Source organism: Zingiber officinale, chromosome 1A, assembly GCF_018446385.1.
Source record: "Zingiber officinale cultivar Zhangliang chromosome 1A, Zo_v1.1, whole genome shotgun sequence".
NCBI lineage: Eukaryota > Viridiplantae > Streptophyta > Magnoliopsida > Zingiberales > Zingiberaceae > Zingiber > Zingiber officinale.
The window spans coordinates 25386251-25458339 of record NC_055987.1 but is presented as its reverse complement, the minus strand read 5'-3'; the positions used below and the strand labels follow the sequence as shown (position 1 = coordinate 25458339).

General features: G+C 40.6%; 3 protein-coding genes across 3 annotated transcripts; 2 read left to right on the top strand and 1 right to left on the bottom strand.

Moving 5' to 3' along the window:
* The first annotated feature begins 60279 nt into the window (after positions 1 to 60279).
* LOC121997005 (uracil-DNA glycosylase, mitochondrial-like) lies at positions 60280 to 60627 on the top strand. The gene has a single exon (XM_042551214.1). The coding sequence runs from the start codon at positions 60280 to 60282 to the stop codon at positions 60625 to 60627; it is 348 nt and encodes a 115-aa protein (XP_042407148.1).
* A 520-nt stretch (positions 60628 to 61147) lies between these two features.
* LOC122001405 (CDPK-related protein kinase-like) lies at positions 61148 to 62060 on the top strand. Its single transcript, XM_042556126.1, has 4 exons — positions 61148 to 61216; positions 61514 to 61555; positions 61656 to 61764; positions 61923 to 62060. Exons 1-4 carry the CDS (start codon positions 61212 to 61214, stop codon positions 62031 to 62033), a joined length of 267 nt encoding a protein of 88 aa, XP_042412060.1. The 5' UTR covers positions 61148 to 61211; the 3' UTR covers positions 62034 to 62060.
* Positions 62061 to 69101: 7041 nt separating this feature from the next.
* On the bottom strand, positions 69102 to 71652 carry LOC121996995 (probable protein S-acyltransferase 22). Its single transcript, XM_042551202.1, has 7 exons — positions 71560 to 71652; positions 70896 to 70964; positions 70747 to 70818; positions 70397 to 70525; positions 70220 to 70300; positions 69743 to 69882; positions 69102 to 69126 (listed from the first exon to the last, which is right to left on the bottom strand). The coding sequence occupies exons 1-7, from the start codon at positions 71650 to 71652 to the stop codon at positions 69102 to 69104; spliced, it is 609 nt and encodes a 202-aa protein (XP_042407136.1).
* Positions 71653 to 72089: the final 437 nt, after the last annotated feature.

Here is a 72089-nt window from a genome sequence, read left to right as displayed (position 1 = left end):
TTCCCGGTACCCCACTCGGTGTCCAAATATATATAGGTACCCCACTCGGTGACCATATATATATATATATATATATATATATATATATATATATATATATATATATATATATATATATATATATGTCATAGTTTTCGTAGACTACAATTACTATACAGATAAATGATATCTGTAATACAATTGCAGAATGTAAGATGTCATACAATTGCAGAATGTAAATACAACGAAATAAAAGTAAAACAAACCAGAAAATCAACACGTCGAGATCTCTGAGCAGCTCTATAGAAGTTCAAAATCAACTACAATATCAAAAGGATCCCTGTGCCTACAAAACTAGAGGCCAAAGAATGTAGAAAGTTAGCCAAATGGCTAAGTGGATACTTAAGAAAGATGTGCATGAATTTAATCTTGTTTAAGAAGTCATAGAAGTAGAGTAATTCACAATATTTTGTTACAACTTTAGGTTATTCTTAAGTTCTACATTTATACATATATATGTATAATCTGTTAGAGTGTATACTAAAAGTCTAGTTTTTTATATAAATAATTATTTTGAAATAAGAATCACATTGGTCAAATGTCTACATTTATATTAAGTGTAGTTGTCCATTTAATTTATATTATAGATAACATGGTGTGAGGAGATACACAGAAGATCATGTTATCAGTTCCTTATAAATTATAAACAGTAGCTCACAACCAAGATGGAATGGGACAAACCATTGGAGTGGTTATAGTGTAATTTGGTATTAGTTCATCTTGACTATAAAATTACACTAGTATACTATGAGTGTATTGAGCAGGACCATTTGAGGAAGTTTTTTTTATACCGACTACATAAAAGAATAATACCTCTATTATTATGGAAGTGTGTACTCTTAATCATGATATAATAACAAATACATATACTTAATATTTATTTCTTTAATTTATCAAAGGGTGCGATTTAGTTCATTAAATCAATAGGCTCGATAAGTTGGGAAATGATATTATTTATATGGTGTGTTGTTGATTATAAAATGAAATTGTGTCCTAGTAATCTAGGTTGATAATGTCCCCTTGAGGAGCTTATAAGGATTGTCATGTAAACCCTGCAGGTGGGCTTAGTCTGACATGACAATAAGGTTGAGTGGTACTACTCTTGGAGCTAGATATTAATTAAGTGAGTTGTCAGTAACTCATTTAATTAGTAGGCATTCAATATCTTAAACACAGGGAGACTAACACACTCATAATAAGAAGCAGCCCATACTTTAATATGAGATTGGTGCGGTAGTGAAATAAGAACTCTTTAGTGGAATGAGATATTATTGATGCACCTAAGTTAGGTGTTCGGGGCGAACACGGGAAGCTCAAGCTCATTGGGAGACCAAAACCAATTCCTCCTCTAGGTCCCTATTGTAGCCTCTTATTTATAAAGCCTTATATGCACTTAGAGTCAAGCCTCTTACCCATCTTTGGGTGGTCAGCCAAGACAAGCTTGGAGCCCAAGCTAGGGCCGGCCAAGCCAAGAGAAAGGGAGCCAAGTTGTGGTCGGCCCTAGCTTGGAGTCCAAGCAAGGGTGGCCGACCACATTAAAAATGAAAGGGTGTTTTTATTTTCTTAAATCTTTCCATTTGTGGAAGCCATGGTTTTAAAAGAGAGTTTTAAAAATTTTAAATCATTCCTTTTATAGTTTTCTACAAAGGATTAAGAGAAAGGTTTGATATCTTTCCTTATTTGTAGTTGATATGGGTTAGGTTTCATGGATCCCCAGTAAGGAAGGGAAAGAAGATAGTCGAGTTGAGAAGTAGGCCAATATCGGCCGGTATATGCCTCTAGGGAGGCAGACCAATATCGATCAAGATATACCTCCAAGGAGGTAGGCTAATATCGGCCGGGATATATCTCAGAGGTAGGCCAATATCGATCAGGATATACCTCCAAGGAGGTAGGATAATATCGGTCGGGATATACCTCAAATAAGGTAGGCCAATATCAATCCGAATATACCTCCAGGGAAGCAGGGCAATATCGGCCGGTATATGCCTCCAGGGAGGTAGACTAATATCGATCAAGATATACCTCCAAGGTGGTAGGCTAATATCGGCCGGTGTATGCCGCCAGGGAAGTAGGCCAATATCGACCGGTGTATACCTCTAGGGAGGCAGGCCAATATCGACCGGTATATACCTCCAGGGAGGCTGGCCAATATCGATCGAGATATACTTTCGGGTAGGAAGGCCAATATCGGTCGAGATATACTTCCAAGTGAGTAGGGCAATATCGACCGAGACATACCTTAAAAGAAGTAGGCCAATCTAGGATGGATAATACCTTGAAAAGAATATACCAATATTGATCGAGATTACATACTTAATAAAAGACAGTCCAATATTAGCTAGGATAATAATAAACTTAGAGGGGGTACGGATAGGTATTGCCCAAGAAGCCTCATGAGAGGTAATAATAATTGGCCAAACCTAGTATAGGTTCAGTTTTGACCGATGCAAGGAACAATATTATATCAGGCTATCCATGATGTAGGAAAAATAGGAGGAGCAAGTAGGAACGATAGATACACTTGGAAATAACTTGTGAAACAGGACAGAAGTAAATATTTCAAATAAAGTAGTTTAATGAAGATATTTGCAGTGTGTGATTATATAACAGGTTTTACATATTTGGCGTGAAATGTGTTTTTAGACTTTTCTGCAGGTACTAGACGACAAAGAAGGTACATCTGGGGTACAAAAAAGATTCCTTAAAAGTCATTTATTGCAAGTATGCAGCTTACGTCATCTCATAACAAACTCTAACAAACCGGGATCCACTTCATGACTACGGAGGTTATATGAAGTGGTATAAAAAGGGGAATCATCTCCGTTGGCAAGGTAAGTTCACATCATTGCGTACATTCATAACCCTAATTCTCAACTACTGTTCATCTTCATCTTCTTCTTCTTCTCTCTTCCACACCGAGAGAGATCACTGACTTGAGCGTCGGAGGGCCTATCCAGGGATTCCCACCCCGGTCTTAGGTCACTAACGATAGTGTTGGTTGGTCTCCTGTGTGCAGGAAGCCTTGGAAGCTCCGGATCTGGGTTTTCTTCGGTCGGATCTCTTTATCGCCATTTGAACTTTACATCAGAAGGACATTCCGGGGTTTCATCATCTTGGATCTGCTTTGGGTTTCTTGGATCGGCGTTCTATAGGTATCATGCTTCACCAGCAGTGGGTTTTTTCTCCCAGCTCTCCATTTTGTCAAGCTTCTCAGACAGGATCAGTAGTTAAAAGGAAGATTTTAATTTTTGATAAAACTTTCCTTATAGGTAACCATCCACATGTTTTAAAAAGAGAGATTTTAATTTATAAAATTTTCCTTTTATAACTAACAAGAGATTTAAAAAGAGAAATTTTTTAATTAAAATTTCTTACTGGAAACAAATAAGGAAGTTTTAATTTTGTGTTTAAAACATTCCTTGTTTGGAGCACAAGGAGGTGGCCGACCATGACAAGAAGAAAAGGAAGTTTTAATTTTTGTTTTAAAACTTTCCTTTTTAGTCATTGGCAAGGAATATAAGGAAGTTTTAATTATGTTTAAACTTTCCTTATTTGCCAAGACCAAGGATTATAAAAGAGAAGGAGGGGGTGCCTCACCCCATAACACATCTTCTATTCCTTTCTATTCTTCCTTGGTGGCCGACCCTCCTTTTTCTTTCTCTTCTCTCCTTTTGTTTTCTCTCTTGGAGGCCAGCGGCATCAATTATGGGAGATCTCTTGGTGGTCGGCTGCTTAAAGCAGAAGAAAAAGAGAAGGAAGCTCTCTTGCCTAGCATCCCTTGGAGGTTATTTGGTGGCCGGATCTTGGAAGCATTGGGAGAAGCTTGAGTGGATTTCATCTTGGAAGATCGTTGCCTACACGACATCCAAGAGAAGGAGAGGAATACAATAGAAGATCAAGAGGTCTATAAGCTAAAAAAGGTGTAACTAGTTATTAGTTTCCGCATCATAACTAGTTCATCTTTTGTATAGATCTTGAAAAACCAAACACAAGAGGTTAATGGTTTTAGTTATCATTTTTGTTATCGATTTTCGTTTTGATTTCATGTTTCGGTATTGTGCTTCTATTGAGGTCTCTGTAGTTAAACCTAGTTTATTGTGAGAAGTTTAAATATCAGATTTCTTTGAAAAGCTTGTCTAGGCAGTGGTAGATGATCTCATACCCAAGAAGGCCTAGTGCCTCGCCATGTTTGACCTGGAAGTCAATCCTTGAAATAGATATTTGATCAACTTCTATAATATGTTGGATCGAGAAGCGCTAGGGGGGGGGGGGGTTCATAGCGCTCGTGGCTATTTCGTTTCGAAATCGTAAAACTCGAGTAATAAATGCAGCGGAAAGATAAAAGCAAACACACATGCAAACACAGGTTGTTTACTTGGTTCGGAGCCTGTGGCGACTCCTACTCCAAGGCCCATGCTCATTGAGCATTTACGGTGGGCAACACTTATAATATCGAAAAGATGTTACAATTTAAGTACAATAAACAGAAATTCAATATACCAACGACACTGGAAAATAGCAGATTCAGAGCTCCGGGTCGTCGGGATGGTGTTGCAGCACTTCGGGATGGACTCATTAGCAGCTGGATGCAGAAGGATTGCTTTTTCGAAGATGTACTAGACTGCTGCTCGAGACCTCCTTTTATTCACTGCTGAAGGCACCTTAAAGCCCATCCGAGGTGCCTCCAACCCGCCGAGTCAGCCGCGTGGATCAGCACTGATCCAGTCGCACCACATCCACTTGAAGGTGCCTTCAAGCCACTCCAAGTCGCAGTCCAAGGTGCCTTCAGTCCCCATGAAGGTGCCTCCTGCTCCTCTGCACAGTTGGCTTAGTCTTGCACCCGAGGCACCTCCAAGCTCCATGGAGGCGCCTCGGACACTGTTCATCCGAGACTTAACTTGTTCCTTTTGTACCTGCAAGATGTGTTATTCCCAAAACAACACCGTACTCTGCAAGACAAAGTTAGAACAGATATAAACATGATAAATTAAGTGGTTGACAGTCATCGGACTGTTCGGGTCTGACTTCGGATTTTCGACCGGAAACCCTAGGTCGACCCAACACCTACTGTTCCCTCTACGGGGAATGCGTCCTCACCTACTCCCCTCAGGAGAGATTACCTGGTGCCAGTCCGGTCCTCCAGACCGACTAGACTTTCTGCCTAGGGTTACCAACCCCTAAGACCTAGGGTTACCGCCCCCTAGGGGTTTTCTCCACCTAGGGTTACCACCCCTAGGACCTAGGGTTACCGCACCCTAGGGTTTTCCTCCACCTAGGGTTACCACCCCCTAGGACCTAAGGTTACCCACCCCCCCCCCCTTAGGATTTTCCTCCACCTAGGGTTACCACCCCCTAGGACATAAGGTTACCACCCCTTAGGATTTTCCACCTGCCTAACCGCAGTTAGGACTTTCCTGAAACCTCATTCAAGCATGTTAGAAAACAAGTAATCTTAACTTTGAATCCCTTTGCCATTATCAAAACTTGGGTTTGATCGTCGGATGCTTCCCACACCAACAATCTCTCCCTTTTTGATTATGGCAACCGAAATTCAAAGTTAAGTAAAAAAGAAAAGATAGTGATAGCACAAGTATGAATTTAGCAAAAGCATAAATTCAGCACACACATAAATAAGCACATATAAAGCTCCCCCTAAGTAGAAGCTTACAAAAGCTCCCCCTTAATAAAAGCTTTTCCTTTTTCTTAAAATTTTTTATTTGAATTTACTTATACTCTCCCCCTTTACTATATATCAAAATAAAAGGAGAGTAAATAAGAAAGTGAGATAAATGGCCTTAGCAAGAAAAAAACTTTAATATTTAGCTTAAATTTTGAAGTGATACTTTTGTAAATTTTGAAAAAACTTAGTTAGATTCGAAAGGCTTTATTGAAAAATATTCGTTAAATTCTTAAAGCCTTTTAAAAGATATTAATTTCAAAAAGCTTTTTGAATAATATTAAGTTAAATTTTGAAAAGCTTCTAAAAAGTTAGGTAAATTTGAGAAACTTTTGTAAAATGCTTAAATAGAACTTTTTAGAAAACTGAGGTTGAAGGAATTTTCTAAACGATACTTAATTAAATTCGAAAAGTCTTTTGAGACAAATATTTCACTTAGTTAATTTTGAAAAAAGGCTATAGAAGTCACTTATCTAAATTTGAAAAGAAGCTTTAGAGAATACTTAGCTAAATTTTAACAAGCCTTTTGAAAAACACTTGGCTCAATTTGAAATGGTTTTGAAAATACTTAGCTCAATTTCAACAAAAATTAGCTAAACTTAATCTTTTGAAACTAATTCTTGTTTGAAAAATGAGCTATTAAAAAGATTAAACACTTAAAGGTATAATTACTTAACCCCTTTTTTAAAAAAATTATTGATAAAATATTTGCTTAAGTACTTCACTTTAAGAGACAGTTTCTTGCAAAAAAACTTAGTAAAAGATTCGGATAATTTTAGTGCTTAGAAAAAAATGATTAACTAAAAATCTAAGCTTTTTAAAATAATGTTAATTCAATATTAAGCTTAATATCATATCTATTTTAAAGCTGAGTTAAAAAATAATTTTTTATTTTAAGTCAAGTCAAAAATAATTTTTAAAACCAAGTCAAGAATAATTTTTATTTTAAAGAAAAACTAACTTGAGAAAAAAATTCACTTCCCCTTGATTAATACCTTAATAAAATCTTAGGCTCCTATAGTCCAAGCATGTATTTCAAAAGAATAAAGTTTATTATGTAACACCCACTAAGCTTTTAAGATAAGCATATGAATGTAGGATTTTTCCTTAGAAAAATAAAAGGAAGTGGGTTGAAGCAAAAAGAAATAAAATGAAATAAAAAGAAGAGGAGGTCAAGGATTGAACCTTGAACCTCTTATATTATAATTTAGAGAATTAATTAGTAGAAACCAATTGGGATAGAGAGAAGATATTGATAGCAAAGGAGGGAAACTCATGATAAGGGTGAGAGTAAAAGTTAGCCAAAAGAAAACAAGAAAAGAGCAAGAGAAAGGCAACTTGCCTTCCTTCCTTCTCTCCCTCTTTCTCTCTTCTCTTGCCGAAAATAAAAGAGGCTAATTAAGGGGATTCATTCCCCCTTATTTCACCATGAATGATGAGGATAAATAAATAAATAAAAATAAAAAGAAAATAGAGAAAAAGGGCTAAGGGAGAAGGAAAGCAAAAACTAATTTTGCTACTTCTTCCTCCTTAACATAAAAGGGAGCAAGTAAAGAGAAGAATTCTAATTTTTCTCTCATTTCTCTCATTCTTCCCTCTCCCTCACCGAGAACCTCAGTCCCCTCTCCTCCATCTTCGGCCCCAAGCCAAGGTTTTCTCCTAAGAAAGCCTAAGATACAAGGAGGACTTAGCAAGGGAATCAAGGAAAGGGAACTAGAAGAAGAGGCTACTTCTTCCATCACCATACCTTAGATCCACAAGCGAAAAGGATGTAAGCTTCCCCTCACCTGTGGTACAAGACTTTTTATGTGATTTTTGGATTTTATGAGGATTAGAAACCTAGAATAGAATTTAAGAAAAATTCGGCCAAAGAAGAGTTTTCAAATCTAGGAAGGTTTAAACAAGTCCTCATTTCATAATATTTTTCTATGCTATGTAGGAAGGTTTTCCTTCATGTTTTTATACCTATATGATGCTTGGTCAGAGGAGTACCTAACCCTAGAATTTCGGCCAAAAATATTTTAAAGAGGTTAGGGAAATCATTGTTTAACCAAACTAGTACAAGATTCCCTCCATGAATTACTAAGGATCTTTTATTGGTTTTCTTGCTTGAAAGTTACTTGGAACCAAAGGAAATCCCCTCATATGTTTCGGCCAAGAAAAGAGCTTAGGGTTAGGAAGACCTTTAAATTTAAGTAACCATGTTTATATGATAGAATATAGAGTTCTCTTAAAGAATTGCATGTTGAATATTGCTAGAAATTCATGAACTCTTCATTAAGATTTTCGGCCATGTTAAGATGGATAGCTTAGGAAAGCTTAAACAAAATTTTAACATGCTCAAACCTCTGTGATATTAAGATATGAAAGTGGTTTAATGCTCTCATGCTTAATTAGGGTATAGAGAATTTAGTTACATGATATATGACTTGTAAGGTCACAAGGGTCCTAGCTTGTTTATGAACCAAATTTGTATATGATGTTCTTAGTAATTTTTGCCATGAAACTTACTTAGGTTTTCCATGCTTTAGGCCACTTAAAACCTAGTTTAGAGAATGGTAAGTTTCGGCCATGAGGAAAAATAAAAGAAAAAGGAAAGAAACCTAGGAAGCCTAAGACACAATGCACATGTATGTTTATTATGCTTGTCTTTATACATGCTATGAAACTTGTATGACTTCCTATGCTTTTAGGCTATTTGAAGCAAAGTTAACCACTGATGGGTCTCGGCCAAGTAGGGTTTAAATGACCTTGAGGCCTTAGAATTGAAACCAATTGTGTTAAAAATGCTTCTTATGGAAATATGATAATGTGTTGATTGTGTCACATGCTTGTATAATTTTTCCATGACCTAAATGGACCATTGTAGGTCTCGTCCATGAAGGGATAGATGCCCTAGAAACCCTAGAATGAAAATTAAATATGCTCATGTCACTCTACATGAAATATGATATGTAGAAGGCCAAAGTTCTCATGCTATATGTTGCTTAATGACCTAAAATGAGGCTAGGGTAAGTTTCGGCCATACCCTTTGTATGATACCTTATTATGAATTTATACAAGATGTTAGTTCAAGTTCACATGCTTGTATGCTTGTTTTTAGCTCTAATGAATACTTGTGAAATTTTGGCCATGACATATGTTAAGGGCTCGAAGAACTTAGGAATTAGCTCAAATATGATTACTATGTTACTTGGAAGAAAAATGCTATAAATATGGTTTAAGGTTTCCATGATTTCATGACATTTGGGACCTTGTTTCACACCTGATAAGGTTCGGCCACATGAAGTTTAGGGACTTGGAGAACTTAGAAACCAAGTTAATCATGCTTATAATGCTTCCTATGAAATTGAGGTGATGATAATTTAGGTTCCACATGCTTGGAGGTTATTTTTACCTAAATTGAGATCTAAGGGGGTTCGGCCATGATAAGAACCCAAGGGATTAGGAAGCTTAGAAACCAAGTTAACTATGTTACCATGTTTCTTATGATAGTATAATCACATGATACACCCTTATGCTTAAACATGTATGCTTGTGATTCATACTTTCCATGATATGATATGTGCTAAAAATATGCATGCTTTTATGATATGCTATGTGGATAGAAATATGCATGCTTTTATGATATGCTATGTGGTGAAAATATGCATGCTTTTATGACATGATGTATGCCTAAGTGATGCATACCTTTATGATATGATGTATGCCTAAGTGATGCATACTTTTATGACATGATGTATGCCTAAGTGATGCATACTTTTATGATATGATGTATGCCTAAGTGATGCATACTTTTATGATATGATGTGTGCCTAAGTGATGCATGCCCTTATGATGTGTGATATGTATAAGTATGACATGTACTTTACTTTATATGGCTTGTACCAAGGGTGGGCTCCATAAGCGCCCCGGGGTCGATGGAATAAGACTCGGGCCTCGTTAGGGATGGACTCCTAAGTGCCCCTAGGTCGATGGAGTAAGACTCGGGCCTAGTATGTTTGCCTTGTAGGGGTCAAGACTTGCTACCTTGGACCTACATAGGTTGCGCGCAATATGTAAGTGGTACATAGCCGGGATCCCCTTTAAGTTGATAATATGTTCAAGTATATATGTAAGAAGAAATGGTTTTAAAGATCATGAGACATACACATGTTTTTTCGGATACATGCTTTCAAAATCGTATTGCATATACCTTATGATCATGTTGTGATGATGCTATGATTTATGATATGCCATGATTAGATATGATTATGTTATGTTTCATGCTATGCTTTAAGAGCTTGATATGCCATGCTACCTTATGATGATGCTATGATATGCCATGATTAGATATGATTATGTTATGTATCATGCTATGCTTTAAGAGATGATATGCCATGACTAGTTATGATTTTGTTATGTTGCATGATATGCTTAAAGAGTATGATATGTTATGCCATGACTAGTTGAGATCATGTTATGTTAAGATATTCTTTGATCATGTGATGATTTTCGGTTTTAGTGAGTAGGAAAGGAACTTACTGAGCCATGAGTGCTCATATCTTACTTTCCTTGTACCACAGATAAAGGAAAAAGCTGGATGAGCTAAAGGAGCAGCAGGAGAGGCAAGGAGATGTGTGTGGCGGTGGCTAGGCAACCAAATAAGAACCTGCTTTAAGAACTTTTAAGAATTACGCTTTGGTTTCGTAAATTGTAGTACTATATGGGTAACTTGATGTTATGTTTCTATTTATCTTGTTATCATGTTATGGAAACCATATTAGTGTAGTTCGGATTTGAAAACAAAACAAAAGTTTTATCAAACTAAGAAAATTATTTTAAGTCTTCCGCTGTAATATGTACATAGAGTATCGTAGCCCCGTCCCTTAGGGTTAGCAGGGAGGGCGGGCGTTACATATTATATTCCTAATTTTCCTATCTCACTCATTCTAGGTTATCAAGTATGTTCAGCTTATGAGTGAGTGTGAGATGCAGTTGCCTTTATTTTAATTGATATTTAAAATAAATTTAAGTTTGAATTTCAAATCAGTGAACATGAAAAATATGTTAAAAATTAATACTTTGATTGAAATTAATTGACCTTTAAAAATTAATTATGATTTGAACCTTAATAATTAAAGAATTAAATAAGATTTTTGAAATGATATAGAATTAAATAAGATTTAAAATTAATTATAGAATAAAAATGATTTTTAAATAATTTTAAAATGATTTTCAAATGATTTTTAAAAGATTTTCAAATAATTTTGAAATTGATTTTAAAATATTTTTAAAATAATTTTTAAATGATTTTAAAAGGTTTTTAAAATAATTTTTAAATGATTTTCAAAGTATTTTTAAAATAATTTTTAAATGATTTTCAAAGAATTTTTAAAATAGTTTTTTAAATGAATTTTTTAAAAAAAATTTTAAAATAGTTTTTTAAATTAATTTTTAAAATAGTTTTTTTTAAATGAATTTTTAAAAGATATTTTAAAATAGTTTTTTAAATGAATTTTTTTAAAAAAAATTAAATAAGTTTTTAAAACATTTTTAAATAAGTTTTTAAAACATTTTTAAATAATTTTTAAAAACATTTTTAAATAAGTTTTTAAAAATATTTTTAAATAAGTTTTTAAATAAGTTTTTAAAACATTTTATATTTTTAAATAAGTTTTTAAAACATTTAAAATAAGTTTTTAAGACATTTTTAAATAAGTTTTTAAAACATTTTAAATAAGTTTTTAAAAGATTTTTAAATAAGTTTTTAAAAAATTTTAAATAAGTTTTTTAAAACATTTTAAATAAGTTTTTAAAAGATTTTTAAATAAGTTTTTAAAACATTTTAAATAAGTTTTTAAAATATTTTTAAATAAGTTTTTAAAACATTTTAAATAAATTTTTAAATAAGTTTTTAAAAGATTTTTAAATAAATTTTAATTTAGTTTTTGTTTTAGTTTTAATTTTAATTTTAATTTTAACTTTAACTTTAATTTTTCCTTAGTCATCTCACCCAATCTAAATTTTTCAATCAGGGGATCCTATAATTTTTGTGAGATGAATTAGGTTCAGTTATAGGGTTAGGTTTAACTTTGTGTTAGATTCAGGTTTAGCTTTGGGCTCAGCAAATATGCATTATTTGGATAAACCTCTGGGCTATGGTGAGTCACTTGGACATCATTAAAGTAACCATGCCTTTGATGTTTTCCAAATAGTCCTATCCACTGAACATAGTACAAAACTTTGCTCTAACTAGTTAGGATCCATAAAAGGTAGCTTCAGTCAGTTCCACTTAGCCAAATGTACCAGGTCGAAACCATATCTTCCTAGACATGCATAAACTAAGCTTCACTAACGTACTATCATCCAAAACTTCATCAGTACCGTAGGTCAAGTTAAACCTAGCCCATTTTTATTCTAACCCTAATTACCCTACCAGGTAGGTTGCTTTTGGTTATCCTGTCAGGTAGATTAATTTTTGGAGGTGTCAGCTATTCTGGAGCCTCTCCCTGCTACTACAAGAATTTTTGGATTTAACCACACCTAATAGACAACAGTTTTTTAAGAAATTGTTGTCTTTTTTCCATTTAACAACAGTTTTATTGAAAACTGTTATTGTTCACCATAATGTTTTTTAAATAACAACAGTTTTTCAAAACACTGTTGTCTAATGTGTGTCAAAGACAATAGTTTTAAAAAACTATTGTCTTTTAGTGTTGCTTATGTGATAATATACAACAGTTTTATTAAACTGTTGTCTATTGAATGTTGTTGAATCCTAAAAACACAACAGTTTTTTTAACTTCATGAAAAAAAACCTAAACCCCACTTCTCTGTGACTCTTCAAACGAACAAAAACCTATCTCCGACTCCTCCTTCGGGACTCCTCCGCGAAAGACGCTCCTCATCGCTCTCGCTGCATTGCCTTTAAAGTGTTAGCGAATCGACTTTTCGACGCTTCCATGGGAGGTAGAATTTTCTGAAAATTTTTAGAAATTTTTTAGAATATAAACAAAGTCGGTATGACATATTTAATAGGATAAATCGATTAAGCTTAGAGCAAACCTATTTCGAGTACCAATAAAATGGGAGTTTATTTATTTAATAACCTACATATATAAATCTAAACAATCTCATTTTTTTTCCCATTCCTACTCTTCTCCTGCCGATCTCACCGTCACCACGATCTCCTCTTCATTGCTGACCTCCGACACAGCCGCCGCTGCCCTCACATTCCCGAAGCCACAGCCATCGGCAGCCATCGAGGGTGCTGCCGGTTTCTCCCAATCATCACCGCCTTTTCCCCTCTCCCATGCCCTAGTTTCCTATTGCAGTCGCACTGCCGCCATCGCAGATCACGCTGGCACCACTCGACTATCGCCGCCTCCTCGCGCTAGGGCATCGCCATCTGTTCACGGTGTCGAGCCCAGCCTGGCAGTGTCGCCGCATTCCTCTCCAAGACAACGCCGAGTTCCTCTCCCGATCTTGCCGACGTCGAGCTCCTCTCTTTCAATCCAGCTGCTGTCTGTGGGAGAGCAAGCTTCACCTCTCCCTAGCTGATCGATCCATGGCCAGCCCTCGCCGATTTTTCTCCCAGAGCCACTGCCGCCAGAAGGTAGATTGTTACGATCGCTGCCATCTAAGAGCTCCCACCTCCCTGCACCAGCCAGTGGGGATGCCACCTAAGACCGAGCAATCAAAGTCAACCCCTGGCCACTGTGCCACTGCTAGTGACCTTTGGACGTCATCGCATTGTCAAAGAAGAAGAGTTAGGTAATGAATTTCCTTACTCTTATACTATTGACCTATTCTCTCAGATTTGGAGATGTAATCTATGTGTGATTGATTATGTTAATCAAATGAAATGCACCATTCATCTGTGAGATCAATTACTAGTATCAGTGACAGGCATTGTGTTCAACAGATTTCATCAAATTACTTGTATACAGATGTACTTCCAAAAAGAGAATGACCTTTGTCTAGACTTGAATGTGTTAATGCATTGATCCCGTAGACCTGTCTACTTTGATGTTCATAACTTGATCTATACCTTACCATCTATAAATCCATTGTATATGATGGCTGCATTTCAGTCGGTTGTTAAATATAACTATGTTTTTCTCTTTAGTTTAGATGTTAATTATCTTGCATTTGATTGAATGGGTTTCTAAAATAAACTCTTAAAGCAGAACTGTTGTTTCTTCCCATAATCTCAGTTTATCATTGCTTACAAACTATAATTTTTGTTGGAACCAATGTAAACTTGGATAAATGATGAATATATACTAGCATCTTATATCATGGAAGAATGATATAAGATGCTAGTATATATTAATTATGATGAATATGTTTTCCTGTGTTTATTTCTTTGATTGCTTCTTTTTTATTTAGTCCTCAGTGACCTTGTACTATCAATTATGCTTGGTTTTGTATTTGGTTCTTGTAAAAAACCCTAAATATGAATGCTGATCTGTCCACTAGTATCAAACACCAGTAAAAATCTAGGTCTCCACCTTGTTTTTATTATGTTTCACACATTAGCAATGGAGGTGTTTGTGTCCAACTTGAGAGTAGCTATTATAGTGTCAGGTGTTTGATTTGTGTTGGTAGTGGTAGATGATGCATTCGAGTGTCAGTCTTTATGCTGCCTATGCTAGAACTGATAACTTCCATTAAAATCAAATGATTTCTCCCTTTTGCAGTAACCTCCATTTAGTTCTTCGCTTCTGACTGACTAATATCTTTCTAGTTCCTTTGCTTTTTGAATTTTGGTGTATATGCAAGATCCAATGATTTTAAATCACATTTTCAGATTTGACTTAATGTGTAGTGTCCATCTCCATTCAGTCACTTAGTAGATCAAGAATGTCATGCTATAGAATGTACCTCTTTTTTATTGGAGAAGATGATTCTGTTTCCATTTTGATATCAGGTTCATAAGCAGGGTGTTGCACTTGGAAGATCTGTTGAATTGACGAAGTTTGATGGTTATGGCCAATTGATTGAGGAGTTAGATCAGCTATTTGAATTCAAAGGAGAATTGATGGCTCCAAATAAAAATTGGATGATTGTATTTACTGATAATGAGGATGATATGATGCTTGTTGGAGATGACCCTTGGCAGTAAGCATGCTTCTACATTCCTAATGTTTTTCTCTTATGTATATATATCTTCCATTTTCTATGTATAAAGTGGATATGTTGACAACTGGTGTTGTATAATTTTCTGCAGGGAATTTTGTGCTATGGTCTGTAAGATTTTTATATACACAAAAGAGGAGGTCCAAAAGATGGATTCAAGTACCTTAAACCCAAAAAATGAAGATTGTCCTGATATGAAAGAGAATGTCAAGGAAACAAAAGGCAGTCAATCTGCATCATCATCTAATTCAAAAAACTTATAGGCTTATCCTGCAATGTAAGTAGGAATCTCTTTTTGTTTAATATAAATTGTCGTGATAATCATTTTATCCCATCATTTCCCAGGTTATTGAGATGTTTTATTTGAAAACTATGATAGGTTAGGTCCTTCCCCATTAATTCTACATTTGAAAGATAACACCAATAGTTAATCCCCGAGTACTTCATACTCATATTACAGCTAGTCAAGTATTTATGCAACATGTTATCTGTCAATGAAAATTAAACTGCATCTTTTGCAAGAAAGACTGACAACTAGAAAAATAGTTCAATATCGCTACTAGTATTTCATGTTTGGAAATTTATTTAAGCGAGAAGTTTGCAAGCTGACGACATCTTTTCCATGTGCAATTCAATCTTTGTAGGATCTTGAAGCATAAACAAAGTGATTGTTTGTGCTTTATCTAAGTGATTGTTTGAACAATTTTATAGCATGCATCTTGACAATTAATATAATTTTGAAGATCACTATCAAGGAAGAATGTTCAAAGGAAAGTAAAGGCTAAGGAGAAGAAACCATATACTCCATTCCCTCCTCAGCCACCAAGCAAGGTGAAGTTATTGTTGCAATCTGTGAACATTAAATCTCATATTAAACCTTCACACTTATAGATCATTAGTCCTTTTATTTTCCTTTACTAGTTTGAGAAAAAAGAATTTACTTTTTGTTGTATTGCAATATCTGCAGTGCTGCCTCTTCATCGACATCTAAGTAGAAAATCTCATTCATTTCCTCCATTCATTTCCTTCCTCATTTTCTTAATTAAAAATGTTTATAGTCTACCTTTGATGTAATCACCCACGCATATTCTATGCTTGCAGTTAATGTATTTGTTCTTTGGTCTTATTTCTAAAGTCCATTTCTTCCTCTTAGGAACATCATATGTTGACAAGTAATGGCCCTATTAATATTTCAGTTTCTGTACATGGTGATCTAGAAAAGTTTACACTTCTTACTTCTCCAAATCTAGAATTAAATCATAAGTTAGATTAAATTTCAGTTACTTTATCATTTCTTAGTTTTTTTTCTTAACTTATATTTGCAATATTTGCATCTCGATTCATTCGATTATGTTCACTTTGTATTCAACATGAAGCTAAAAGGTGTTTTGTACATATTAAAGACTCTTTGGTGGTTTTTTTAGTTTCAATCTACTGCTCTTTTTAGCATCTTTATCCTGCTATAATGTTATTCTTTAAGATTATGTTGCATTGATTTCTAAAAATTGCATGACATCTCTCTACTCTGCCTTCAAAACTAATGATTCATGTTGTTTCAGGTAATTACTGCAACCATTCCTACTATAGTTGGTGAAAACCTTAACGTGTTCATGACTTTAAAATAGTATATTCCAGATTTTCTTAAGGTGAGGATACAAATTTAATGAGGAATATACTTTATAAGATGTTAACATCTAAATTGGTATCCTATGCATCAGCTTGATGATGTAATAGATCTTGAGATTCTAAGAGGAAGAAATAGACTTGTTTCTTTAAATGGTGAAACTTAAATTAAAGATTAGAAAGTCAACTAATGTAACATGCCACTCCACTTCTCTTTTTATGATTTAGCTCATGATCAATGTAAACTTAAAGTATTAATCTAAAGCCTATGGTAACTTTCTGGATTCATTTTTATTTAAGGCATTCTTTCCTTTAATGGTCCCTTTTAGAATTTAATGTATGACTTACTCCTTAGCATCATATGGAGTGTGTGGGAACATTTGCATTAGATTATACCTTTTAGAATTAATGTTGCTTGATCATTGGGAAAAATAATGTTTGCATGATTTATAATAGAAGCTTTGTATGTAGTGACATAGAATGAAAATTCTGCTTAATAAGAAATTTAAGAGCCACCATATTGTTTCCAGAGGTTACCATTTATGTTAAATAGATAACGCTTTTTGCACTTCTGTTAGATGACTATATCAAATGATTTTTATGGTTATGTAACATTTATGCAGTACAATTAGAATCATGCGTACAGTTTAGTTTCTAATTTGTAATATATATCTTTATTCGAATAGGTGTCCTCAAGAGTATTGGGAAGAATGCTGACAAACTAAAAAATTGGAGAGACTTTAACAAATTAAGGAGCACTAGGAGCTGCAATCCCTCCTCTTCACCGACATCTAAGTAGAAAATCTCGTGTTATATTGTTCTACCTTTGTTTTAATAGTGTTATTATTTTGTTGGTTGCTTATGAAATTTCTTCAGAATGTTATAGATATTATTTTTGAATGTTAGAAAATTGTATATTAAATTTTATTTTGAAATTTAGTATTTTAAATGATTTATAATATTGGAAAATTATATATTAATTTTTTTTTATCTAAAAAAGACAATGGTTTTTCACTGTTGTCATAGATAGTTTAAAACTGTTGTTGAAAGCCCTGTTATTAAAGGTAGACGCTCAAAGACAACAGTGAAAAACTGTTGTCTTTGAAGGAAAAGATAACAGTTTTTCACTGTTGTAAAAATGTTGTCTTTGCCTTCAAAGACAATGGTTAAAAACTGTTGTCTTTGGGCACCCCTTTTAACAACACGGCATTTAACAACAGTTTTAAAGGGGCTACAACAACGGTGAAAAACCGTTGTTGTTAGGCTTTTTTCTTGTAGTGTGCATTATTGATTTTTGTATATTTATAAATTAGATTTAAGTTAGATTTAGATTTTAGGTTAGATTTAAATTAAGTTTTGATTTAAGTTAGATTTAGATTTTAGGTTAGATTTAAATTAAGTTTCGATTTAAGCTAGATTTAAATTTTAGTTTAGTAATTAAAAGGTACTTGATTATAACTTGGTTTGTAGTGTTTAAGTTTTACTTTAGACTTGTAACCCAAGTCTAGATTTTGTGATTTGACTAAATTATTAACAATCTTCTCTAATTATCAATTTTATCTTTTAAAATATTATTTTGTATTTCTAATTTTCTAAGAGTTAATTTCTTATTTTATTTGAATTAATTTTATTCATTACATTATTAGCATGCATATCTAATTTTGAAGAGAAATCTATACTAGAGCAAGCAGGATTAGTTAAACTAGTGCAATCATGTGTTACAAAAACTGGATTTTCATATAATGTAAATGTACTAACCTTGATTTTTTCCTCTCGATTCTTGGGTCTTCTTTTTGGGCATTGTCTTTTGCAATGACCCATTTGTTTGCATTTGGAGCATTTAATGTGTTTCTTCCCTCTCTTGATCGTTTTCTCCTTCTCCTCTGATTGCGTCAGCCGAGTCTTACGAGTGGGGCATTCGTTTCTATAGTGCCCTCTCTCCCTACACTTAAAACAGGTTATGAGTGATTTACAATTTGAATTTACAATTTTATCTTTTAGATCCATGATAGGATCCTCCCCCTTGACTGTTGTTGTCTCGAATTCAGACTCAGATTTAGCAATTTCTTCTCTGCCCATTAGTGTTATGAAATCGGTCTAATCCGATTCTTCTGAGTCTGGTTCAGAGGTTGATTCTGGAAAGTCGTGTTCGAATTCGAACTCTGGTTTATCTTGATCTTCTGACTCTGAAGGAATCTCATGAAGCTTGAGCAATTTCTCCCAAAGCTCCTTAGCATTGTTGAATTTTCTGACTCGATCAAGCTATGAATTTGTTAGGCCGCATAGGAGAGTCCATGTTGCTTTTGCATTTGCCTCGAATGTTCTTATTGTTTGTGCATCCCACTTGTCACAGGTGATGGGTACACCTTCTTCAGTGGGGAGAATAAATCCAATATGGACTATGGTCCATATTTCTGCTTTAGTCTTCAATTGGTGATCCATCTGGTCTTTCCAGTATCTAAAATTTTCGCCGGACAGAAGTGGTAGGCATATGGAGTTGTACCCATCTTCATAGGCCATTAAGAAGGAATCTCGCACAATAAACACAATAAAACTTGTTCCAAGACTTGGTCTTGGATTAGTAGTGTGGGAAAAAAGATAGAAATAGGAATTTACGAATTTCGAGAAAAAAAATAATAAAATATTACTAAAAATATTTAAAAAAATATTATCTCAAATTTTGCTAAATTCAATATTTTATTAATTCCAACTAATAGTGAAAAGATGAAAATTAATTTTTTCGAAAACAGTTTTGGAGGGAAAAAAACGAAAGGTGTTTTCCAATTTTGTTTTCAAAAAGTAGCCCCCCCTGCTTTGATTGGTGGTTTCACCAAATCAAAGTGACCTGGCTCTGATACCAATTGTTGGTTCGAGAAGTGCTAGAGGAGGGGAGGGGTGAATAGCGCTCGTGGCTATTTCGTTTCGGAATCGTAAAACTCGAGTAATAAACACAACGGAAAGATAAAAACAAACACACACGGAAACATAGGTTGTTTACTTGGTTCGGAGCCTATGGCGACTCCTACTCCAAGGCCCACGCTCGTTGAGCGTTTACGGTGGGCAACACTTATAATATCGAAAAGATGTTACAATTTAAGTACAATAAATAGAAATTATATATACCAATGACACTGGAAAATAGCAGATTCCGAGCTCCGGGTCATCGGGATGGTGTTGCAGCACTTCGGGATGGACTCGTTAGCAGCTAGATGCAGAAGGATTGCTTTTTCGAAGATGTACTAGACTACTGCTCGAGACCTCCTTTTATTCACTGTTGAAGGCGCCTTAAAGCCCATCCGAGCCGCCTCCAACCCGTCGAGTCAGCTGCGTGGATCAGCACTGATCCGGTCGCACCTCATCCACTTGAAGGCACCTTCAAGCCACTCCAAGGCGCCTCCAAGCCGCGGTCCAAGGCACCTTTAGTCCCCATGAAGGTGCCTCCAGCTCCTCTGCACAGCTGGCTTCGGCTTGAATCCGAGGCGCCTCAAAGCTCCATGGAGGCGCCTCGGACACTATTCATCCGAGACTTAACTTGTTCCTTTTGTACCTACAAGATGTGATAGTCCCAAAATAACATTGTATCCTGTAAGACAAAGTTAGAACAGATATAAACATGATAAATTAAGTGGTTGATAGTCATCGGACTGTCCGGGTCTGACTTCGGATTTCCGACCGGAAACCCTAGGTCGACCCGACACCTACTGTTCCCTCTACGGGGAACGCGTCCTCACCTACTTCTTTCAGGAGATATTACCTGGTGTCAGTCCGGTCCTCCAAACCGACTGGACTTTCTGTCTAGAGTTACCATGTAAAGCCCCGCCTTCTACTGGCTAAGCTGTAAGGCCGGGGGTTACATTATGTTGTTACTATATTATTCTTAATGTGCGGAAAACTAAACTAATTCAAATATTTTCGCTAACTAATACAATTTCTTTGTTCTGTCGGTGCTAAGGGGTGCATTCTAAGGTATACATGGCGTATCCTACATCCCCTATGGTCAAGGAGGTGAGTTACAAGGTTTCCTGGTCGAAACCCAGCTTCCCAATCGATCCAGATTGAACTCAATCGATTGACAGCTACTGGATCGATCCGTGGATCGACTCCGGTTGCTACTGTATACGGAAACTTCGTTCGGATCGATCGGCTGATCGATCCAGACTGGTTGATCGATCCACTGATCGATTCAGCGTGCTACTGTGCACAGAAGAATCTATGGATCGATTGGCTGATCGATTCAACTAAGTCAATCGTTCCAGTGATCGATTCCCAAACTCTCTGTTCGCGAGAGCTAATTCCTCTATCGATCGGTTGATCGATCCCTTAACCTTTTGTTCGCGACAAAATGCGACTGGATCGATCGGCGGATCGATCCAGAAGCTTACTGTTCATGGAAACAAGCTCCCCAATCGATCTGCTGATCGACTGAGGACCCCCAATCGATCGGCTAATTGATCGGGGTTTCTGATTTCGTGTCAGGAGTCTAATTTCGGCACTGTTTCGTGCCCAATTCACCTGCATAAATTCTAACATGGCTGAAAACATACTAATGACAATTAACTAGCATTCTGAGTATGATCACTAACAACCTAAGCAGGTCTTTCATGATTCAAAACGTTAAAATAACTAGAAGTGCGGAAACGTAATAACATAAGAAAATGCTAAAGGTTTCTAATTTTCTAGTTTCTCCAAGATCTTTATTCCATCTCCTCATCCACACACATCTTCACTGCATTGACCTCCAGCTTCCGCTAGTCCATCTTTCCTTTACCTTTATCTGTAGTATAAGGGAAAGAAGTATCTGTAAGCTTACGCTTAGTAAGAAACCATCTACCTCACAAAACCATGCATACGATGCAATTAATGCTTTGAAAACATGCTATTTGAAATATGTGCTGAACATGCTAAAACATGGCATTCTGGCATACAAAACATAGAAAGCAAAAACTTATCATAGGAATATCTTCTAGTATCAACAAGATAGAACTAAACTGATACAATAACTAACTAAACCAATACTAAGCTGATATAAATCCTGAACTGTAATCACATACTAAATTGTGAAGCTTTGAAAAACTATTTTCATCTTAAATAGATGAAAATACTAATCATACTGCTGATGGGCCCGACAACTGTACTTGCTATGCGCGCATCCCTAACTAGATCCGGGGTTGCAAGTCCCGAATTTAGTAGAGTTACTAGGTTATCTAAACCTAGGGACGACTATGGGAGCCCAGCCCATGGACAACTGAAGTCCAGTACAGTGCCACTGAAAAGTAAAATACTGATTTGTAGCTAATATACTTTACCTTGCTCTTACTAGGTTATCTGAAACTAGAACTAGGTTGTCTGAACCTAGAGGCGACTGTGGGAGCCCACCCATTGGACCGTAGTCCCATAAAAGCTGTAGCAAGACTAAATGTGCTATAAAATGCTTCTACTGCATTTATCTAACTATTGAAATGGCTATGGTGGCATTTTACTGAACTAAGCATTAAAGCAAACACATGGTGTGCGCTAATTCACACCCTATATACTGTAAATTCTGCATATGACTAAACTAATGCACTACAGGTGAGGGGTTTCTTACCTCCTGCTCGAAGTTTCTTACAAATCCAAACGCTAGGTTTCTGGTGGAGAAGATCCCTTTGTCGATCTCCTCGCGTCTACGTGCCCTTCTCGCGGAGAGGAACGTTCTCGTGCTAGAGTCATCACCGGGTGGTGCTCCTATGGCCCTTGAAACGAAACCCTAAGTTCCTAGGTCTTGGGCGCCGAGAGGGTGGAGAGGAAGAGGGGCGGCGTGTGAGGGTTTTAGGAAGAGAAGAGTTGCGTTAAAAATAATTCCCCACTTAATAATTTTCCTATTTATATTAAGTGGTTAATTCACTCAACTTAAATATAAATATAATTGATTCCCTTTTCTTTCAGCACGGCCCTGCTGGGTTCACTTGGTTACTAGAGTTATCCATAAGACTTAGAGTCTTATAGGTCTCGGGTTCAATTCCTGCTTAAGCTATTTTACGTTTCTATTTGTTTTTGCTACCTCCTCTACTCTAAAAATTCTATAAAAATATCCTAAAATTCTAGAAAAATCATAGAATATTTCTAAAAGTCTTTTGAGAATTTTCGGGCGTTACAATCCCCCATACCTTATAAAATGTTTGTCCTCGAACTTAGAATAACTCTGGGTACTTCTGTCTCATACAGGCTTCTGTCTCCCAAGTTGCCTCTTCTGTTGTGTGACTTTGCCAAATAACTTTTACTAATGGTACTTCCTTGTTCCGTAATTTCTTAACTGCTCGGTCTATTATCTAAATAGGCCGACTGTCATAGCTGAGGTCTTCACGGACTTGTACCGATTGGGGCTCAATCACCTGTGTGGCATCTGGGATATGCTTCTTCAGCATAGAGACATGAAATACATTATGGATAGCTGACATCTCCTGAGGTAGCTCTATCTCATATGCTACCTTGCCAACTCTTCTAGTGATAAGGTATGGTCCCACATATCTGGGACTTAGTTTGCCCTTCTTCCCAAAATGCATTACTCCCTTCATGGGAGCCACTCTGAGGAATACTATATCCCCAACTGAAAACTCTAGGGGTCTGCGCCGTGTATCAGCATAACTTTTCTGGCGGCTCTGAGCTGTCTCTATCCTCTGGCGAATCTGCTGTATAGCTGCTGTTGTCACGCCCCTGGAAAGTCCCTGTTCGAAGAAATTTCGGCAGCACCTCCCCTATAAGAGTGACAATCTGAAGCATTTGTACAGGCATAATATACATCAGCCATAAGCGGCTGGAATATACACACAACCACGCAGTTATATATATATCATCAGCCCACACGGCTGGAACAAAACCAACACAACGAAAATGACAGAAACCCGATACAAACCAAAGCACAAAAACTGCTAGCCGGCTAGGCTTACACAACCAACAACCAATACAAAATATCACATAACAACATCAACACTCCAAAAACAAAACCGGAGTACAAAGCTAAACAAATTGATACATAAACAAACAAAACATACGTGAAACCGATAAGTCTTATGATGTGACGTGGGGACCAGCAGACAGAATACTCCAAGCGACATCATAACAACCTGGTACCTGAAAAATATAGTGTCCACGGGGGTGAGTTTAACAACTCAGCAAATACCTAGTTGACATGTATAGTAAACTATAACAAATAGTAATAACTATGGAGTACAGTCTCCTGAACAAAAGAAGGTAATGCAAATAGAAAAGGCTAAAGAGTACTGTACTCACTACGGCCACCTATCAGAATAATCAGGTCGTCGCCGACCGAAGTGTCATAAATCCACATATGCATGTCAAACATATGCATCCATCCAAATGCACATATAAGTAAAGCAACACAAGAGAAATGCATAAATCGATATGATGCCAATGATGGCGGTCACCTTCGACGCTACGGCGTATCTCAGAAAATGGTGAGACCGAGTGGGTAGGGGGGCAACCGTGCACTCTACCATCACTACACCGATGAGTGACTTAGTGGACGGGATGCTGTACTCCTGTCCTCCGACCCCAAATCATAAATGGGGAGCTCAATGCTCATCTCCCGCGTACGATGACGGGAGGTATCTTACCCGAGTCACCGACCAACGGAGCCAACAGTCCACCGTCTGTCGGCCACCACGCTGCTACACTAAATGCCACGAGCCAAACGAAGGCGCGTACACCGTCACGCCGTGAGTCATCTCGACCAACGAGCTAAACAAGAAACCGCACACACCTACCGATATACCACTAATCCATGAGTGGTGGTGTGTGAAATCTAATCTGGCGATGTGCTCAACCATAGTGGAGCCGACAATCGCGCAGCCTGCAATCATGATGCATGACACTAAGCATAGCAATAAACTGATCAGCATAACCATATCCATATATTTAAAATGAGTACCATAATATCGATGGTCAAATACGAAAATCTAAAGTACACAGGTCAGATAGGATATCAAAAACCTAGGTCCTGAACATAACAAGTATGGTATGTCACTACCTCAATGAGCATATATATAATCATATGGGTACTAGCTTAAAATGCATAACAGGTGAGCAAACAAGCATGTAACGAGTATCGGGTAGTGACGTACTGAAACAAGGACGAACATAATTATTACTAAAGGCTATAACCTCCTAGACATATCAACAAGACATATCAAAAAGATAAGTCAAGGTACCTGCCTCCAATGTAGATCGAGCTAATCAACCTCTATGTCGAAGTGCTCGTCCCGAATCAACGTCCTGCAAATCACATGATTATAATTTAGCTAATTACCTATGCAACAATTAGCTAAATCTCAACTCAACCTAATTAGGGAAAACCCTAATCAAATCATCTATGAATCCTTTAATCTTTCCAAGACACTCCACATTTATAATCAATCTAATGATTATATCGTTCATAAACTCTTCTATTAATCACAATGTCAATTTAATTAACAATCCATCATAACAAATCATAATACTAATCCCATAATCCTATAATTGATCATGTGACCTTCTACATCAACCAATCAATAAGATTTCCATCATGAATCAATTACCTCATAAAAATCAATCACTTAATATTCAACATATGATGAACCCAACTCACATAATTCCCCAAATAACTTAATCAATCCTCTAAACAACAATCCGCCATTTTAATCCTAGCAATAACTTCAACCTTAAAACTCACCAAATCTGATGATAACCACTAATGCCTCGTGATCAGAGTGTAACCCACAGCTGGAAATCACCGGTGTGTCTACTGCTGCTGGAATTCAATTTAATGCTGCCTCGTTGTGGCTAGCGCAATAAGCTGCAGCTAATTCCCAAACCAGATTACCTAGATCAGTACTAAGTAAATACTTAAACCTCCACAAAATGAGTGGCAGCAATATACCTTATGAGTGCCAGCAAGGAAACACTACGAGTTCTAGCGCCGATGGCTGCGATGCACTCCTGGCGAAGGATGTAGTGCGGCGATGTATGAGATTTACAAAATGGATCGTACATCAGAGTTACAAATCGTACCCAATCATCACCAAATCGTACTCTACTTCACAAAACATAGCTTACCTCAATACTGGCCATCGGAACCCTAGGTCAACGATGACGAAGAGAGCAGTTGATCCATACTAGGGCACATCGTGGAGTAGGCCGGCGGCAGTGGCGTCGGAGATCGGCCGATGGGAAACAATGAGATGCAGTCGCCGTGAGAGGTAAAGGTGCGGCGGCAACGGCTGTGAACCCAAAACTAGGGCACGAGAACAGGAACCTTCGGCGATGGTCGGCGCGATTTGAGGATCTCCGCGGCAAGGAAAGAAGGGGCAAAGAGTGCTAGGGCACAAGTGCGCCGGTGGTGGATCGGTGCCTCTCTGTTCGGCCTCAGGTGGTGGCGGCTCCTGGTGCGGCTCGGGAAAGAGAAGAAGGAGAGGAAGGGCTCGGCTTGGGTTTTAATCGCGAGAGGAGAGGAAAGAAACCACCTCCGGTTAGGTTTTTGGCGTCGGGCACGCGGGGAGGGAAGAAGGAAAACGGCATGAGAAGAGGAAATAAGAAAAAAAAAAAAAAGAAAAAGAATAGAAAAGAAAAAAGATTTAAGAAAATAAACATTTCCTCGCTAAAATAGGGTAGCCTAAACTGGTTTTCCCAATTTTTATCCCCGTAAACTCATCCATACAAGCTCCGAAAAATTCCCAGAAAATTTCTAAAAATTCCAGAAAATTCCCATATCTCTATTCGCCATTTTTTCGATATTTTACAGTTGTGGTGTCTACTACTAGATCTGTCTAAAGTTCTAGTTCCTTCTGTTCACCACTCTCATACCAGCAGATTGGAGATCTACACCTCCGCCCATAGAGAGCCTCGTAGGGTGCCATACCGATAGTGGCCTGATAGCTGTTGTTGTATGCAAATTCTGCTAAACTCAGATATTTGCACCAACTTCCCTTGAAGTCTAGGGCACATGCTCAGAGCATATCTTCGAGTACTTAATTCACTCGCTCTGTCTGACCATCTGTCTGAGGATGGAAGGTTGTGCTAAATTTTAACTTGGTGCCCAATGCAGACTGTACACACCCCCAGAAGTGTGATGTGAATCGACTGTCTCTGTCTGAAATAATGGTCCGTGGGACTCCATGCAATCTGACAATCTCCTTGAGATACAACTGAGCTAGCTGCTCCATAGAGTAGGATATCTTGATAGCTAAGAAGTGGGTTAATTTAGTCAATCTGTCTACTATTACCCAGATGGCATCAAAACCATTTGTGGTTCTGGGTAGTCCCACTATGAAATCCATAGAAATATCCTCTCACTTCCACTCTGAAATTTGAATGGGCTGCAGAACTCCTCCTGGTCTCTGGTGTTCTGCCTTGACCCGCTGACAGGTCAGACAAGTACTGACATATCTAGCGATGTCTCTTTTCATCCCAGGCCACCAAAAACGTTTCTTTAGGTCTTGGTACATCTTGGTGGAGCCAGGATGCATCGCATAGGGAGTCCCATGAGCCTCGTCTAAAATCTTTCTCTTTAGTTCCTCCTGATCTGGAACACAAAGTCTGTTACCAAAATATAATACCCCACTATCTGAGACCTTGAACTCTCCACTTTCTGATTCTGTTAACCCTTGCTTGATTTTCTGAATTTCAGGATCCCGATCCTGAGCTGCCTGGATGTCACCAAGCAGGGTGGATTCTAAAGTCATAGTAGAGAGCTGTCCCACTATAAGTTCGAGACCAAAATCTGTAATCTCCTTTTGTAGGGATGGTGACATGACGGCCAGGGATAGTATGGTAGCACTGTATTTCCTGCTAAGTGCATCTGCCACCTTATTAGCTTTTCCTGGATGGTAGAGGATGTCTATATCGTAGTCCTTAACTAGTTCGAGTCATCTGCGCTGTCGAATATTCAGATCCTTCTGAGTGAATAAATACTTCAAACTCTAATGATCTGTATACACTCTACACTGAGCTCCATACAAGTAGTGTCTCCAAATTTTGAGGGCGAACACAACTGCTACAAGCTCAAGATCATGAGTAGGATAGTTCCTCTCATAGTCTTTGAGTTGTCTGGAGGCATAGGTGATCACCTTACTTTATTGCATCAGCACTGCTCCTAGTCCCAACTTAGAGGCATCGCTATAAATATCTAAGCTGTCTGTGTTTTCTGGTAGAGTCAGAATGGCTGCACTGGTCAGTCTTCTTTTAAGTTCCATAAAACTATTCTCACAGTCCTCTATCCACTGAAATTTTCTGTTCTTCCTGGTGAGAGCTATCAGTGGGGAGGCTATTCTGGAAAAATCCTCTACGAACTTTCTATAATAACCTGCTAGTCCCAAAAAGCTTCTGATTTCACTGGCGTTCTTGGATCTTTTCCAGTTATTCACAGCTTCTATCTTACTTGGGTCTACCATGATACCATCTTTGGAGATGATGTGACCCAGAAATGCAACCTGATCGAGCCAGAATTCATATTTCGTGAACTTGGCATACAACTGGTTCTGCTGAAGGGTCTGTAATACTTTTTCAGGTGCGCTGCATGCTCTTCCTGAGTTCTGGAATAGATAAGAATATCATCGATGAACACGATAACAAACTTATCTAAGTATTCTCTAAATACCCTGTTCATGAGGTCCATGAAAGTAACTGGAGCATTCGTCACACCAAAGGGCATGACTACGAACTCATAATGTCCGTATCTGGTCCTGAAAGCTGTCTTGGGTATATCACCTTCTTTAACCTTCACTTGGTGATATCCCGATCTGAGGTCTATTTTAGAGAACACTGCTGCTCCCTTTAGCTGATCAAACAAGTCATCTATTCTGGGAAGAGGATACTGTTCCGTGACTTGGTTTAGTGCCTTGTAGAGTCTATACACAGCACATGCTCCCTCCTTCTTTTCACACAATACAAGCGCTCTCCCATGGCGAGTGACTAGAGCGTATAGCCCTTGTCGAGCGCTCTCAGTTGTTTGAAGTTCTTTCGCTTGATCGAGCCATGCGATAGGGTGCTTGAGATGGGATTTGTACGGGAATGAGCTCTATCTCAAATTCTATCTCCTCCCTGCTAGGCTAATTCCTCGGAAAGATCATGGTAGTCACATACGACGACCTCTAGCTTTCAGTCTGGCCGGCTGACTACATGTGCTAAGAATCCCATACATCCCAATCCAGTAGTTTCAGGCCTTCTGAGAGAAACTTCTTTTCTCCAATGAACCCAAACGCACCTACTGGGAATACAACTCTCTCGGCACTTCTGGAGGTGCCGACTTCATCGTAAAGTCCATTCCCAAGATGACATCGTAGTCGGCCATATCCAATACTATCGATCACCAAAAGCTCGTCATGCTATCATCGACAGATTGACTCGGATCGCGACGCCATAATCTCCCGAAGGTAGGCCGTCAAAATCGACGAGTGTACCGGATGTATTGCCAACTTTTCGGAATACCTGGATATATAAGAATGAGTTGCCCAGATGTCGGTTGCATGAAAATACTAACTGACTTAATAACCGCGGAGACATTCACGCGTCTTCTCTCGTGAGTGAGTAGATCCTCTATTCGTCGTGGGCTGAGGGGCTTCAGCACCGGCTAATGTGTGACCATCTAAAGTCGTGCATCCGATGCAAATCTTGGCTGGTTGCGACCGCTGCGTGGAGGAAATTTGGTCTTGTTTGGGCATTGTTTAGCCATATGCCCTTCCCACATTCAAACATCCTCGAGTGCCCGACAAACTCCTCGGGTGAAATTTTCCAGTGGAACACTTGGGAAAAGTCGACTTACTAGTCCTCCTTGTAACTCCTTACGTGCTAGAGTTCCTAGTGGGGCGTGGTCCTAGTGTTTCGAGTACCTTAGCCTCCTTGGCCTTCGATTAAGAGGACTTGCTTCGCTACTTGATGTTGTCTTCATAATGCTCGGTGGTTAAAGCACCGCTCACTAGTTCTTCTCAGAATTTGTGGCCTCACGGACCTCGGCCGCCATTCATTGCTATTTCCGACCTAACATCTTGAGCATCAACTGACTCGCCTCTTTCAAGATCTTGACTAGTTCGACATGACAGCGCTGAATTTCCTCACCCTCAACTAAAAGGTTGCCACAAATTCCGAACTCGTCGTAGTGGCGGTTTGTGACCCGTGGAAGAACTCTTCAAGAATTCCTCGAAGTCACCCATGTCATCGATCCACTGGCATTTCGCTTTAATTTTCTCCCACCATACGCGGTCTCCTCGCCGGATAAAGACGCATCACCTTCTCATGTTCTCATCGCCCGAGCTCCATCGTACTCCAAAGGTTCAACCGTGCTTGAGCATCCCATGGTTCATTGGTCTCGAAATTCTCCTAGATCTTCCGCACGCCAGATCGAGACTTCCCATTGCCTATCAGAGGTTGGACCGTGGAACTTATCACTACCGTTGCTAAGTTCTAGGGTGAAATGGGGTGTCTATAGCCCTAAAGTGGCTATCTCTGTTGTCAACTAGTTGCTACATCGAGCCACTACCTCTACAAGGTCAAGGAGTCACCGAGTTGCCTACCTGCCAGGCTCGTGAGTTGGTGTCTTTCTAGCTGGGCGTCCTCGTACCATTTTCTAAAGACACAGAGGACATACACAACTAGCAGGATCATATTGCATAACCATTGTTATCATGTTAGGTACTATCATACATATACAAGCATGCTTTAGTTATCTAGGAACATGAAAACAAACAAAACATAAATGAAGTGAGAGATGATCTTACTTGGAAGCTGCAGGTTCAATGCTGATGTGTGTGTGCCTTCTACTGGCTAAGCTGTAAGGCCGGGGGTTACATTATGTTGTTGCTATACTATTCTTAATGTGCGGAAAACTAAACTAATTCAAATATTTTCGCTAACTAATACAATTTCTTTGTTCTGCCGGTGCTAAGGGGTGCATTCTAAGGTATACATGGCGTATCCTACATCCCCTATGGTCAAGGAGCTGAGTTACAAGGTTTCCTAGTCGAAACCCATTGATCCGGCGGTAAGAATAGGGGGCCCACCCTCCGAAGGGTCCCAGCCTAAGGACGGATGGAGGGCTGGCCCAGCGGATAATGGTCCGAGCGGAGCTATAGATAACCCATCCATGGGCTTGGGTTTCTGACGCCAAGGCAGGAGGATCTAAGGGCCGAGTCCGCCATTTGGAAGCCGGGGCCGAGCGGTGGTCCGCCAAGATAAGGGCGAGAAAAGGTGGCGAGGCCTGCGCGGCGATATACACATATGCTGATGATTAGGCCTGACATAAGATCACGATGGAGGATCTTGCCGCCAATCATGGAAAGGTCTGATGGCGTATGGCCTCATGGGACGCTTTTCGACGCGGTCCATATCCGGGCATGACCTTCACACCCATGCACGGCATGTCAAACGCAGTGGTCTTGGCTGATTGGCGCTTTTTCGAGGGGTCTATAAGGCCTCCATTCACCGGAGGTATGCTGGTTCATCTCGAGGCTACCTTCTCGTCATTCCTCGCGCGACTTGAAGGTCGGAGGACTCGGCCGGACGCCTCTCTTTGTTGCGGGCTGGGAGTTCTCGAGTACTAAGATCAAGATCCAGAGCGCCGCGTGCCAGTCGTTCTGACTGGTTCCGGGGATCAAATTGGCGCCGTCTGCGGAACGGCATCCGACGGAGACAATGGAGGAGGCCGGACGACAACACACAGTGACGCTTTCAACAGGAACTAGACGCCGTCGAGATAAGGCCAGAACTCATGGAGCAAATAAAAACAAAGCATCGAGCGTGAGCGGCAGCACACATCATCATGCGAGCATGAAGCACCTCCAACCACCGCGCATTCCATCGGGCCTTATTGCATCGCACCCCAAGCCATACCCCAAGAGATAGAGGATTTTCTCGGAAATGAAATGCCAAGGCGGATGATGACGGAAGAAGGAAAAGCTGACTTCCCGAGCGGATCAATCGCCAATTTCGGAGGTTATCCCACGAGACCCTCTGCCCAGCACTACACGCCTCCAACGATCGGCGAATACAATGGAACAACGGACCCGGATGATCATCCGGGCAAGTTCGATATCAGCCCACGCCCATCAGGTATGGAGTAAAGTGTAGAGTTTTCCTTACCACCCTCCGGGATCGCTCAACGTATGGTTTCAAGGTTGGGACGGATCCATCACGAGCTTCAAGGAATTTCCGGCCTTCCACCACTTCGCCAAAGCAGCGCTACTGGAAGACAAGTGTCAACTTGTTTGCCATCACAAGAGCCGAGAATCGCCGAGCATTCGGCTCAACCAAGTGGCGATGGATATCCCAACGGCCACATCGGAGACAATGATGAATGCCTTCACGCAAGGCCTGGACGGGGACTTCTTCCGATCGCTCATCCAAAGCCGCCCAGATTATGATCACATGTCATCGGGCCAACCGAATACATAATGTGAAAGGCGCCGAAGAAAAGGAAGCTCCAAATAACGGGCACCTATTCATGCCGAGGCGAAGCGAAGCCGCCTGCCAGAGGACCGAGGGGAGCAATCCGATCCCACACACCGTAGCTCACGACAAGAGGTGGCTGCCACCGCCCAAGCCAAAGAAGAGGTGGACCCTATGTTCTGCTCCTACCACCCACAGCAGATACGAATCACGGAGGAAGCCTTCCCTTTGTGTCCAATCCTGCTCCCTGGAAAGCCGAGCGACGATCTCCTCCCACCGATGGAGACTTAGGACTCATGAAGTCGACGAACCCGCACGCAAGGCGACATCGATACACCCGACGGGCACCGATCCCGAGGTGAGAATCGCCCAGGAGAGAGAACGTCAACGGCTCCCGGAGGAGGAAAATAGGAGCAATACTTCGGGCAGATCGATTGTCAACGTTATTGGCCGGAGGAGACCTCAATCGAGCCAGAAAACGTCCCACGGAATCCACGCGGCATCCACGCTGCAGCCTGGAGGCGGGCAAGTGGACCGGAAATCACTTTCGGACCCGAGGACTTAGAAGGAGTAGAAGTGTTCTACGACGACGCCTCATTAAAGCGGTAATAGCAAATTACACCATTCACCGCGTATTTGTTGACACGGAAGTTCGGTCAACATCATAGGCTCGATCATATAAATTGATCGCGCTGAGTCAATGACAACAACGCTCTTACGGTTTACTGTAACGTTATTGCCTGGACGACCGTCCGGGGCCACCTCGCTGGGAGAAGAGCCGCTCAGAGGACTTCGTGGTGGTCGACTCTCCTCATCCTACAACGTCATTTTGGGACTACCGGCGCGAATTCCGAGCGGTTGTCTCAACCTTCCATCAAGATAAAGTTCCCGTGGAGGACAAAGTAGGAGAGTGCGGTGGAGAGTGCCTATCGGTGCTATATAGAGATGATCCGGCAGAGGCTTCTTCCAACAATTGAGGTACATGCCATAACCGAGAAACCTCGCTTTAATTTATGATGAAAAGGAGGAAGTCCAGATCCATCCGGACCCGATCGAGGCCACGACTTTTATCGCCCGATCCGGAAGAATGTAGGAGAAGCTGATTCAATGCCTCCAACGAAATCATGATGTCTTCTCGGTCCATACATGAGTTACCCGATTTCGCCGAGCCCAACGCAAACATAAATTGCATGTCCGACCGGGACGACGCCGATGAAGTGAGAAAAAGGGACTTCAGCGAAATGCCATTATCCTGACGGAAGAAAAACTTCAAGGCCGGCCACAGTCGAGGTGCAGCCGAGCACGGCCAACGTAGTCTGTCTCTACGGCGGCAAGTGGAGGGTCCAGATCGACTTTCGAGATTTAAACAAGGCATGCCCCAAGGATTTTTATCCTCTGCCCGGTGGACTCCACAGTCGGCTGCGAACTAATTTGCATGCTTGATGCTTACCAAGGATATCATCAACGCCGCCTGGGAAGACCAAGAAAAGTAAGCTTCAGAACGGCCGACGCATGATATTGTTACAATGTGATGCCGAGAATGCCGGAGCCACCATCAACGCTTGATGAACAAGGTTTTCAAGAGCGGATCGGACGGAAGTTTATGTTGACGACATTCTTATCAAACTCGTCCGAAAGGCCGATCTTTTCAAGGATATGGAAGAAACCTTCCGAAAGCAAATACTGGAGTCAAGCTAAACCTGAAGTGCCCTGAGCTAAAGGAGCGCTTTGGGGGGTATAGTGACCGGGGAATCAAGCAAATCAAAGAAGGTGAAAGCTGCCACAAGACATGCCCCCTAGAAATACTAGAGAAGAGAGGTTTGGTCGGATTGGACGCTTTATCCAGATTCATCTCCTAACCGCCGAGCCTTCCATTCTTCGTTCAGCGCAAGGTCGCTAAGTTCCGGTGAAGAATGTGAGGCATTTGAAGAGTTGAAGATATCTTACAATCAGCCAAAGGTAGCCAAGCCGATCGATGGTGAGATGAGTCACTTCTGTCGTACCTGAGCATCAGGGCATCTTGTGGGCTGAATCACAAGATAAATTTGTATTTTCTAAGCCATATTTAAAGATCGAAAGACTCGAGATGGCCTTTCGCCGGTTCTTGCCGCCGCACCATTCTCGATTCGGATTTTTGGACCCAAGAGTGTCCGGAAGAGTGACCATCGGAAGAGTGCAGTTGAGTGGACTTACCTCGGACAGCGATCAAGTGACGCAATAAGACATCCAATCCTAGCGATTTGTGACTAGGTAAGGTGCAAGCGAGCACATAGCTAAGTGGAGAATATGATATGGATCCTCCTTTGGAAAACTGAAAGTAATCGAATAGTACTACCTCACCTCGAGGAAAGATGCACCTATCCGTCCTGCTAGATTACAAAGCTACTAACAACGAAGCAGAATATGAGGGTTTCATAGCCGGACATTGGCAGCAAGACGCAAGATGGGAGCAAGACACTTATTCTCGACTACGTCAAGCCGCTTCAAGAACTTTCCTAAGACCTTTGAAATCAACTGTTCTACCAACTTCACAAATGAGGCCTTTGAAAACTCAAAGTTACTTCAAGAGGTGCGTGCTTATTCAGAAGATCCTAACGGAGAACTGTGCAGCCGATGAGTTAGCTAAACTCGCGAAGTCAATAACGTCGGCCGCCGCTCAAGAAACTAATCAAAAACGCTACCGTGGCGCATACCGATCTGGATGCAAGGCTCACATTTCCAAGTGACCGGAGGACACCCATTGAGGAATTTCTTCCGCTCGGCACCACACCATCCGATATCGGCCTCGTAAGAAGACGGCTTGTCATTAATTTCATCGAGACGCCTTACAAGAAAGCTGCGTCTTTGCCGAGATGTAAGCTCGAGGACCTGCCACATCCTCCAGGAAGTACATCAAGGATCATGTGGGGTCATCCTATGACGCTTCATCGCCAAGAAGATCTCCTTGGCTTCTGACACTTTTGGCCGACTTTTAAAACAGATGCCGCTTCAGACAGCAAGATTCACATGCCTTCATGGTTATCACAACTTCTCCCACCCCACCTAAGCAGAGGAGATGAAGGCATCAACCATCTCATGTCCGGGTTTCTATCAATGGGAACGATAGCTGTGGGTCACCACGAATTTTACTAGTGATTAGATTATTTCTATGGGTGGAGGCCGGGCATGTATCACTCATCACCCAAGATGGTTAAAATTTCATTTGACTTTTGTCATGTTGGCTTATCCTCCGCAAATCCTCGCGACTAGTGTCAGAATACATTGATAGGTTTACATAGAAGATGGAAGATGGTGCGCAACATTTCACGCCCGTAGCCTATCCATCCGTGTAGCACCAGCTGTCAGTCGCGCGGGAGATCGCCAACCGAGATTCTTATTCATTTCCGCGGCGAGGGGCCGCGACTGGCCGATGGAGGAGTTGGCCGGATGGTCTTGTGGTGGGCATCCGAGAGCCGATTAAAGAGAAGACGGGACCTGGTAAACGCGGTGAGGTCCGTCAGGTAGGCCAACTCGAAACGATCCGAGATCCTATATGATGATAACACAAGGCGGGAAGAAACATGGAGGACTTCGACTTGTAGAAGTAGAAGAGGAGGGCAAGCAGTCCGCCTCCGATCACGTCACGGATGAAGTGTCATGAAGACTAGCCTACACACCAGATCGGCATACAGAATTTTCCGAAAGCTCGGTCAATCTTGTCACGGAGACGACACACGCCGCGGCGCCTATGGGGCAGTCCATGCCAAATCTCGAGCTCGATCGCCGTAGGACATATCGAGATACCTCACGGTCTGATGAGTGGGCCTTGAACCACGGCAGCATTATTGTGACCACTCCAGAATCGTACATTGTTTCCATTTTCATTTTAGACTAAATACTGAAATCGAAGAGAGAAAAGGCTAAAGCGGTGATCATCACGTAAGAGGTGCCAACCTGAAACTCTCGGAGATAAATGGTTAAGACTTGTAAGTTAAGACTTGAATCGTCGGTCGCCGTTTATAGGTGAGCCAGAGCTTCAGCCAAGAAGCGAGAAAAGGTCTCACTGCTACTGCTCGCCGAGGTAAAGTAGCGAGCGGGCTATCGAAGCTGCAATGGGTGCCTCTACTCGAGCCCAAATCGAGCCAACAAGCGGTGGACTAGAGGTATGGGTATTAGGCTGTGCCGAGAGAGTCTGCCCCTCATGCGTCAGCAAAATCCCGACGTCAAAATTAAATTAGGCAAGCAGCCGTTCGCCAGATCGGGCTCGCCTAACGGAACCGTGTGTCAAATTATCTGCGAGCACATAGCAAGACATCATCGATCGTCTAGCATGCGCATTATCATCGACGAGCCGACCGCCGTAAGAAGCTGATCGAGACGATCGGCCGGCAAGATATCGCTATCGACGCACGTCACGAGCTGTCTATAATACGAGGAGACCGGACTAAAGACGCCAGTCGTACCCCGGCCATACCGACGGCGAGAATTACCGGCCGAGAGCAAACCGCGAGCCGCAGGTACCGCCGCTGTTAAATCGGACGCACACACTACCGAGCCTGATAGAGAGCCGTAGCGAGCGTCGAATATCGAGAGAGAAAGCGCGCGGAGTTCCACGACTGCCTGAGATCGAAGTCCGAGTTATAAATATCCGCGCGCTACCGCATAATATCCAGCCGCCCCGCGGCCGCAATCGGCCGAGGCGGCACATCGCAAACGAACGAGCACCGCGCTGACATTTAAACCGAGCCGCTAGCGCGCAGCCGTACGAGCCTAGACGACTGCGCGGCCCGATCGAGACACCGACGTCGATCGATACCGCCGGCTATAAACACTGACCTTCAGCACTGACTGTTGAAGAGTAAACAAAAGAGAAGACCGGAGCATCCCTGCAGCGCTACCGATCGAGAGCCGGCCACGCTCGCTTGTTGAAGCCGAACGCAGCGACCGCCGGGTCATATCCGCACGAGTAGCCGCTACGCCACCGCAGACCAGCCCGTACCCGCTATCGCGCACGGCCTATAAATATCCGCGACCACGCGTATAGACCGCCGGCGCTCAGCCCAGTACCGTTAATCCGCCCGTGCAGCCACCAGCAGCCAACCGTTTGCGATAGCTACCATGAAGCCGCCACTACCGCCTATATCCGCTACCAACGCACCGCCGTTAAACCGCTAGGCTGCTCGATAATATCCATCGGACGCGAACCGTCGCAACACGTAAAGAGGCCCGCGCGCGGACCATAAATATATGGCCAATGTGCTACCGAGCCTAGCCTAAAGCGAGCATCGCTCGCTTTCACCGAGCCACGGCTATAAATATCCGCCACTTCAGACAGCCGTGAAGCATCAAGAAACCGCTACACCGGCAACCGCTAAATAAAGACTCAAACCTATAAATATCCGGTAAATACGTTCCGCCTGCCCAGCGGCGCGCCGCCGGCACGATTAAATATCCGCGCTCTACCGAGCGACCGCGAAAGCGCACTTGCGCGCGGCCCGCCATAATATCTACGCAGTAAACATTAAAGCGCTACGCGCCGAGAAGATCCGCTCGATGGAGACGGCCGACCTGTTATTGAGCTAGCCGTCGCGCGCAAGCTAAAATAATGTAATCCACCGCCCTGAACTACGCGTAAGCGTTAAAGCTATAATAGGCACTTCGCCGCCTGTAATATCTACGGCACTGGCGAGATTGAGACGATGCGGGACCGTTCACCGCTAATGCTCAGCCCAGCCATGGTGATCAGTAAAGATCGTGACTAGCCCGAGCCCTGCACCGCGCGAACCGAAGTAAACAGAGTCCGCTACATGAGATCTACTTGACTTTAGATCGAAGCCTACCGCTATAAACAGCAGCAAGAGTCAGACCGGCTATAATTCGGCCGAATCGCAGCATCCAAACACCCATCAGTAGAACACAAACGGGACTATACCTGAGAGCGTTAAAGCTGCAACCGAGCCCAAGCTTCACCCATCGCCTTGCCCAAATGTTAAAGCAACGCCGCCGGCTTACAATATCCCTGCCTACCGAAACACAGCAACCACCGCCTAGAGTCACGGCGCTGATATAAACACCGCGAGCTGCTGATCGTCTGCACACTGCCTTCGCTGCAGAGTAAGCCGAGCAAGCCATCTGCCCCTCCATAGCCTGATACTGCCTCTGCCCTATAAATACACAGGTAGTGCTCGCTAAATCGTCGCAAGGCCACGCACCGCTTGCCACGCAAGAACCGGTCGTTAAAGACGAGAGAGTTACATAGTCCTGGCTCTCGAAAGCTCAAAGAGGCAAAGACAGATCAAACAGGCTCACTATAGAGGCATCCGTCTATAAATACCGTCAGCGAAGTGAGCGCCTATAGCAATCCCTCGAAGAGACGAGCACCGACGCTAAAAATCGAGAGACCGTCATAAATAAATATGCGGCGAGCACCGCCGAGCCGCAATCTTATATAACATCGCGGCGACACCGCCCTAAAGATCGAGAGCCCCACCGATCATGATTGTTCGCAAGTACCAAATTGATTGACCCGACCTGGGCCGCATTCACCCCAATATACAAGCGCAAACGACTCCGAGGAAATAAGTCAATCGTTGCTTGATCCTTAGGAAGCTTATAGGGAGTCTAAGGGATCGCTCAATACGCAGAACATGATACATGCATGAACCTAGATGCTAAAACGACAATGAAGGGCAAACAAAATGGCAAAGAAACATAAGGAGCCGGAACCTTCGGAATTTTCTTGCATACCATGATTTTTCCGCCATGATTGAACATCCAGTAGAACAGTAGCGTACTTGAACTTGAAACAACCGCACTGGGTCTTCAAATTAAAGAGAGAGTGAGGGATATCATCAATCAATGGTATAGTGGCCGTCATGTGTCTGAGAGGTTCGAATGCATTTCTGAAGGCCACCCCTTAATGAAGCGCCATGGTGACCTTGACCGCCTCGAGGAAAGTCGAGAGGACGTTGACCGTATCAACCGCCACGAGCTGAGGTATTCTGTTACCTTGCAGCACTACTCGGCCTCGCCTCCTCTTATTTTTCTAAGGCCGCCTGGTGTCTACGCATACAAGTGCCTCAGGATAGGCTTGACATTCTCCGCCCGATGCTATGACAAATACCCATTCCTAGGTCCTGACTTAGGCCCCCAGATCCCTATCTTCCATCGGCGACAAGTCTTGGTCGGGCGGGCCACGACCGTTCGCTTGCTTCACCAAGTCTTCGAGTCGGTTCGAGGGGCCACCTCCGCAGCCTTGATCCGAGTCAAGATGAGACTCTCTCTCCGAGTTTGCTCGGCCCACTCTAGCTTGAGGGTTTGGGCACGACAACCCCGACATTGAAGTTTTTCCAGACCCTCCCTAGTGCTGACATTTGGCCAAGCACTGGTGGCCAAGCGGCTGATTGCTCGGCTACAGAAGGAAATAATTACGATACTGAATCGAGAAATAGTGGCATGGAACATGTGAAGAAAATGAAACAGGCTAGCGTTATTGTCCTTGGGCTTGGCGATGCCTATTGAGCCGCCAACAGGGCTTGCTTGCAACAGTCTGCGCTCAGTGCAGCGTCACTATTTCGTGAACGGACTTGAGGCCGTCGTCCGGACTGAAACCTCCGGAATCGAGGGTGGTCTGATGGTTGGCCGTCGGTCGCTTCCGGGGGCTATTCTTGGGGGCCGCGGAGGACTCTATCCCCACGGTGGAAGTTTGCCCCCGATAATGGCGGCAGTCGGTCGGGCGCGCGGTGCGCAGGATGACCGATGAGTCCACCGGAGTCTGCGGATCGCGGCGAAGCCCATCGTGGTTCCCTCTTGGGTGGCGGCGGAGGGAGTTCTTCGACACGCCGCCGCCTGTTCAGCTGGATCCTACTGCACGCCGCAGGAACAGATCCGCCTCAACCTCCGCTGCTGCTTACCGAGGCGGCCGATTGCTGTGTGGGACACGATCAGCTCTCTCGAGCCCCCGGTTAATACCCGCATCGCCGCGCGCCTTGATTTCTTCAACTTCTGTATGATGGCCTTGGAGAGCAACAGTGACTTCACAGTATCAGAAATTAAAATCAATTAGACAAAAAGACTAAGAGTAAAGAATCCTTACTCATGTGCGATGGGAGGTTGCCAACGGAGACAATCCAATATACAACACCCTTGAGGAAGCAGCTGGTGATCGTATCTTATACGGAGCGGATATGAATGAATATGATAGGTGTGAACTTCGTCTCAATGCCTTGCCGAGTCCCACGGTCAGTTCAAGTCGAGCCGGGATGTAGAAGAAAACCTTCCAAAGGTTTGTGTGGAGGTTATATTATCAAAAATCTAAAGCCTACTTACTTTGGAAGATAAAAGGTCCGGGATTGTTCGTGGTAGAAAGAGTGGAATATTTTGGGGTCGAGAGGAATCTGTACCTCTTAAAGAGCTTTATTTACTACCCCGCCTAACCTCATTCGGAAACTTAAAGGAATTTAAGAGGAATTACCAAGAGATGGAAGTGCGCTGCGAAATATTACAAACCCAGAAAAAAGGGATGGGTAGGAAACACGTCACCGAATTGGTCCAATGGTGGTCGATCCATCTCGCGGGCGCCAGGTGGTCAGTCGGCTACAACTATTGCATAGTCATCGGGAATCCCATACGTCCGAACAAGACGACTCTCCATGGTCAGATACCAAGGGCCATGAACTCCAACAGCGAGTTCAGAGGAGCTTGCCATCTCGAAAGAGCAAAAAGACAGTGAGAAATCGAAGGAATGGGAGCAAAGAAGGTACAACAAGTTCAGAGGGCTTTGTAAGGGGAGAAGCTACTTGGGGAGGTAGATGAAGGATCACCAAAGAGTCAAGACCACCAGGAGGCGAAGGCCTGGGGACCTATGAATAAGCGAAGCGAAGTGAATTTCAAAATTCGCGATGGAAATGGAGAATGCGCGGCGTAGCGAAGGACGGACGGAGAGTTTACGAACGAGTTGGTCGGCCTCGCTGGTCCTTGATGCGTGATGTGTGCTAGTCATCATCTGCTTAACCAACCTGCATGCAGTCACCGGAAGCGCGGCCACGTAACTAGCGCCAACACCATAGCCTGCACATACTACCAGACGTCGCCAAGCACCATCGAGCCACGATTAATGCGCCCAGCGTGCTGTCATTGAAAGGAGTTGCGTCGTGATGACAGACAACAACTAATGAGCCAATTATGTATTTTTAGAAGAATCTAGACAAGCCCACCACAAGACCTATCGGCTGCGCGAAGGACGACGCCCGTCTGCCGGATCAGTGGCCATCGCATAGTCCCACACGCGGACCCCTTCTTCTACTAGTGACAAGTAGAATAGGCCCTCCTGGTGTCCAAGGCGTGATCTGGAATGGATAGGAGGCCCAAGGATAATGGTCCGATGAGGAGTCTAAGGATTTCTGCCCTTGATCGCCCACGCCAGCCCAAAGCCCAAGCTTAACCCATCCAGTCCTTGTGAGTGCCAAGCAGGAGGAGTCACGGCCTTCCTTATTGATAGGCAGATGCTGATTTGAGAATTTGTGGTCGCCGGCTGCCAAGATAAGTGTGGGGAAAGCGGGCGAAGGCGCCTGTCTCTCATATGGAATATCAGCATGTCCGATGATTAGGGGACGCATACATAAGCATGGAGGATCTGCGCCACATCATGGAAAGATTTGATATATAAGCATGGAGTGCCTCCAGACCTCATGGATTCCGTCGGTCCATATTCGGTCTTCGCATGCATCCATGCCGGCATGGTCAGCAGTGTGCTGGCGCGGCGCCCAGTTTCTAAAGCCGAGGGTCTATAAGGCCCATTTTTCACCGGACCGTACCGTAGGTATAGGGTTCATCTCGAGGCTACTTTTGTCGTCATTCGTCATTCTCGACTTTGAACCGCTGTCGTGAGACCTGTTTCTTCGGTTTGCCCACGGCTTTGTCGTACCAATACCCGCAAAGGCGATTGGCCTGCACCGCCGTGATCACCTTGGTTGTTCGACACGCCAGTCGATCCTTGAACCGATTCGATATTACCATCGGAATTACCAGGATGGATGGATCACCCCAACCGCGTTGCGTGATGCGTTGCTATATGAACGGGATCGGACTCGATCGCCAGTACGGTACCCTGAAGAATGATCGGATCGATCGGTCTGATCGGTCGATCCGGTGATGATTCGATTCGATCCGCCGCGCTAATCGAATCCCATCTACTCCCTCTGACGTTGAACTTTAACCTTCTAACCGCTTCATGCAAGCGTTCGTGTGGTTTGCCTAAGTCGTACAGCGTACGCGGAAATAAGATCTCGATCGAGGATTCTCTGACGACGACTTCAACTTCCTCACACAATTTACCGATCGACGCATCGATGCGGCAATCGTCGTAGTCGCAGTTGGTATACCTGCCAATTCGATCACTACACATGCTGTTCTAATGGTGGTAACTAGCATTAAGGTTGATCAGCAGTCTTTCATGATTCCAAAACGTTAAAATAATAGAAGTCTTGAGCAGTAATAATATGAAAATGCTAAGGTTCTAATTTCTAGTTTCTCCAAGATCTTTATTCCATGTCCTCATCCACACATCTTCACTTTGCATTGACCTCCGACCTCCATTAGTCCATCTTTCTTTACCTTTACATGCGATTATAAGGAAAAAGTATGCGTAAACACGCTTAATGAAACCATCTACCTCACAAAACCATCTGATGCAATTAAGCTTAAGCAGAAAATCTGATTAGAAAAAATTGGACGTGCATCTAATTGTTAGGCTAAAGCATAAATTACCCTTCATGAAAATTAAGAAAGTATGTAACTTCTAAGAGTCTCATGTAATTGTCCTCAACTCATCACTAATTCAATTCATTAAAATACAATACAGACTGAATTCATCTTGATGCAAAAATGAAATTGGATTTATGTCTATGTAGAAATTCAAGCTAACCTAGGTTGCAACCAAAGTAATCTCATGCAAAATTCAAAATTCAAGTGAAAGTACCAATTCAAGTAGAGTTACTAGGTTATCTAAACCTAGGGGCGACTATAGAGCCCGACCATGTGGACAAGCTGAAGTCGATGCGGTGCCAGCACGAAAAGTAAAAATCTTTGATTTGTTAACAATATACTTTTGCCCCGTTGAGTTCTACGAACCTAGAACTAGATTGTCTGAACCTAGAAGCGACTGTGGGAGCCCACCCATTGGACCGTAGTCCCATAAAAGTTGTAGCAAGACTAAATGTGCTATAAAATACTTCTACTACATTTATCTAAACTATTGAAATGCCTATGGTGGCATTTTCTGAACTAAGCATTAAAGCAAACAGGGTTAATTTCAACCTATATCTTGAAAAAATTACATATGACTAAACTAATGCATAAAGCGTGCACAAGCTACTTATATCTTGGGTAGGGTTTCTTACCTCAAGTTTCTTACAAATCCAAATGCTAGGTTTCTGTGGAGAAGATCCCTTTGTCGATCTCCTCGCGTCTCGTGCCTTTCTCATGAGAGGCGTTCTCGTGCTAAGAGTCACCGGGAGGTGCTCCTATGCTTGAAATGGAACCCTAAGTTCCTAGGTCTTGGGCGAGGTGAGGGGAAGAGGGGGCGTGTGAGGGTTTTAGGAAGAGAAGAGTTGTTAAAAACAATTCCCACTTAATAATTTTCCTATTTATATTAAGTGGGGTTAATTCACCCAACTTAAATATAAATATAATTGTCTCGTTTTCGATTCTGCTATCTCCTACTTTGATTTTTTGTTCTGCTAGTTACTCTACTCTAAAAATTCTATAAAATATAAAATAAAAATTTAAAAATTCATAAAATATTTCTAATTCTTAGAGAATCCGGGCATTATTACTTACCACCCTAGAACCTAGGGTTACCGTTTCTAGGGTTTCCACTCCCTCTACCCCTGGGGTTTCCTTCTAGGGGGACCTAGGGGTTCTTAGTGCCTTAGGGTTTCCTTCACCTAGGGTTACCACCCCCTAGGACGTTACCCCTTTTCCTCCCAGGTTGCCCCCAGGGACTTAAGGTTACCACCCCTTAGGATTTTCCTCCGCCTAGGGTTGCCGCCCCCTAGGAACTAAGGTTACCACCCCTTAGGATTTTCCACCTACCTAATCATAGTTAGGACTTTCCTGAAACCTCATTCAAGCATGTTAGAAAACAAGTAATCTTAACTTGGAATCCCTTTGCCATTATCAAAACTTGGGTTCGATCGTCGGATGCTTCCCGCACCAACATAATATGGTTTAACTTAAGAAGAACACATCGGTTAAATTTGGAGTAAGAATGTTAAGTTTCGTTCCCAATCCAAATTTAACTTCTGAAGAACAACTTGGATTAATAATGTTAAGCATCGTTTGCAATCCAAGTTTGGACTTCAGTAGAGCACATGGGTAGCTAGGAAAGTTCTGTGGTTGTACAAAATTTTTGTACAGAGGAACTAGGACGGTATTCCGAGTAGCAACCAACAATTGGTATCAGAGCTAGGTTAAACCTCTGTGTGTTTGGTTTTTAGTTTAATTATGCACATGTCATACATATTTTAGGCAGCATAATAGTAGGATGTGCTAACACTATGACCTATTGTGATTATGTGTGATTGGATCCTCGGACATGTCGAGGGCATTTTATGTGTGTGCATGATTGTATGTATTAAATACAAAGAGAGCTATATTAGTTTTAGGATTTTACATTTTGTTCGATCTAGACTACATTCCTTTGTGGAATATAGGATCGATATATGTAAAATTTATTTTATTATTTTTTGTCAATGCAAGCGAGTCGCGAGATATTTGAGGCCGAGCGGAAAAAGAAGCAAGATAGATGCGACGACTAGACCCGATTGTGGTGGCTAAAGATGGCAGCAGCTAGGGTTGGCAACACACGGAGGACAGTGATGGAAGAGGTCATAATAGTTGGAAAATTATTTTTCCATATTTATTGTTTTTATTTGTTGTGATGTGTGTGTGCATGTTAAAATCCTCATCTTAAATAACTAAGTGAGAGAGGGATTAGTAAATAAATTCCATGGTCTTCATTACTGGTTTGTAAGTGATGCAAACAAAGTTGCACGTTGGCTCTGAGTGCCTTCCTCTACATCGGATGAGTTTGTTTGTGGATCACTAGATCAAACTTCCTTAATGGATGATTATAGGAAATTATTTAGGAGCGTGTGATTTTCTCCATCTGAAGGGGCATAATCCTATTTAATGGACTTAGTGTCAAGTAATGGTATACACTTAGGCGCATTTAATAGTATCCTCCCCATCGGAGTCACTACTATTATTTGTGTGACCGAAGAAAACCCAACTATTAATTTTATTTGTCATAAAGTTAGGTTGACAAGATAATAAAATTAATGGGCAAAACTCTCCTTTTACAAATGTTTAAATTTGTATACGTCCACACTATCGTGGCATACAAAATTCACGGTGTTTTGAGGTGTTAGTGAATTTAAATGATATTGTTTGAGGAATCAATATTATTTTAAATTCTAAAGATTTGACCAAACTAACCAACTATTAATTTTATTTGTCATAAAGTTAGGTTGACAAGATAAAATTAATGGGTATATTCTGTTAGAGATCTCGAATCTCTCATGCCTTGCTTGTCCTTGATATAGTTGAAGAAGATGTTCAACCATATCATAAGCAGTCATCAACTTGTGTTGCTTCTGAAGCTCAGAGTTCATGGTAGCAAGCATGAGGCATGACACATCTAATGCATCATCTTGATGCTTCTTATAAGCATCTCGGTCAGCTCGCGTGGCAGTGGTAGGAGGTGCCTCCGGAATGGGTTGCTCCAGGACGTACAGTTTTATTTCTTATGTGAGAACGATTCTCAGATTCCTGTATCAGTCCAAGAAATTAGCTCCATTGAGCTTGTCCTTGTCAAGGACAGAACGCAGGGAGAAAGTGTTCGTGTTTGTCGACATGACAATCTACAACATAAATAAAGCAGAGAGTAAATATCATATTCCACTTATCATTTAATTAGGCATTTAATTAAATGATGCTCCCATTGAATTATAGAGCTTTTGTAGAATCGAGTCATGGATGTGGTCAAACCACACTACTAGATTCATACCAATTAGCTATAATTCTCGTGGGACAAGATCCACATCATACTACGCCTTGAGTTAGCTTTGGTTAAATCACCCAAGACTTAGTATGATCGGTAGATAACTAATTACCAATTACATCTTTATGCAACTCTTGTTTATCCAACCGTTGGAAAATGCCTATAGTTTTACCCGATCCAATTGAGTTAACTAGTTATACTCAATCTAATTGAGTTTGTACTCACCCAAGCTTTGATAGGCGGGACCAAGATTGTCCCTCCGCACCCTACCAAGATAATATGTGTTGCTCTGCTTTGGCATATTCAACAATAATGAATGATCGAGGTAGTGATGGGTATCAAAACTTGATAGGAATTTCGAGTTGACTTGATTAAGATCTAATCTAATCATGAATGTGTATCATATACGCATTAAGGCACTAATTACCCTACATTAGCATGCATCACATACACACAAGAAATCATATATATTGATTAATTAATTGTGATGAGGTCATATCCCTACTACGATCCTCTCAAGCCAATGAGAAGATCGGACGGTCAACCTAGGGTCAATGGCTTCTTCAAGCGTCTCCTTTTGACCACCATGTGTTGACAGCATCCTCCTCGTAACTCCTCCTTGAGTGGACCTTCCACCGCTTCATTTTGTACATTACAAATATGAAACTCGAGTTACATTTGAGTCTAAAATCTATTTACAATAGGAACATAAAAGGGGAGGCACGACACGCAGGTCGTATATCATATACAACACGCACAATACAAAAAATGGCGCGCGGGCCATATTATGAATTACAACACAAATTTTAACCAATCATATTGGGTTTTTGGGCCATGACCATCACAATATCATACATAATTCTAAATTATGTATTTTACATAAATTTCTAAAATTTTACTACTATTTTTATCAATTTTATGAGTCATAACTCCCCGGCGGTCCCGTTTAGCGATTTTCGGGCGCGATCGTGAGACAATGCCCCTTGCGGGGTTAGGGGAGTCACTTCCCCAAACAAAAATAATTTTGTTTGGGCGAGACCTTGCCGCTTCAGAAGGTTTTTCTTGGTAGATGAAGCCTACAAGTGTCCAAGCACTTGTTGCTTCGCCTCTACAAGAAAAATACTCACAAAATCTATAGAAATAGAAAAATTACAGAAACTTACAGATCTACAACCTTTTCATAATAATAAAAACAAAATATGTACAAGTTTCGTACGTGGCTCTGATACCACTGTTAGCAATTCGAGCTGCAAAAACCGCCTTTTGCATTGTAGAAACCTAGAAGCTAGCCACGGATCCGTGCGAAGATAAATAAAATTATACATGTACATGTTTGTCTACACTAGATCTACCTTAAATCTACATGAAAAGGAAGTATACCCTTGTATAGATGCCCTTCGCTTATACCGCTCGTCCAAACGATTACCGGATCTCGTAGAGTGTCAAGTGTACACTCCTCTACATGTATCCACACGGACAAAAGGTGGAGAGAACAACTTAGAGTGTGCTAGCACCCTTGAGAAGTCTCGGCAATGGAGGAGGGGGAGAGCAAGAAAAGAGAGGAAGAGGAAGAAGAAGCCTTGAATGAGAATTCACTCACCACTAATGTGGTCGGCCACTAAATGAGAGGTTTTAAACCTCCATGTAATACCAAGAGTCATGGCTCTTGATCTCCCTCATGAGGTGGCACACATTGATGTAGCCTTGATGATGTGGAACACCATCATTGGTCGGCCCATGCCAAGTCACCATGACGTGCCATTTGGTTAAGTCTAACATGACCCTTCATCTTCCCTCTCAAGTCAAGTCAAACTTGACCTCTTATCTCGCATGGTTGATCAAATCTAACCTTTGACTCAAATCAATTTAATTTAATGAATTTCTATTCATTGGTTTAAATTGACTCAATGAATCATAATCTAAATTAGACTCATTTGACACATGAATCAAATTGAGTCCAACTCAATTAGTCTAATTTGGATTACTCTTAATCCAATTTGGTTCATCACATGAACCTAATCCTCTTGGTCCATCATATGAACCTAATCTCCATCTAATTGCCCTTTGTGTGTGACCCTATAGGTTCTTGTAACGTTGACAATGCTCTTAAACCTATTTAGGAACATAAGTAATGAGCGGTATCTAGCAACACATCATTACTACCCAAGTTACAAAAATGTTGAGATCCAACATCACCATTGTGACTACTAATTGTGACTCTCACAATATGTGACAATGTCCTTCTATCATAGACATCTAGATTGATCAATTGAGGCATAGACCATGTCATCCTCTAATCAATCTATATCTTGAACTCTAAGTAGACTCACTATAATCAAATGAACTCAATATCTCATATTGACTCATTTGGGCATGGCCATGCACTTAGTGGTCTCACTCTATCAAGAATCATGATGTCACTCCCATCATATAGGAGGGATAGATCCCATCTACATCACTCACATCCCTCCGCATAATTTGTTACATACCCGATGTCGCCTTTATAGTCCACCCATTTACTGGTGACGTTGACAAAGTCAAAGCAACTCCTATGTAGGGAACCATGGTGACTAGGTAGGATTTATAGTCATACTAATAGTCAGAGAAAGTATATACACTCATCATATAACAATCCATTACTTAGCAAGTCATTCGATATACATTCTCCATGCATACTCATGTGTCAACTTGATATCTAATATCCATAATAACGGTCGAGTACATGTTAGTTCGTCGGTAATTAACATTGTCCCTGAATGTTAATACTTGACTAGAAATGATTAAGAGTAGTGTTCTCTATATCATCTCACTATCAATTCAACCAATCGATTGATATAGATAAAAACCTTCTACTCAAGGACGCTATTATACTTAGTTATTTAGCACCAATACAAGTAAGTATAATAACCATAAGAAATGCCTTTATAAATATAGAGGAATATGATACATCAAGTCCATACAACAATCATCACATGATTAGCTCTTGGGCTCTCACTAACAAATTTCCCTCTTACAAATGTTTGAATTTGTATACGTTCACACTATCGTGGCATACAAAATTCACGGTGTTTTGAGGTGTTGGTGAATTTAAATGATATTGAGAATCAATATTAATTTAAATTCTTAAGTTTAGACCAAACTTAGGATTTTGTGATTCTTATGATGACTTTCAACCCACTGACTATTATTCTGAAAGAGAACAAACTTACCGGTCCCAATTACATAGATTGAAAATGAAACTTGGATATTGCCCTAACTGTTGAAGGCTATAAGTTTGTACTGATGGAGGTATGCCCTAATGTGCCTAATAGGGATTCTAGTGAAGAGGATATTGAGTATCATAGGAAATGGGTCAAGGCAGATGAGATGGCGTGGAGTTACATTTGACTTTTATGTCAAATATGCTACAACATCAGCATCAGACCATGCCTACTGGCCATGACATAATGCATAATCTCAAAGAATTCTTCAGACACTAAAATCGGGCTGACAGGAAAAATTGTATGATCTTTAGGTACTAAACTAAAAGTAGGAATGAAGAAACCGAAAGGCAAGTAATTCATTTGCAATCAGTCTGGACATTAGAAGGCGGACTATCCTCGTAGAAAGAGAATAATATAGGTATATCTTATTCTCTAGTAGTTGAAACATGTTTAGTGGTGTTGTAACGCCCCGCCTTCTACTGGCTAAGCTGTATGGCCAGGGGTTACATTATGTTGTTGCTATACTATTCTTTGGTGGTGGTGGTGGTCACTGGAATCCGGCCATGATTGATCCATGCCTCGGCTGAAATTAAAGTAATCAAATCATTGGAGCTAGAGATCGAGGGCATCTCGATCGATCGATCGATCGATCGATGCCTCGATCAGGTGCAAATCGCAAGGAATGCGACGATCGCACATTGCTCTACCATAAGTTGATTCTAAATCTGTCTTCGCGAGTTAAGACATCGTCGCCTGATGATCCGGTCATCAGCCACATGCATGGTCCGGTAGGAGACAGCCCACGATCGATGCCTTAGCTACAAGTGCCTGCTCGCAATGGTGATCCATGCATGGCGATCGGGTGATGCATGGGTCTGATTTCGGCACTGTTTCGTGCCCAATTCACCTGCATAAATTCTAACATGGCTAAAAACATACTAATGACAATTAACTAGCATTCTGAGTATGATCACTAACAACCTAAGCAAGTCTTTCAAGATTCAAAACGTTAAAATAACTAGAAGTGCGGAAACGTAATAACATAAGAAAATGCTAAAGGTTTCTAATTTTCTAGTTTCTCCAAGATCTTTATTCCATCTCCTCATCCACACACATCTTCACTGCATTGACCTCCAGCCTCCGCTAGTCCATCTTTCCTTTACCTTTATCTGCAGTATAAGGGAAAGAAGTATCTGTAAGCTTACGCTTAGTAAGAAATCATCTACCTCACAAAATCATGCATACGATGCAATTAATGCTTTGGAAACATGCTATTTGAAATATGTGCTGAACATGCTAAAACTTGGCATTCTGGCATACAAAACATAGAAAGCAAAAGCTGATCATAGCAATATCTTCTAGTATCAACAAGATAGAACTAAACTGATACAATAACTAACTAAATCAATACTAAGCTGATATAAATCCTGAACTGTAATCACATACTAAATTGTGAAGCTTTGAAAAACTATTTATCATAAATAGATGAAACTACTAATCATACAGCTGATGGGCCCGGCAACTGTACTTGTTATGCGCGCATCCCTAACTAGATCCGGGGTTGCAAGTCCCGAATTTAGTAGAGTTACTAGGTTATCTAAACCTAGGGACGACTATGGGAGCCCAGCCCATGGACAACTGAAGTCCAGTACAGTGCCGCTGAAAAGTAAAATACTGATTTGTAGCTAATATACTTTACCTTGCTCTTACTAGGTTATCTGAACCTAGAACTAGGTTGTCTGAACCTAGAGGCGACTGTGGGAGCCCACCCATTGGACCGTAGTCCCATAAAAGCTGTAGCAAGATTAAATGTGCTATAAAATACTTCTACTGCATTTTTCTAAACTATTGAAATGGCTATGGTGGCATTTTACTGAACTAAGCATTAAAGAAAACACATGGTGTGCGCTAATTCACACCCTATATACTGAAAATTCTACATATGACTAAACTAATGCATAAAACGTACGAAGAGCTACTTATACTGCAGGTGAGGGGTTTCTTACCTCTTGCTCGAAGTTTCTTACAAATCTAAATGCTAGGTTTCCGGTGGAGAAGATCCCTTTGTCGATCTCCTCGCGTCTACGTGCCCTTCTCGCGGAGAGGAACGTTCTTGTGCTAGAGTCGTCACCGGGAGGTGCTCCTATGGCCCTTGAAATGGAACCCTAAGTTCCTAGGTCTTGGGTGCCGAGAGGGTGGAGAGGAAGAGGGGTGGCGTGTGAGGGTTTTAGGAAGAGAAGAGTTGCGTTAAAAATAATTCCCCACTTAATAATTTTCCTATTTATATTAAGTGGTTAATTCACCCAACTTAAATATAAATATAATTTATTCCCTTTTCTTTCAGCACGGCCCTGCTGGGTTCGCTTGGTTACTAGAGTTATTCTTAAGACTTAGAGTCTTATAGGTCTCGGGTTCGATTCCTGCTTAAGCTATTTTACGTTTCTATTTGTTTTTGCTACCTCCTCTACTCTAAAAATTCTATAAAAATATCCTAAAATTCTAGAAAAATCATAGAATATTTCTAAAAGTCTTTTGAGAATTTTCGGGCGTTACAATCCCCCATACCTTATAAAAAGTTCATCCTCGAACTTAGAATAACTCTGGGTACTTCTGTCTCTTACTGGCTTCTGTCTCCCAAGTTGCCTCTTCTGCTATGTGACTTTGCCAAATAACTTTTACTAATGGTACTTCCTTGTTCCGCAATTTCTTAACTGCTCAGTCTATTATCTGAATAGGCCAACTGTCATAGCTGAGGTCTTCGCGAACTTGTACCGACTGGGGCTCAATCACCTGTGTGGCATCTGGGATATGCTTCTTAAGCATAGAGACATGAAATACATTATGGATAGTTGCCATCTCCTGAGGTAGCTCTAGCTCATATGCTTCCTTGCCAACTCTTCTGGTGATAAGGTATGGTCCCACATATTTGGGACTTAGTTTGCCCTTCTTCCCAAAACGCATTACTCCCTTCATGGGAGCCACTCAGAAACGAATCACATCCTAACCGAAAACTCTAGGGGTTTTTCTGTATAGTATGTAGCTTTTCTGTGGCTCGAGCTATCTCTATCCCTGGAAGACTAGTCATGGTGTCTTCTACTAGATTTGTCTGAAGTTCTAGTTCCTTCTGTTCACCACTCTCATACCAGCATATTGGAGATCTATACCTCCACCCATAGAGAGCCTCGTAGGGTGCCATACCGATAGTGGTCTGATAGCTGTTGTTGTATGTAAATTATGCTAAACTCAGATATTTGCACCAACTTCCCTTGATGTCTAGGGAACATGCTCGGAGCATATCTTCGAGTACTTGATTCACTCGCTCCGTCTGACCATCTGTCTGAGGATGGAAGGCTGAGCTAAATTTTAACTTGGTGCCCAATGTATCGTATACACCCAGAGTGTGATGAATTGACCTCCCTGTCAAATAATGGTCCGGACTCCATGCACTGACAATCTCGAGATACAACCGAGCTTAGGCTCCATAGAGTAGGATATCTTGATAGCTAAGTGGGTTAATTTAGTCATCTACTATTACCCGATGGCATCAAAACCATTTGTGGTTCTAGTCTACCTGAAATCCATAGAAATATCCTCTCACTTCCACTCTGAAATTTGAGATGGGTTGCGCAACTCCTCACTCTCTCGTGTTACTGACCCAATGACGATAAGTCGAACGACATATCTAGCGATGTCTCTTTTCATCAGGCCACCAAAAGCGTTTCTTTAGGTCTTGGTACATCTTGGTGGAGCCAGGATGCAGGGAGTCCCATGAGCCTCATCTAAAATCTTTCTCTTGAGTTCCTCCCGATCCGGAACACAAAGTCTGCCACCAAAATATAATACCCCACTATAGAGATCCTCAACTCTCAACTTTTTCGATTGCTAACCTTGCTTGATTTTTGAATCTTATCCTCACAGTTCATCACCAAGGATTCTCTAAAGTCAGAGGTGTCCATAAGTTCGAGACCAAAACTGTAATCTCCTTCCGAGGGATATGAGCGTGATAGTAAGGTAGCATCGACTTCACTGCATACGCCACCTTATTGGCTTTTCGGATGGTAGATGATGTCTATATCGTAGTCCTTGACCGATTCGAGCCATCCACGTATATTCAGATCCTATCGGAGTGAAATACTTCAAACTCTAATGATCTGTATACACTCTGAGCTCCATACAAGTAGTCTCCAAATTTTGAGGCGAACACTACCGCTGCAAACTTAAGATCATGAGTAGGATAGTTCCTCTAGTCTTTGAGTTGTCCGAGGCGTGGCGATCACCTCACCTTCTTGCATCAGAGCGCTCCTAGTCCCAACTTAGAGGCATCGCTATAAATATCAAAACTGTTTGTGTTTTCTGGTAGAGTCGAATGGGTGCACTGGTCAGTTTTCTTTTAAGTTCCATAAAACTATTCTCACGGTCCTCATCCAAATTTTCGCTTTCTTCCTAGTGAGAGAATAGTGGGAGGCTATTTTGGAGAAATCCTCTGAACTTTTCGTAATAACTAGTCCCAAAAAGCTTCCGATTTCACCGGCGTTCTTGTCTTCCGATCACTCGACTTCTATCTCTACCGGGTCTACCATGATACCATCTTTGGAGATGATGTGACCCAAAAGGCTACTGATCGAGCCGAAATTCACATTTCGTGAACTTAGCTATTGATTCGTCAAGGGTCTAATACTATTTTAGGTGCTACGTTGTTCTTCCTGAGTTCTGGAATAGATAAGAATATCATCGATGAACACGATAACAAACTTATCTAAGTATTCTGTGAATACCCTGTTCATGAGGTCCATGAAAGTAGTTGGAGCATTCGTCACACCAAAGGGCATGACTACGAACTCATAATATCCGTATCTGGTCGTGAAAGCCGTCTTGGGTATATCACCTTCTTTAACCTTCACTTGGTGATATCCCGATCTGCGGTCTATTTTAAGAACACCGATGCTCCTTTAGTCGATCAAACAAGTCATCTATTCTAGGAAGAGGATACTGTTCTTGACTTGGTTTAGTGCCCGTAATCTATACACAGCGCATGCTCCGTCCTTCTTCTTCACGAACAATACAGGCTCCCAATGGCGGTGACTAGGCGTATGAAGCCCTTGTCGGCGCCAGTTGCTCAGAAGTTCTTTCGGTCTCGGCGAGCCATGATAGGGTGCTTGAGATGGGATTTCTAACCGGAATGAGCTCTATCTCAAATTCTATCTCCACCTGTGCTAGGCCCTCCTCGGGAAAGCCACTGTAGTCACATACTCGGACCTCTTCTAGCTTTCGGTCCTTGTTCTTGGTCCTTCTTACATGTGCTAAGAATCCCATACATCCGAATCTAGTAGTTTCGTGCCTTCATAGCCGGAGAAACTTCTTGGCCTTTCTTGGTTCTCCGATGAACCCAAGCGACTCTGCTTGGTTGGATTACAACTCTAAGCTCTCTTGTACCTTCAGAGAAGTCCATTCCCAAGATGATGTCGAGTCGGCCATATCTAATACTATCGGTCATGAAAAGCGTCGTTATATACATCCCTGGGCCATAATCTCTCCAGGTAGCGGCTAAAATCATCCAGTACCTGAGGTATTGCCAACTTTACGAATGCCCGATATATAAGAATGGGTTGCCCGAGACAGCACTTTGCTATAAAATACTAATCACCTGAATTCGAGGCATTCGCCACGTCTTCTCGGTGAGTGAGTAGATCCTCGCATTGCTGGGTGCGGGCGTTCCGCCTTCTAGCCTAATGTATCTAAAGCGCCCGCATCGGATGCAACGCTAGCTTGACTTCGCATCGAATTGGCTATGGTGGAGGAAACTGGTCTTGTTTGGGCATTGTTTAGCCATATGCCCTTCCCGCCACATTCAAACATCCTCGAGTGCCCTTGCGACAAACTCCTGGGTGAAATTTTTCACAAGTGGAACACTTGGGATAGCTATGCATTATCGGTCCTCCTTTGGATAACTCCTTCGTTGTTCTTGGAGTTCTCTTTCCGCATAGAGCGTGGAGTTGTGGCCCAAGTGTTTCTAAGTACCTAAGCCTCCTTGCCTTCGACTCTAAGAGGACTTGCTTGCTTGATGTTGTCGATAATGCTCGGTGGTTAAAGCACTTTGCCACTAGTCTTCATGAGTTTGTGCCCTGGACTCCCACATTCATTGCTATATTTCCCTTTAACATCTTGAGCATCAACCGACTCATTCTCTTCGCCTTAGTTCAGGATACGAGTCAATCTGTTGAATTTCCTCACCTCCTCAACCAAAGGTTGCCCTGATTCATCAGAACTCGTGGGCGGTTTTGACTGACATGTGGAAGAACTCTTCAAGAATTGCCTTTAAGTCGACCATGTCATCCGATCCAGGCGCTTTTAATTTTCGCCACCACATACGTGTGTCTCTCTCGTCACGAAGAGGTGCACTTCACCTTCTCGTTCGCTCCGAGCTCCATCGTACTTTCTAGTGTTTTGAACCGCACTTGAGCATCCCATGGTTCACTAGTGCGAGAAATTCTCCGCTTGATCTTCGCCTTGGATCAAATAGGCCTCATTGCCCTCTCTGGCCTGAGACTCTCTGCGATGAGTTGTGGACCGTGGAACTTCTATCACTCTAGTTGCTAAGTTAGGCTCGGGGGTGACAGAGTGTTGCTGGTTAGCCCTTAAAGTGGCTATCTCTTGTTCGTTGCACTAGTTGTTCTCGAGCCACTACCTCTACAAGGTCCGAAGGAGGCCTTGCTGTGCCTCATCGTTGGGGCTCGATGAGGTGTCTTTCTAGCTGGGCGTCCTCGTACCATTTTCTAAAGACACAGAGGACATACATAACTAGTAGAATCATATTGCATAACCATTGTTATCATGTTAGGTACTATCATACATATACAAGCATGCTTTAATTATCTAGGAACATGAAAACAAACAAAACATAAATGAAGTGAGAGATGTTCTTACTTGGAAGTTGTAGGTTCAATGCTGATCTGTGTGTGAGGAAGTATGGAACTTTGCTCTGATACCACTCTGTAAATGCCCCGCCTTCTACTGGCTAAGCTGTAAGGCCGGGGGTTACATTATGCTGTTGCTATACTATTCTTAATGTGCGGAAAACTGAACTAATTCAAATATTTTCGCTAACTAATACAATTTCTTTGTTCTGCCGGTTCTAAGGGGTGCTTTCTAAGGTATACATGGCGTATCCTACATCCCCTATAGTCAAGGAGCTGAGTTACAAGGTTTCCTGGTCGAAACCCAGCTTCCCAATCGATCCAGATTGAACTTAATCGATTGACAGCTACTGGATCGATCCGTGGATCGACTCCGGTTGCTACTGTATACGGAAACTTCGTTCGGATCGATCGGCTGATCGATCCAGACTGGTTGATCAATCCACTGATCGATTCAGCGTGCTACTGTGCACGGAAGAATGTATGGATTGATCGGTTGATCGATTCAACTTAGTCAATCAATCTAGTGATCGATTCCAAAGCACTCTGTTTGCGAGAGCTAATTCCTCGATCGATCGGCTGATCGATCCCTTAACCTTCTGTTCGCGACAGAATGCGACTGGATCGATCGGCGAATCGATCCAGAAGCTTACTGTTCGCGGAAACAAGCTCCCCAATCGATCTGCTAATCGACTAAGGACCCCCAATCGATCGGCTGATCGATTGGGGTTTCTGATTTCGTGTCAGAAGTCTGATTTCGGCACTGTTTCGTGCCCAATTCATCTGCATAAATTCTAACATGGCTGAAAACATACTAATGACAATTAACTAGCATTTTGAGTTTGATCACTAACAACCTAAGCAAGTCTTTCATGATTCAAAACGTTAAAATAACTAGAAGTGCGGAAACGTAATAACATATGAAAATGCTAAAGGTTTCTAATTTTCTAGTTTCTCCAAGATCTTTATTCCATGTCCTCATCCACACACATCTTCACTGCATTGACCTCCAGCCTCCACTAGTCCATCTTTCCTTTACCTTTATCTGCAGTATAAGGAAAAGAAGTATCTGTAAGCTTACGCTTAGTAAGAAACCATCTACCTCACAAAACCATGCATACGATGCAATTAATGCTTTGGAAACACGCTATTTGAAATAAGTGCTAATCATGCTAAAAAATGGCATTCTGGCATACAAAACATAGAAAGCAAAAGCTGACCATAGCAATATCTTCTAGTATCAACAAGATAGAACTAAACTGATACAATAACTAACTAAACCAATACTAAGCTGATATAAATCCTGAACTGTAATCACATACTAAATTGTGAAGCTTTGAAAAACTATTTATCATAAATAGATGAAAATACCAATCATACTGCTGATGGGCCCGACAACTGTACTTGCTATGCGCGCATCCCTAACTAGATCCGGGGTTGCAAGTCCCGAATTTAGTAGAGTTACTAGGTTATCTAAACCTTGGGATGACTATGGGAGCCCAGCCCAAGGACAACTGAAGTCCTGTACAGTGCCACTGAAAAGTAAAATACTGATTTGTAGCTAATATACTTTACCTTGCTCTTACTAGGTTATCTGAACCTAGAACTAGATTGTCTGAACCTAGAGGCGACTGTGGGAGTCCACCCATTGGACCGTAGTCCCATAAAAGCTGTAGCAAGACTAAATGTGCTATAAAATGATTCTACTGCATTTATCTAACTATTGAAATGCCTATGGTGGCATTTTACTGAACTAAGCATTAAAGCAAACACATGGTGTGCGCTAATTCACACCCTATATACTTAAAATTCTGCATATGACTAAACTAATGCATAAAATGTACGAAGAGCTACTTATACTGCAGGTGAGGGGTTTCTTACCTCTTGCTCGAAGTTTCTTATAAATCCAAACGCTAGGTTTCCGGTGGAGAAGATCCCTTTGTCGATCTCCTCGCGTCTACGTGCCCTTCTTGCGGAGAGGAACGTTCTCGTGCTAGAGTCATCATCGGGAGGTGCTCCTATGGCCCTTGAAATGGAACCCTAAGTTCCTAGGTCTTGGGCGCCGTGAGGGTGGAGAGGAAGAGGGGCGGCGTGTGAGGGTTTTAGGAAGAGAAGAGTTGCGTTAAAAACAATTCCCCACTTAATAATTTTCCTATTTATATTAAGTGGTTAATTCACCCAACTTAAATATAAATATAATTGATTCACTTTTGTTTTAGCACGACCCTGCTGGGTTCACTTGGTTACTAGAGTTATCCATAATACTTAGAGTCTTATAGGTCTCAGGTTTGATTCCTGCTTAAGCTATTTTACGTTTTTATTTGTTTTTGCTACCTCCTATACTCTAAAAATTCTATAAAAATATCCTAAAATTTCAGAAAGATCATAGAATATTTCTAAAGGTCTTTTTAGAATTTTCGGGTGTTACAGGTGTTATCTACCGGTACCTGGTGTGTAGATACGGAACCACTGATCATGTTTGTAATTTATTGGAGGGGTTCCAGGAAACCCGACTACTATATGAAAGAGAGATAACCGTCTACATGGGCAATGCTACGAAAGTGGCGACTGTTGCAATGGGAGATGTCTACTTATCATTTGATAGGAATAGAACTTTTATTTTGAGAAATTATCTTTATGTACCAAGTTTTAGAAAGAATTTAATTTCAGTTTCTAAAACTATTTTTGGATGGATATGCTGTTTCTTTTGATAACAAAGTGATTATCAAGAAAAATAGGGTTATTATCTGTTCTGGTACATTAGTTGGCAATTTGTATACTCTAAATCCATTAACTCTCATAAAGCAACAAATGGAAATTTATAACACATATTCTAATTCTAATGAGAGAAAGGAACCTTCGAAGATGAACCAAATATATCTTTGGCATCTAAGACTTGGTCATATTAAATTAAGTAAGACTCAAAGGCTAATAGCCAATGGACTCTCGGGTTCATTAGTGTTGTAAAACTATCCAACCTGTGAATCTTGAAATTTGGAATTACAAACAGAACTTAACATTATTGATTTCAAATTCAACTTATCTGCTCTTAGAGGATTAGACTTGGATCGCAAACGATGCTTAACATTATTAATCCAAATCCACCCATGTTACAAATTTGATTAAATATTTATTTTAGATATCGGCTTCCAGGCTAAACATGGCGAGGCACTAGGCCTTCTTGGGTATGGGATCATCCACCACTTCCTAGACAAAGTCTTTCAACGAAATTCAATATTTAATCTCCTTACAGTAACCCTAGGTTTAACCATTAAGAACAATCGAATCACAAGATCGAAAAACAAAAGAAACACAAAATTGAATCATAAATCTGAAACACTACAAGAAAAACCCTCATAGACATCGGTGGAACAACATCGGTGGAACAACATCGGTTTTAAGCAAAAAACCGATGTCTTTGAGTATTTTACACCGGTTTTTTCAAAAACTGGTGTCTATAAGCGCAGATTTTCGCTCATAGACATCTGTTTTTTAAGCTGATGTATATGAGCGCCTTTTTTTTATTAATAGACATCGATTTTAACAGCGGTTTTTAAAACCCGGTGTCTATGATAAAATAAAATAATTTAATTTTTCCACCAATACTTAAGCCAAATTTGCAACACTTCAATATTTCCTCCAAACCTAAACCTATATCGCGCCGTCCACCATCTCTCTCAGCCTCATCTCCCTCTTCCCCTTCCTAGATCGATGCACGATGCCCTTGCTTCTTCAGCCAACCACACCGCATCTCCTCCATCTCCTCCTTTGGGTAAGAAGAGGCTGCCTGTGTGGATTGGAGTCATCGCCGAGTCGCTAGAAGTGGCCCTCCTCCACTCTTACTCGATCCCATATCTGGTAATCTCGATTCCTCATCTCCTTCTTCTGATTTGATCCCTCCTTGTCGATCCTCGTGTGGCCAGGACTGATCAGAGCTCCTTGCTTGCTGATTTTGCTGCTCACGGTAGGATTCGGCGCTGCCTCCGGGTGTGTTATCGACTAATCGGTCGACATGGTGAGGGGGAAGACGCAGATGAGGAGGATAGAGAAACTGGCCAGCCGGCAGGTGACCTTTTACGAGCACCGGAGAGGCCTTCTGAAGAAGGCCTTTGAGCTCTCCATGCTGGATTAAAATGGGGTGTTGTGTCCTGGGAACCCTAAAGATACTCCCGCTATGGGTTTAGGAAATGCATGATAAATATACCCAATTATTTACCCGGTCTTCCAACTTTCAATCCCGAAGCCATGGCTTCCTCCTCCAAAGCCCTAGGCGAGCTCCTCCGCTCGCCGAAGCGTCTCCGCCCGATCTCCCTCTCCCCGGAATCCATGACCCTCAAATCCCCCCTCTCCACCCTCCACGCCCCTCCTCTCGCCGCCGGTGAACACCCCTCCGCACTCACGTCGGAGCAGGCGAAGAGGGTCGACGTCGGCCGATCCCATTCCCAATGGAAGCGGAACCTCAGTATCTGTTCGGAAAGGATCACGACAAGGAAAGGTACTCATTCCGATCCCTATGTGAAGCTGGGAGAGCTCTTGGTCGAGGAGACATGGCTGGAGGCTCTCCCCGGCGAGCTTCAGAAACCCTACGCGTAGAACCTGTGCAGGTTTGTGGAGATGGAGATGCGCGACAGCGTCCCTATCTACCCTCCGCCCCACCTTATATTTAATGCTCTTCATTTGACTTCCTTTGATGAAGTCAAAGCAGGTAGACTCCTTGACCTGAATCATTTTGTTATGCCTCATTGTATGTCCTGTTCTTTGAGTTTCTTGTTTCTTACACATGTTACAACTTTGACATTTTGTGCCTCCTGATTCCCATTTATTAACTAGATGAATATCAAGTTTATTCATACTGTCATAGTGTATTGATCTAGTAGCAGTGGCTTGTAGAATGATGTTGGTCATTTTATCTGAGGCCTCCATTATTTGGTTCCATGTAGAAAATCGAAAAGAACATGATTTAAATTTTGGTTTCTATGTCTTGCTTTGGTTTGATGAGTTTGATAGTTTAATTATATTTGGTTCTTGTTTTTTTTTTGAAAAAAAAATTTAAACCAAAAATGCCAAAATATAATTTGTAATATATTTTCAAGTAAATCCTCAAAGTCTTGTCCAACCATAATAATCTTGTCAAATTTTATGATGCATGTGAGGATGCACTTAACGTCTACGTAGTCATGGAGTATGTCTTAATTAACTCTAGTTAACTTAACAATGAGTAACAACGTTTCTACATATGATATTTGTTCCATGTCACAAGATAGAGTTGATATATCCAAAACTTTTTGCATGTAGTATCCTACTAATATGCCTCTTTGCTTTCCACTTTGTATCCTGCACTAAGGAAAAATGATAATACTTTTCCATACAAATTTTAAAATGAACACTTCTAAGATGATGGGCAACAATTTTTTTAAAAAAAAATTATGTAGTACTTCTGTTAATTTGGAACTCAACAATATGTTTTTCTCTTTTCCAGATTATGTGAAGGTGGAGAATTATTAGAAAGAATTTTATCCAGGTAAAAAAGTGATTTTATTGGCCATAATTTATATCTATTTGATTATTTGAATTTGAAAATTAATAACTTTTGATTGCTTTTTTTCCCTTGTGTTCTCAAGAGGTGGAAGGTACTCAGAGGAGGATGCAAAAGCTATAGTTATTCAAATACTGAGTGTAATCGCCTTTTGTCATCTTCAAGGTGTTGTGCATCGTGATTTAAAGCCAGAGGTTTGTATCATAGAGAACTTTGATTCAATTTATGCAGACATGATATTACTTTAGATCTCTTATTTTATAGGAGCAACTTAGGGTATTCTGCTGTTCATTTCTTTTTCAACATATATTTTTCAGCGCTGTTAATATTTCTTCCTTGTATTTAACAACAGAATTTTCTTTTCACCACTAGAGATGAAAATGCTCAGATGAAGTTGATTGATTTTGGCCTTTCCGATTTTGTTAAACCAGGTGAGCATTGTTTAGTGGCATGGTCTAGTTGATTGCTTTTTTGGTGATGTTAAACATGAAAATGTTATCCTATTTTGTTATGGATTCCTTTTGTTGTTTTCTCTGGTACCATTTGTTGTGAGTTTCCTTTGCCACTGAAGTTTTTGAATGTGTCATTCAACCTATCATTTTCTGCATTATATTTTAGGTATTTTACAGATTTTTGCTGTAATGGAATAGAGTCCTCTTTTTTCAGCTTTTATTTTTTATGAAAGCATCATGTAAGAATTGTTGCATTAACATAAATCTATCAAAGTACAACAGCAAATGATGAGAAGTAATAATAATCTTGAGTAGGATATAAGTAATATTAGATTGGAAAGAGAAAAGTGGGAAGGGTTACAAACTAATAATTGTCAACATCGCGTGGCACTCATATTTAACTTGGCTACTTGGAAGACATTTTTGAGTTTGATCACCTCAAGATGCCAATTGAAATTGTTTCAAATTTTTATAGCAGGTCTTTTCAATTATTCTTTAGTTGGCTTTGGATTTGTAGAATTTTATACAGTAGTTACTTGTTTATTCACATCATTCTTGAATCTTATGTCAAATTGTTTTGTGAGAACTTATAGCATCCATTGTTACTAAGAAACTATTTCGACCTGATAATTGCTCTCAATTATCCATACATTGATAACCCAAATATCCTCAGTTGATATGGGTTAGTGCATGAGATGGAATTTCCACAACAAACTTAAGCAATGCTAATGTAGAATGGGGAAGGATTAAATACCAAGTTTAACATGAAAACAAGATAGAAGTATTTAACAATATTAGAAGGCAAAATTTCAACTCAATGAATAATGCATGCAAGTGTTAGATCTATGTGTCTTGAACGTTAAGGGTGTTGGAACCCCAAGGTGTTTTGATGTGATCAAACAAGCTAAGTTAGGTCCTACGTTTGTTTAATCCTTGTGTCTAAGTGTGCAGGATCTTATGAACACAGGAAGTCGAGCGAGCTGAAGAGCGAGAGGCGCGGAAAGGGAAAGGGCTTCGCACTGGGATGAGGTGTCCGCTAAGAGTACACGGGTGGGCCGAAAGAGCGTCTTGTGACGCGCGAGGACGAGGAGAAACCGGAAGGAAGGTCGCTTTCGAGAGAAGCGGAACATGGGTTCGAGTGAGCCCTATTAAGGTCGAGATCACCCAAACTAGCGGAGAGCGAACAAACCCGGACCAAAGCCAGGCGCCAGGGCGAGCAGACGTTTCGAGCAGTCAACTTTGTTGACTTGACAGTCCGGCGCTGGATCAATTCAGGCGCGGGTTCATATTTGACCGGATTGAAGGATCACTTGGCGACTGTGGGGATAAAATTTATCCCAGGCCCACCCCCTTAACCGATACCAGTACCTCGATAAATAAAGTACTGATCCATATTCAAAAACGAACTTGTAATCAATTCCTTCGTGCTTTCAAATCTGTTCTTTTCATTTGTGTTGTCAAAGCCAAAGAGGCTACTCCCAGAGGAGAATCAGATAGTGCTTTACATTCCTTGGATTAGCAATCCCGATTGCAAACCAAGTAAAACTACGTGTCTGCTTTTCTTTACTTAGTCTCTTTATTTATTTATTACAAGTGTTCATTATATAGTTGAAACCGAGAAAGGTTCGAGTTTTATTTTGTAGGGCAATTCACCCCTTGCCGGCCTCCAAAGGGACCAACAAGTGGTATCGAGCTAGGTGCTTCAGGAGGACTAACCAATCGAAGCAACAAAGATGGTCGGACCAAGCATTGTTCCACCAAAATTCGAGGGAAACTTCGTAATGGAAACGAGTATTCCTAAAAACATATTTTGAAATTCGGTTTATTATGAAATATGGTTTTGTAGCTCCAATAGATAAAGATGGAAAAGAAAAGAAGAGAGCGATTGGACAAAGAAGGAGCGGAATGAGTTGAAGCAAACAGTCATGCGGAACATCACCTGTTGAGCGTGTTACCGCCTCAAGAGGTCAACCGCGTCGGAAACTATTTATCCGCTAAAGAACTTTGGGAGAAGTTCTTGAACTCCATGAAGGCACGTCCGCAAAGCTCGCTAGAAGGACATCCTCCGCAACAAGCGATGAATATCCGTCGACAAAGGTGAGAAAGTAGGCCATCTACATGCAAAGGTAAAAGAACTAGTTCGGTCTCGAAAACCTTGGTGAAACGGTAACAAACTCACTATATGCACTCAAACCGTTTCCAAGAACTCCTGAGTGGACATCAATCGTCGATGCTTACTACATCTCAAAAGACCGGAGGTAAGTACTTTAGAAGAGTTGTTTTCTACATTGAATTACACAAACTAGATATGCAGAGATATCAAAGGACACAACCCAGACTATGGCTTGAACGCAACCAACAAGGATGAACTAGTCGGACTCAAGACGATCAAGAAGCATACATGGTAAGAAACTTTAAAAGTTTTTAGATCTAATAAATTTAAAATGCAGAATAAAAAGAATCAAAAGGTAGAAGAAAGGTACGGTGCTATCAGTGTTAGAAGGAGGGACACCTAAGGGAAGACCCGATAACTCAAGAAGGTCAAAATGAAGACACCCAAGAAACACAACCTAAAAGTAACTTGGGATGACACTTCTTCATCTGAATCGAAGCTCAAGAATATGCGGGATTACTGATGGCAAGCCACGAAGGACAAAGTACATTAGAACCCAACATCGATGAAGGGGAGCGACCTCGGATGGAAGTAGCGAAGCAGGGGGAGACTTCAAGTCCGATATGGTAAGTGAGGTATGCCTCTTACCCCTGAACTTTACTTTGGTATCAAAGCTATGACTAAATCCATGTATAAATTAGAAAATAAAAATGCCAAATTAGAAAATGAAATTTTAGAAACAAAGAGAATTTTGGCAAAATCATGTCTTATAGAGGATTTTGAAAAATTGAAAATTGAAAATGAAAAACTAAAAGAAGAAATAGAAAGATTGAAAAAATCTAATGGTTCAAATATTTCTACTTTTAGAAATTATAAATGTTTAAATTGGTATTATAGATTTCATCAAAGTCAAATTAGAAATATATCAAAAATCTATATACCTAGGAAATACTTGGTTAATCCTGTAGGTAGGAACCTCTATTGGGTTCCAAAAACCTATTTAATTTAAAATTAAAATTAGACTTAGCATTTTCAGCAAGGAAATTAAACAACTAATTTCTTTATGAGACTTTGTCTAAGGAAGTGATTGTTGCTCCAATAACCAAGAAGGCCTAGTGCCTCGCCACGACCTGGAAGCCAAGTATCGAAATGAAAAGTTTAATTGACTAACTGAAAAAACATTAATTTAAATTACTTAATGCTTTAAAAGAGTTATTCAATTTGTGTTAGAAAATATTTAAAAAGAAAAAAAAATTTTAACTTAACTTAGAAATTTTTTATTATCTTAGAAATTTTTATGAAAATTGACTTAGATTTTTTATAAAAGTTAACTTAGAGTTTTTTTTATATAATATTGCCTTATCATTTAAAAAAAAAATACTTAGAATTGTTTCTTATGAATATTCACTTAGAATTTTTTTTAGAAAATTTTTTTTTGGGAATGTTGAGATAAGTTTCAAACTTAAAATTTTTTTTAACACTTATGACTATTTTTATCTGAAAATGTTTTACTTAAATTTTTCTCGAAAGAAAAATTCTGAAGAGTGTCTTTACTTAGACATTTTTAAATATTTTACACTCAAAGTCTTGTTTGAATTTACCTTAGACTTATTTATAACCCCAATTTTTATGTGATCAAAGGGGGAGAAGTATGTTAAGTCTAGGGGAAGGTACTATAACTTTTCAATTGAAAAATATTTGGACTTATTGGAATATAAATCATTTTTATTGCATATGGTTACCCTAACTTAACTTGGGTTGCTCACATCAAAAAGGGGGAGATTGTTGGAACCCCAAGGTATTTTGATGTGATCAAACAAGCTAAGTTAGGTCCTGCGTTTGTTTAACCCTTGTGTCTAAGTGTGCAGGAGCTTAGGAACACAGAAAGTCGAGCGGAAGACGTGGGACGAGAAGGCGACGGAGGAGGAGAAGCAGGCCTTGCTGACGTCGTGGGATGAGGTGTCCGTGGAAGAGTACGGTGGGCACTAGAAGAGCGGGGACGCTGAGGACGCGAAGGAAGGAAGAGGGCGAACATAGGTTGGTGAGCCCTATTCGGAAGGAGATCACCCAAACGCGTCAGTGGGACCGGACCAAGACAGAGCGACCTGACAGACACGAGCACGGAGGGAGCGAGCAGCTGGAGAGTCAACTTTGTTGACTTTGATAGGCCCGATCAATCCGCGGCAATATTTTGACCAGATTGAAGATCTCGAGCTGACCGTTAGATAAAATTTATCCCGAGGCCGAACCCCTTCAGCCACCCGACGATCTATAAATAAAGCTGATCCATATTCTAAAACGAACTTGTAATCAATTCTTGCTTTCAAATATGTTCTTTTCATTTGTCTTCAGCACAGAAGAGGCTACTCACCAGAGGAGAATCAGATAGTGCGCTTACATTCCTTGGATTAGCATTCCCCTGATTGCAAACCAAGTAAAACTCTGGTGTCTACTTTTCTTTACTTAGTCTCTTTTATTTATTTATTACAAGTGTTCATTATATAGTTGAAATCCGAGAAAGGTTCGAGTTTTATTTTGTAGGGCAATTCACCCCTCCCCTCTTGCCGGCCTCCAAAGGGATCTACAATGTATGGTGCCTTTAAACTAACAATTAAAGGTTCAAAAATTGATATAGCAATAGATGACTTAGAAGGCAAACCCAATATGGATATCTTAGAGCTACTACTCTACAAACCCGGTAAATGTGTGCTTAAATTTCAAATCTTTTAGCACCAAACGGAGAAGGTCTTTCCACTGGCATGGTTAAAACTTTTATGTATTATTGACCTGTAGAGTCTTGGTACTTGGGAGGATGTATGGTTAAGTTTGGCTTCTTCCTCCTCATGGATCCTTGAGAATACTTCGTTTTCTTTTTGGACAAATTAGTTTATGGCGACTTGAGAGTAATCTTTTTATTGAAGTTCAACAAAGTTACATAACTTGGGAGAGAACTAATGAAAAACATAATCAGTTGGCCTTTGTATTCTAGTAAATTTCATAGGTTACCTCTTAGAGTTTGCAGCATCGAACAAAATTTGACAACCTATTCTTGGTTTTTAGCTTAATCATAATGAATTTGATATCGCTATATTTCTTATGTACCTATGTTAGTTCCTTATTGATGTTATTCCTTCATATTTCAGAAGTATCACCCTACAAGAGTTCTCACAATTGTGAATCAACCATTTGCACTTATAACAACTGCCATATTTACATACCATGAAGCAAAAGTTAACACTAGGTTGCGCAACTTAACTGGTTATATCTTGTTTTTCCTATGTTCACTTTGCCTTATCGTGGTAAGCTCCTATTATTCTATGCCAATTTCTCCTAAAATTTCAGTTTAGATTGTAATTTTCAGCACTGAAAGGTTCTATACAGTTGGACGTTGCTACATCTGGAAAAGGAGGGATAGGAGTTTATATTGGTATATGCGTTATCAGTGCAGCGTTTGGTCTCTCTGATGCTTTGGTTGAGGGGGGAATTGTGGGTGACTTGTCCATGATGTCCCCAGAATTCCTTCAGGTAATTAAGATTAACTTAAAAACATTTTCATTTTTTGAAACATAATTTTTTTTCTCATTGAAGTCCAAAGAAACATTGTTTAAGATCATAGTTTTATCTAAGATCACAGTTTAAGCTGCTAGCATCAAACGGAGAAAGTCACATATCGTTCGACAACTTTCGAATGGTCAGTCTAGTCGAATTTGTTTGCCAATATCCAAAATGTGATTGTTCAGTTGCATACTTTCCTCTGTCATTTACTTCTATGTCTATCCTTGTGCAGGCCCTATTGCAAAATGCAACCGAGTCAATGAAGGAGAGTAAGGTTATTGATATCTTAAATGTGGCGAGGCATCCATTCCTGCTGTCATTTTTTTTGCAGTTGCTAAGTTTCTTTTGTATGCCTCCACCATTACCATTACTACAGAATTTATATGCTGCAGTTTTGAACAGAATTTTCTGATGGTAATATTCTAGGACTTCTGCAGCATGTATAATTCTTCTGTTTTTGTTCTTTGCTGTAGTTAAGTAGACCAAATGATAATTTTGTTTGACAGATTAGAACAGTGGATGTTTTAACTCAGAAAACTAGGCATTTGAAGGTGAAAAGTGGTGAGATTAGGGAAATGAAAGGCGCAAGATGAATGGACCAGTATATCAAGTTGAACAGATTCTGATTCTCATAATTTAATGTAGCCTTAGCTTGATTTTTGACTCACAATGTTCTATCTTGATGTGTACAATATATAATAGCTTTTGATGTAAAAAGAATGTTTGGGTATTTTATGGATATTGTTGTAAGAAGATTATTTATGTAATTTGTGAATATTTATGTATTTTATGGATACTGTTGAATGAAGAATATTTGTGTAATTTGTGAATATTTGTGTATTTTTTTTTATAACTGTCGGTTTTCATTTTTTCGAAAATCAAATTTGTGCTGTTGAAAAATATCCATATTACATCGATTTTCCACCGCTGCAAAACCGGTGTTATTAACTAATATTACATCGGTCATTTACCGCTGCCAAAACTGGTTTTATTAACATACAATATTACATCGGTTTTACACCTGATGAGGCGGTAAAAATACTAAACCACCAATTGATGAAACGGTGTCATTAAGTGATACTACACGATTGTTTTAAACCGATGTCTAAAATGGCGATACCTTTTCATACATCTAACGCCGGTCGAATGAAATAGACACACGATGTCTATGAGGGTTTTGTGTGAGGAACGAATCGTTAGCCTCTTGTGTTTGGTATTTCAAGATCTAAACAAAGAATGAACTAGTTATGGCCAACCTTCCTTCTAAGCCAAGGACCCCTTCTAAGCCAAAGACTTCGCCAAGTCTCACTGTCGAGTTCTAATTCAACTGTTCCAATCTGCTAATCGTTAGCATGTTTGAAGTTGCCAATCGTTAGCATGTTTAAAGTTGCCAATCGTTAGCATGTTTGGATTAGCGATGTTCAAAACTGCCACCACTACAAGAAAAAAGCTAAACAACAACGCTTTTTTGGCGTTGTCGTTTGTACTTAAAAAGTGATGTTGTAGATGGTGTTGTAGAAAGTCATATCAAAGACAACGCTTTAAAAGCGTTGTGGTTGGTCAAAAAGACAACGCTTTTTAAGCGTTGTCTTTTCGTTCTTAAAAAGCGTTGTTATAGATGCTGTTGTAAAAATGCACATATCAAAGACAACGCTTTAAAAGCGTTGTGGTTGGTCACAAAGACAACGCTTTTTAAGCGTTGTCTTTTATTACTTAAAAACGTTGTTGTAAAAATGCACATATCAAAGACAACGCTTTAAAAGCGTTGTGGTTGGTCTCAAAGACATTATTTTTTAAGCGTTGTCTTTTATTACTTAAAAACGTTGTCTTTTTAAATTTATAAAAAAATAGTGTTTTTCTTAATTAAATAGCAAAAATTATAAAAAATACTCAAAATTTACATATAATTGAATATCCACAACCACAATCATTTTTATAATAAGACTATTTAACAAATAAATAAAACCTTATATTATACAAACAAAATGTATACATATTGATCCACAAATTAAATTTGTATCATACAAGTAAAAGACAACGACATTTGCGGACATTTGCGGACTGGTGCTGCTTAGTCCAGTAAAAGAGCTCACTTGGGACATTTGCGGACTTTGCTGCCCACCAACAGCAAGTTGCTCCTGCTCCTGATCTTGCTCCCTCAAAGCAATAATGTAATCATAGGTGCTGATTCCCTGTAAGCGCATCCATGTAGAGTAGCATGAGCTAGTTAAAGTGTCAATTTTCTCCAGAATTGATGAATAAACAACACCATATCGTTCAAATTCTACTATTTGTTTTCCACTATGGAAAATCTATCAGTTAAATAACAAGCTGTAATAGTTCAGTTGGATAATAAGTTTCAGTAATGCTCAGTGTATGGATGAATGCAAAGAATTTGAAAATATAAAAGATATATTCCTTGAAATAGAGATATTTGACTGGATACATAGGTTTGTTTTATATAAATGTAGGAGCTGTGTAACTGGTAGTGTTTGCTGTGTCACAAGTAGAAATATGAAAGTAGTGTACCTTTTTTATTAAAAGAATATGGAAGAAGAAAAGTTGTGCAACTGGAAGAGTAGCAACCATGGCTAATAAAGTGCACACAGCCTGCATTATAGAGACATTATCAAATTAGTATCAGAACCTTGAAAAATCCTCATTATGATGTGTGATTTTCATTCATTTTCTCTTCTGAGTACTCACCACCACAATGATAAAGGGTGCCAAGGAAAAGCTACTACCCAGCTTTGAAACAATTTCAGCAGAAAATCTCCTTCTCTCAACAAAACACAGTATCAGCACAAGCATCCCAACAGCCCACTGCAGAATAAGCTGGGCCAAGGTGCACAAAGCATGGAGACCAATCAATAGTCAATCAGAATGAAAAGGACCTGACATAAAATGCATTCTATGTATCAGGTCCTTCACGTACTAAGAAAATAGTATCTTCTAAGTTGATGCACACAGATGATAAATCTACACTAAGAAAATAGTGTCAATCACTATGATTAATGAATACAACTATTGGAATGGTAGGAAATATTTGTGCTTACCAAGAGAAGAGCAAACACCATGAGGATGAAGAACCTTTTGTAATTTTTTCTTCCTATGCAGTTATTGATCCACTACAAGGAAAGATGAATACTGCATATTACTACAAGATAACAAAACATATAAGGTTGTGAATGGAGAAAACCCTCACCCTGCAATGATGATCAAAGCCATCAACGCATTTGTCACAGACTCTACAATGCTTACTATATTTTAGAACCTGCAATACAAACAGATAGAAATCATTAGAGAAAAACCAAGTTAATATAAAGCACATAAGAACTTTATTTTTCTTGAAAAGATTGTGTGGCTCATCGTAAATGAGATCTCTATCACCTTTCTCCCTAATAACCAATATTCTGAATTATCCATCTTTTATGGTTATGCATTTGTCCAAAGGCCATCTGATCAAGCAATCAAAAAAAGTAAATTACTCATCTTACTGTCCTATTCTTTTTAAGACATCCTACCACACCACATGAGAAGCACCCACATTGTTTTGGTTAGCCTAGAAATTTGCAACTTATCACCTCGAATCCCAACGGTGGCATCACTCTGAATTATTGCACAACTTCTCCATCCATAGCAATCCAAACATCAGAACACGAAATGGCGAAGAAATATTACCTTAGTTAAGATGGAAGATTAAAAGTATTGATCAGGAAGAGACCAACAACTTTAGAAGCCTCGAAGTTTTAAATTTTGTCCATGCTGGTTGGCACAGGGAAAAAAAATTCATTCCATCTGCCAACTGGCACACGAAAAAGAACAAAACTGAAGTGTTCCTCTTTGTCGGTTGAAACCTACTATGTCACCTCATTGCCAATTGAAACCCACTGCATCCCCTCACGAGCAGTCTTCTGAACAGCCACCCACTGCATCCCCTCACGAGCAGTGTCACTTAACATGGCCAATATATATGCTTGGAGAAGATGACTTGTTTCAGAAGCTTTTTAGATCAAAGATACGAAGATGACTAGAGGATCTGGCTTTTTGACTTGAAGCTGGTTCAAAGAAGACAAATCAAATATACAAATACTAAGATGAAAGCATAATGAAGTAGTTAACTTTTTCTACTTTACCTGATTATAAGATCTATAGCTTCTTGCTCAGTATTTTGCTGCATGAGTAATTATTAGAAAAACAAACCCAATAGTGGAACAAAAGCTAGATAAAGAAACTAGATAATTTACACTGACAGAACTTTACAGAATAACATATAATACAGTGCTTTGTACTTGCATATTAATCCAGAAAACATCCTTTCACCTAAGTGACAATTTTTCCAAAACATCATCATTCACAAAACATCATCATTCACTAAAAATTTTCACAAGTTTTTAAA

Bases quoted from the DNA above. Each gene is read 5' to 3' on its own strand.
- LOC121997005 (XM_042551214.1), top strand. From the start codon at position 60,280: ATGGCTTCCTCCTCCAAAGCCCTAGGCGAGCTCCTCCGCTCGCCGAAG.
- LOC122001405 (XM_042556126.1), top strand. The intron at 61,556-61,655 runs GTAAAAAAGTGA...TGTGTTCTCAAG, and splicing joins TTAGAAAGAATTTTATCCAG to AGGTGGAAGGTACTCAGAGG. The intron at 61,765-61,922 runs GTTTGTATCATA...ATTTAACAACAG, and splicing joins ATCGTGATTTAAAGCCAGAG to AATTTTCTTTTCACCACTAG.
- LOC121996995 (XM_042551202.1), bottom strand. From the start codon at position 71,652: ATGTTAAGTGACACTGCTCGTGAGGGGATGCAGTGGGTGGCTGTTCAG. The intron at 70,819-70,895 runs GTGAGGGTTTTC...CTTTCCTTGTAG, and splicing joins GCTTTGATCATCATTGCAGG to TGGATCAATAACTGCATAGG. The intron at 70,526-70,746 runs GTAAGCACAAAT...ACCTTGGCCCAG, and splicing joins TGGTGTTTGCTCTTCTCTTG to CTTATTCTGCAGTGGGCTGT.